This window comes from Leopardus geoffroyi, chromosome B1, assembly GCF_018350155.1.
Source record: "Leopardus geoffroyi isolate Oge1 chromosome B1, O.geoffroyi_Oge1_pat1.0, whole genome shotgun sequence".
NCBI classification, from domain to species: Eukaryota; Metazoa; Chordata; class Mammalia; order Carnivora; family Felidae; genus Leopardus; species Leopardus geoffroyi.
Genome location: NC_059327.1, coordinates 177388713 through 177460801, shown reverse-complemented (window position 1 = coordinate 177460801; position 72089 = coordinate 177388713). Strand labels below are relative to the sequence as shown.

At 35.2% G+C, this 72089-nt stretch overlaps 1 pseudogene; it reads left to right on the top strand.

The window, feature by feature from the left end:
- The first annotated feature begins 38316 nt into the window (after nt 1-38316).
- Nucleotides 38317-38491, top strand: LOC123583557 (annotated as a pseudogene).
- The last annotated feature ends 33598 nt before the right edge of the window (nt 38492-72089 follow it).

Genomic DNA, 72089 nt, shown 5'->3' with positions numbered 1-72089 from the left:
ATCTGATGTGGACTTAGCATTCAAATCCTTACAAGGTCATTGTTGTTAGGGAATAAGATAAAACTGAACCAATGTGAACAGTTTTGTTTTTTTTTTTTTTTCTGTAGAATCAGTGATGTATTTTCCTTAATCTGTTCATCACCTCTCTTCCAAAATTGTACATGACAAAGGTTGGTATCATCTGTTGTGCTGGTCAGAGAGAAAGTGTGCAGCTCTCACTGGTAGAAAACCTAAGTCTGTCCCTACTGGTGCCCCCAGCCACTATCGCCTGAGCTACCCAGTCATAATTATGCTTCTGTGAACTAGCAGGTGTTTTCAGCTTCTAATTCCTAACTAGATCTAAATTCACTTCAACAATTCCACTACCAAATGTGCTAATTTAATGTCATCCTCTGTCATAAAGGCATCCAAGACATTCCTTTGTTAACTGTATGATCGGTGAATAAATTTTTAAAATATATTTTGCCAATATCTAACTTAAAGGCATAGTCAATATAATTCGCCCAAAAAATCCTATACTGTGAAATTATTCTTCTTTCCTATTCTTTAAGACCTCAACAAGTTTGATGAGCCAGTATTTATGGAACACCTAATTTTACCCCGACTTGGCTGATCACAGGAACTCAGGTCATTCTGGTGAAGACAGGAAAGTGAAACAAAGTTTAAAATGAAAGCTGATAGATCATAATAAAAGTATAAAAAAGTGTAGAAAAATGTTGACTCTACACAGGAATGGGTCAAAACAGGGACAAAGAGGTTTTCAAAATATGATAATACTTTAGCACAGTGTTGAAGGATAATTCTTATTTTTAGGGGGAAGGGTGGAGGCAGGGGGAGCCAGGATTTTCCACTGAGGTGAATATTCCAGGCTCAAAGAGACAGAAATAGTTGTTAGATCATAGATGGATAGATAGCATAGATGGATAGATAGCTGGATGTTGTTAGATCATAGAGGGACAGAGAAGCAAAGAGATTAAACTAGAGAGGCGAGCTGGGGCAAGAACATGGACATATTGAAGAATTTGAGATTTTTATTTTGGAAAAACAATAATGTTTTTATTTTGGAAAACAATATTTTTTTCATCAATAGAGAACATGAGAAAAGGTCATTCCAAGGGTCATGAGGAATTACCTGGAACCAGTACAACACAGGAAACGGTGCAAGCATCAACTGCAGGTACAAGAACAGAAGTCACATTAGCATTTACTCTTTGCTCTCAGGAATTAACCCTGGGCCATCAGATTTTTCCATTTTATTTGTTTTGTCTGTGTTTTGTTTGTTTTTGAAAGAAAAAAACACACTGTAACAGCAGAGCCATTCCCAGAGTACCTGAATGATAGCACTCACTTTACAGATTCTCAGTATGTGAGTATGCCACGTCAATGATGCATGGCAAGAAATTTTCTTAATAACACCTTCCATGTATGGAGTACTAGGCAGCAGCTAGAACCTCCTGCAAGTGCTTTTATTATGTCAGTGAATTTGAAAAGATATGATATGAATTCTGAAAAAAGAGATATGAATTCTGAAAAAATATGAGAAGGCAGATATTATGATTATCTATGCTTTACAGATGAGGAAACTGAAGCCTAAAAGTAAGGATTAAATAACTTGTTCACATTCACAAACTAGTAAGTACATAAATGTGTCAGGATTTAATAGGTCGGCTTTTAACCACTATACACGCTACTTTCCAAATATTCTATTCCACGTATAGACTTGGTTAAAATCACAGAAACTGGTTCCTTTCAAACTGTGAGGCAGGGACATTCTTTTCCACCTTTGCAAAAACAACTTGTTCACTTTTCATGGCTCAAATCAAGAGCCATCTCTGCTAGGAAGTTTCTTTGACACTGCGTTCTAGAAATCGCAATTAATGTCTACTTTATTTCTAGATCACAGTGCTTTTCTTTATTTAGTTATGTTTATTTGCTTTGTTGTTCATTGCATGATGATGTTACTTATTTATTAAATAACCGTTTTCAGCCACTTTTATACATGTGTTACTATGGTAGGTTCTAGCATTTGTGGAAGAACTACAATTAGCACTAAATGGGATGTTGGTCTTTTTTTCCCATGAAAATGTGAGTCCCATATTTTACTTTATAATCCTTTAAGTAAGAGAAAATTTTGCATGGTAATAAATGTGTATATAACAAATTTTATTGAATAAATAAGTCATTAAAATATCTTACCCAATGACCTGGTGAAGGAGGATAACCTTAAGATGGCCTTAGATAGACTTGTAATAGGGTGGTGTTGCATCCCCCTCCCAGACTTTTATAGGAGAAACACAGAGAATTGTAACTACTTGGTTATGTCAACATTCTTATAAAACAGTAATTTGTTTCTAAATTCAATTCTTATTTTATCGATAATATGTACAGGCCTTCCGTCTGTACATATTTCTTCAGTTCCCTTTCATGTGATGGTGAATAATGAGTTACTATCTTGTATCAAAACCATGTCCAACAGAAATTTTTTTTTTAATTTTTTTTTCAACGTTTATTTATTTTTGGGACAGAGAGAGACAGAGCATGAACGGGGGAGGGGCAGAGAGAGAGGGAGACACAGAATCGGAAACAGGCTCCAGGCTCTGAGCCATCAGCCCAGAGCCCGACGCGGGGCTCGAACTCATGGACCGAGAGATCATGACCTGGCTGAAGTCGGACGCTTAACCGACTGCGCCACCCAGGTGCCCCCCAACAGAAATTTTAAAGCAGGGTCAGGCGTATATGCTCTACAGTTTTCAACCATTGCATCATACTGCTATGAGACTATTTAAATTGCTGGAATTTAATATAAAATTTTAGTAGGTCTTGTTTCCTCAAGAAAGCTTGAAGAATATAGAGAAACAACACACATAGGGTTTGTCTTATTTCTAGTTCCCCACAGGGAAAGTTACCTGGTTAATTTTTCTAATGTGTAAAATCACCACGTTAACTCTACTTGTATGTTGACTCTCAAAGACTAATAGCTTGGAATAATAATCAGATGAGGAGAGTAATTTATTTGACCTAACAATTTTCAATAGTTGGTGAATCAGTCTTGCGAACATGGTGGGGTGAGAAGAAAGAGGTGAACAACTTTATGCTAGTGAAAAGTTTGTCACAGCTGCATTAAAGATTAGGACTATTAATAAAAGAAGTATAAAAACGCCAAGCAGTTTGAAGTCCCAGCTGTTACAAATACCAAATACCCGTGATCTATCCACTGCATGCGATTCATCACATTCTTCTAGTTAAAGACTAGTGGGTCATAAAGATGCCAACTTTCTCTTTCTACTAGGTGTGCTAGGTAAAACAAGAATAGCATCTGGACTTTTATGGTGAAATCAATCTGAAGGAAACAAGGAGGAAAGGAAGTTTGATGCATTGGGATAAAGGATCATAGTCAATGGCTTCATCACAAACAAAAGGAAAAAAATATAAGTACACTAAGGTGCTCATGACTATTATTTATTCATCATGAATTTTAAGCAACTGCAATATTATCAAATACTCTGATAAGTCTTGTGATATATAATAAAATAAGACATGGTCATGAAATAATGGAGTGCTTTTATCAGAAGAGAGGTAATATTAATGACTGGGAGTCAGAGCTGAAAGGAATAAATTTTAATCTTCCATTAAATTTTTAAGTCACAATATGTGAGACTTAGATGAGTAGTTACTTGTATATCTTTCAGGAAATATTCCTTGTGTGTTATTCATCCACTTGTTATGCATTTTAAGCATCTTTAATATTACTGAAAAATACTGTGATGGGTTTTGTTGATATATAAATTGTAAAAGTTTGAAGGAAGTAGTGAATTATTTACACTGGAAGAGATGTAAAAAATTCAAGAAGTAGGGCATTTCAGCTCAGCCTTGAAAGATGAGCCTTGAAAGTTCAAGCCGTGTTCAGTGTGATGGAATCAGAGGCTATATGAATGAAAGTAGCTGTAGATGATATTGGAAAAGAAATCTGGGCCCAAATCATGGAAGGCTTTGTATGACATGGAAATAATTTTGAACTTAATTCTGTAGATAAAAGTAAGCCTAATAAGATTTTCTTGAAATCAATGTAATATTTATTATGTACTTTCTGTGGATCAAGGCAGATAAGATTAACAAATAAATATAAGGACAGATACCATTGCAAATTATAATAGCCTCAGGAAATTGGTTGTGGTACTATGGGATGCTGTCCTAAATTTCTGTACAAATATGGCAGGCAAGTCTTTCATAGACCTGAATACAACCAAACAAAATACCATGACCTGTTACAGTGGTTGGAAAGCTTTTACATATAAGGGGTCAGTTAGTGTGTATTTTAAGCTTTGAGAACCACAAGTCCTCTTAGTTACTACTCTTGTTATTATAGTGCAAAACAACTGTAGTCAATATGTAAATGAACAGGTGTGGTTTGTGTCAATAAGATTTATTAACAAAACAATCAAAAGGTCTTATTTGTCCTGTAGGTCATAATCTTCTGATACATGATTTAGTCCAACGAGATAATCCTCTGGAATTTTCTTCACCAGATGCTACACAAAGGCCAACACAGTGTCCATATATTTCAGGAAATCCCCAAGATCACTCTCACTTCTGAAACTACTGCAAGTTTGGGGGTTCCGAAGACCACCCTCTGGTTCAAAAGCTCACTGATAGGATAAACAGAACTCACCAGAAGCTATTCTACTCACATTTACATTTTTTTTACAGCAAAATGATGTAGACTTATATCAACTAATAAAAGAGGCAGAGTCCAGAAAAGTCCCAAGTATAAAACTTCCTGTTATTCCCAGTAGAATCATAGAGAGCACCAACTCTTCCCAGACCTGATGTTTGATAATATGCATAGGGTATCCCCAATACTTTTAGTAAAGCTCATCTGAATCTTAATACCCAGAGTTTTTACTGGGGATAAGTAAGTTAACATAGACATGATTGACTAGTCATATAGCTGATTTTCGTTTCCAGGACTTCCAGAGGTTGAGCTAATACTATAGTCCTCAAATAAATCACATTGCTGACATAAATTAGCTGCCCATGAGCGAAGTCCCCTAAGTAAATAAAGATACTTTTTATCAGGTAGGATGTTTCAGGAGTTTAGAGATCACTTTCCAGGAGTTGAGAGAATAGGACAGACTTCTCCTTGGACAAGGTTATTTCTTTACTATGCATTACCTTTATTAGCTTCCTAGGGTTACCATAGCAAAGTGGTACCATAAATTGGGTGGCTTAGAGCAACAGAAGTTTATTTTTATACAGTTCTGGAGGCCAGTTCTGGAGTCTGAGGTCATGATGTTGGCAGGGCCATTCTCCCTCTGAAGATACTATGGGAGGACTGGTTACATGTCTCTTTCCTAGATTCTAGCAGCCTCAAGCACCCTCTGGTTTGTAGATGGCTGTGTTCCCCCAGGGTCTCCTCATTTCATTTTCCCTATGTTCGTGTGGCTGTGTCCAAATTTGCCCTGTATAAGAACACCAGGTATGTTGGGCTAAGGCCCACCCTGATGACTTCATTTTATCTTGGTAGGCTCTATAAAGACCTTATTTTCAAATAAAATTATGCATGGAGGTATTGGGTATAGGGATATCAACATATCTTTTTGAGGGAACACAATTCAACCCACAACAACCTCATAGGTTTGTTGTCAGGATTACATGAATTAGTACACATAGAATGCAGAGCAGAATACCTGGCAAATAGAAAGTAATTTATAATTGAAATCTTAATATTATAACAAATCCAAGAGTACTTAAGGCCTCATATGCTGGTTTGTCAGAGAACTGAGCAGAACACAGATGAGGATAATAGTCTTTGGTATTGGTGTACCTAGCCACTGAGCAGAAAGTCATGATTGATGAAGTAAATTATAAGTGCTTTAATCTTTGAACATAGTATAAGTGCCCTGGAAATCTGTGGATAGTAATAAGGACAAGGACAGTATATCACAGATGGCAGTGACTTAAAAAAAAAAAAAGCCAGGGTGTTTTTACTGGGCTCTTACTTATTCAGTTCTATGAATATCTATCCCATTTTGTTGCAATGCTATATTGTTTGTTTACCCAGGATAAACTGCATCTTCATAAGCATCAGGAACCAGGTCTATCTGAGCAAGTGAGGTACCCCCAGTGCCTGGCACATGGTTGTCACTCAATCTTCTTTTGAGTGACTGTTTGAATAAATGATAGTCACCAAGCCAGGGATATGACAGACAACAAAAACGTTAAAAGGTAGTAAATGCTGTAGAAAAAAGTGTTAAACTGTATAAAGTCAAACAGGCTTTAGTAACACACGGAGATAGGCAGATCTTTTGTAGAAAATGTCAGAAAATTGTGAGACATATAAAGAAAAATAATTTTGTCTGTCAACGAGGTCAAGTTTCAAAATGTTCATGGATGTTGAAATTTAAAAGAGAAAACTTAAAGAATTTTCTCATATGTATGCAACTAGTTGTAGTTCCTAGGATTCTCTGCTTAATTTCAGACAAAAAAAATATAAATGAGAAAAATGCATGCCCAAATAATTTATTTTTGTTTTGCTGTATCTACCTCCTATTTAATCTTGACCATATGCTTTGTTTACATGGATCATAGTCATCATTTTGACTGAGTAGCTTGGAGCAAGCTTTTCCCACTAACAATTGTCTTTCAGCCTATAATTTTAAATCAAGATCACTAAAACAAGTTATTCAATATTTATTAAGTGTTGATTATTTGCAAACCAATATACTAAGCTATTTGTGAAATAATCAGAGGGAAAAATAACTAATCCTCCACTTAAAGAAATTTAAATACAGTTATAAATATAAAATATACCCAAAACAATTTGGCCTGTGTTAATCTAGACAGAATGAACTAGAAAGCAATCATATACTTCGAATGTGTTCCAATGTGCCTGAAGACCTTCCTCTACCATCACGAATGACACAAGGCAAACTTTCAAAACCTAAGTTTGAGAGCCTACAAGCCCTGGCATCTCTGTCTCAGTCTGTGATTACCCACTGGATATTTGAAAAATGAAAAAAATGGTTCTATAGAAAAAAAGCAATATGCAAATGATAAAGTCAGATGAGGAGGGTTTCAGGAAGAGAACAACACAAGAACGAGTTTTGCAGGCTGTAAAGGGACACGCAATTTTTGGTGCAGGTAATTCATTGATATTCAGCCTTATTTTCTTACCTAAAAATAGAGGAGTCTGATTACATACTGTCCCAAGCAAGTCTTCAAAGTCAAACTGGGGTGTATATATCCCCGTGAATACTTAGAGTCTCTCTAGGAGATACACAAGCATATATAATTTTGAGGAAATCGTTTTCAGATACCAACTTCCTACCTCAAAAAACCTGGGGTCTCTTGGCTCTCTTTTCCAATATTTCTTTTTACAATCGCCCGTCTGCTCTCATTTCACAACACTAAGGCAAATTTTCCATATTGAATCCCATTACAGAGCCATCCTAGAGATGGAAAAACCTTGAAGAATGAAGAAGAAAAAGCACAATTTGAGAGTGTCTTGCATATGATTGAAGGTCTAGGAAGAGCAAACAAGACATATAGCAGGGGTCAGTGCCTTATTTCACCCCAAAAATTATCTCAGCAAATTTCCCCATCAAACCTCTGTAATATTCTATTATAAAAATTCATTCAGAAGATGTGAGATGGTTGTCATGGGAGCATGCATTAATAGATTCCTTAGAAATAAAAAAAAATCAAGTCAGACTTTTTTTTTTTTCCTGATATGGCTGATTGACCTTAAGAATTGATTTTTCTAATGAGGTTAGAGTGGTCACTGTTTATAAAAAGAATTAGTGAACTTGTAGTCCTGAGATGTGATAAAAGTATATTTAAAACACATAAAAATGTACATTATGATTTTTGCAAATATCTAAATTTATGATAAAAATTTAGTTCCCACTTAAAATGTGCTATGATTGTATATTTTCCCAGAGTTATTTCAAGAGGTCCAAACAAACGCAAAAAATGTTTGAGAACCACAACATCCCGCTTCTTCTCATAGTAATGAAACTGCTATTGTGTTAAGCAGAGAAGGAATGGATACAAACATACTATAACATCTTTTACATTGAAAAAAGGGGACAGACATGCGGCAAACATTTGAACCCTAAGCCTGTTTTGTCTCTCTCAAGGCATGTGATCTTTTTCAAGTTTCGGAACCACAGTGAAATATATTCATTTCCTAGGTATCTTTATGTTTTATATATTCTATGTTTTTGCCTAACCAAAAGATTAAAACTAGCTTTTGAGGTGAGCATCCCCAGCAAACACAGGCAGACAGCTGTTGTACATTGACAGTGTTCACTCATTGATGTGGGCTTAGAATAACAGTGATTATATAAAATTTATTTTTGAAAGATCTTGAACTCTGCCATGCAGGCTGTGTTAATAATAAAGCTGTAGCTACGGAGGCAAACTCATCTAACTTATATGAGAGCCTTAATGTAAACAGCATACCAAGAGAGATGCACAGACATGCAAATATTTGCAGGAGAATTTATTACATTCTCTATGGGAAAACAGATTAAAGTAGAGGAAAATGTACCTAAGCCTTTCAACAGTGAAAAATATTAACTAAAAAACAAAGCTGTCAAAAACCATATTCCCAAGAACTTGGGGGATGATTTCAGGTTCCCAAAGCTGCAAAGTGAATCAAATAAATTTCATTTTGTTATTTAGGTGCTGAGAATGAAGTCCTTCTAGAAGAGCAGGAATTATTTCCTTCCCTTCGTAAATGTTACCTTCGTTTATATTTATTTGAAGCAGCTGTTGGGAAACAATGAAATTTGGAGCCTAGTTGAAGATAATAGATGTTATTAACCACAAATTTATTTGCATATACTAGCTAACAGACCCACAAGGGAAATTAGTGAACTAGAAAAGCTTGAACAAAAGAGTGTGTGTAGACATTGGGCTTTGAGATAGTTCATTTCTAGGTATGATACTTAGCTTTGTCATTATTAACTTTCTTGCTAATATAATGATCCAATTTAATTTTGAACTGTCAAGTTAGATGGATAATTGAACTGAGCTGGTTACTCCTCTCATTTCTCTGGAAGACAGTCTTCTGCTTGTGGTGATGAATTCAGCTATGTTTTGTTTTTTTTTTTTTTTTTTAATTCACGTTTTCATGTAACATTCAACTCTCAAACATGTCCGTACTGCTTTGATCATTCCAAGACAATAGACAATATTTCAATGCCTAAGTAAAACAGATTTAATTGCTAAACAAGATTTCAAGGAACTGAACTTCATTTTAATCACAAACAAGCTGCAAGGCAATTTTCAATTACAGCAAGCTTTTTATTTTTCTCCAGCTGTGTGTCCCTGCTGATTCCTGAAATTACATGTAAGTTGTCCCAGATTTTGAAGTGGTCTACCTACTGAGGTTTTTCTTTTGTCAGTTGATGAAGTATCTGTGATTAGAACCTAAATAAATTGGCATTTATAAGATGCATTACTCCACCCTGTATATTTCAGGACATGATGATTGAGCTTGAAGAAGGTCTAAGATATCCCCTAGTGACAACAGTGTTCTTAATTAGGCTTCTGGTGTTGCCAGTACTCACCTCTTCCGCGGGAACATCAAAAGATAATGTGGGAACTAAGCCCTAGAAAAAGTAATCTGTTGGGTATTAAACAATCAGGTCAATAATGCATTGTATTTTCAAAGTTCTACAAAGTTCCAGTTTTTAAGGAAGTTTGCCATGTGAGGCCCAGTTTGTATCACATAATAATAGTCTTACTATAAAGACTGAGGATAGAGGCGGTGGAGACAGATGCCTTAACTTTGGAGGGTTCAAAGAAAATCTGGCTCTAAAGAGAAATCAAAAATAGTCCCCTTTAAAGATACAAGGGGGTAATGCTAATGGAACACAGGAAAGAAAATTAAAAAAAAAAAGTTTTATTTCAATTTGCAGGACTGATTTATTTTTCTTACTAACCTAATCCATATTTTTCTGTGGTTTCTTTTTGTTACTTTATTTATTCACTAATTATTCATTAAATACATAATTGGCAACTCTTGTAAGAAAATATCTTCTTACTTTTGGTAAGTACTGATACACAAAAGCATACTTATGGAGATCTAAAGGGATCTCTATAGAAGGGGGAAGATCAAGAATTCCTAAACAAGGCAGAACATACCAAAGATTTCAAATGGAAACAGGAAAATGTTATTAGATCACTCTGAGTTAAATTTCTATATTTATAAACATATATTGGGTGGGGGAACGGCTTATCCTAGGAATGAGGGAATAGCAAAGGCATGAAAGAAAAAGAAAACAGGACCTGGGTTCCAGGATTATAAGCAATAACTTTTGAATTCATTTTAGAATGAGGAGGATAGTTTGATGTACAGTTGTGAAAGACTTTTTTTTTTCCTTAGCAATGAAAGCCACTGGAAAGGCTTAGCGAGAGCACTGCACTAACAACAACAACAACAGTTTGAGAAAATTACTGTGGATACAGTATGTGCATCTATTATAGGAGCTAGAAAATGGGAGAAAGGAAGTCACCTGAGGGAACTTTTGCTAACATTCAGAGTAAAATTTCAAAGTGTATATTTATGGGGCACCTAGGTGGCTCCATCAGTTAAACGTCAGACTTCGGCCCAGGTCAGACTTCGGCTCAAGTCATGAATGATCTCCCAGCTTGTGAGTTCCAGGGCCCCATGTGGTGCTCTGTGCTGACAGCTCGGAGCCTGGAATCTGTTTCGGGTTCTGTGTCTCCCTCTCTCTCTTCCCCTCCCCCACTCACACTCTGTCTCTGCCTCTCTTTCGAAACTAAACATAAAACTTTAAAAATAAATAAATAAATAAATAAATATTTATTTTTGAGAGGAGGTGGGGAGGGGCAGAGAGAGAGAGGGAGAAAGAGGATCCAAAGCAGGCTTTGCACTGAGAGCAGAGAGCCCCATGCAGAGCTTGAACTCACTAGCCATGAGATTGCGACCTGAGCGAAAGTCAAATGCGTAACCAACCGAGCCACCGAGGCACCCCAGATTCAGAGTAATTTAATGGCTGAGGTGGGCATTGACTTTAAGACTCACTGGCTGCTGTAACGTCTGTGCGTCGTGAGGATAAAGGTTGCAAATTGGAAAGTGTGTAAAGAAAAAATGAACTGGAAAGATATGTTGACAGGTTGGAAAACAAGGCAAATTAAATGAAATTAAATATTAAATTAGATATGGCATTGGCTAAAATTTAAAACTGCAAAAGCCTTAATTATTTTGTTTGAAATAAACTGTTTTGACTGAAGGTTATGAATTTGATGATTAACAAAAATATACAAAAATACATATAACATCTGTGATCTTTCATATGTCATGAATTTGGAGATGCAACAACCAGTAACGATTTTTCCAAAAACTTCACTTTCTATGTCAAGTTTCCCTACTTATTTACACACCATCACCATCACCGCCAAAAACAACTTAAGAGCTACCTGTATCAGAACACTAATAGCAAGATTATTTGAAGATTTACCTGTTCTAAAGAAGATTTCTTAACACTGAAGCCAGCTCAACTAACTTTGCAGAAATGCTTCACATGACTGTGAATTTTAATTTTAGCCAATTCCCTGGTCTTCAAAATGACCCTGCATCATGTTGCACGATTGCTGTTTAGTTTAACTTCATTCTAATTTCCAGTTGACTCTAAATCTTTTTCCTTTTAAATCAAGAATTAGTGACATATGATGTCATATCTCACTATTTATTGAATGTATGTTGCCGAATCATTTCTAACTTCATTTGATAATCTCACTGGGTGGTCAAATTATATAAGAAATTACACTTTTAAAAATGAATAAATGGATGGAATATATACTTATATATATGATAAATGAATATATTTATATTGTATAAATATATGTATTTATATAAATTCCATGTATTCATATATATATGTATATATATATATGGATTTAAGCATACAACTATATTACAAATATGTGTGAGTATGTTTGCACTTAAAATCAATATAGGATGGCATAGTAAAGAGTGCCTTAAGAAACTAAAAAACTGGGGCGCCTGGGTGGCGCAGTCGGTTAAGCGTCCGACTTCAGCCAGGTCACGATCTCGCGGTCCGGGAGTTCGAGCCCCGCGTCGGGCTCTGGGCTGATGGCTCAGAGCCTGGAGCCTGTTTCCGATTCTGTGTCTCCCTCTCTCTCTGCCCCTCCCCCATTCATGCTCTGTCTCTCTCTGTCCCAAAAATAAAAATAAACGTTGAAAGAAAAAAAAAAAAAAAGAAACTAAAAAACAAAATCACTCATCACTTAGCATACATTTGAATGTTTCAGCTTAATAGAACATCTAGACAAAGCACCTTTTTTCCATATAACCCTAATTTCTCACTGTCTCCCTAGATCTTTTCAAGTAATCTCAGTTACTATGAATTAATTCAGCTCACAGGCAACTTTAAGCTGCATGTAAAACCTAATAATTAATAAATTGTGATTTGTAAAATAGTGCTCATGGATATTTTATTTTAAAAAAACATTGCCCTTTGACATTACTTCATGATTTTCATTTCTTTATTTTATGCTAAATATCACTAAGTGTTTAATATATATTCCACTTCACTCAGATAGAAATAATGTAAAACTTTAATAGAATAAATGTATTTTAACTAAAGTGCAGGGATTTTTGTTCAAGATGTTTTCTTCTCTCATTAATTTCTGCTCTCTCTGAACCTATCAATTAGGTATCTTACATTTGTGTAATATATATATATATAGAACAGTTAAACTTTGTGTGTCTATGGTAGACATGAAATTAACCTCACAAGAAATAGCTTTGCCTTGAAATGAATATCAATATACTTTATTTTACAAGATCATATTTCACTGATGGATTTATTATGTTAGTGAATATTTGAGCAGCTAATTGTAGTTATAAGTAGTTATAAGTTCCAGTACTTTTAGTAGTAAAAAAACTCTCCTATTAGAGGCAGGGTGAATAATGAATCACCTAACTTGTGAATTAACTTCCACTAAATCATAGTGCTTTGTACTCAGTAAATAGTAGGTTTCAGGTATTTTATTATTCCTATCAGAAAAGTAAAAGGTAAAAAAAGAGAAAACAACTATGATGTCATAATGAAGATATCATTATCATGGGTTCTATGTTTTCAACAGGCAAATATAAAGAAATAATGTTAATGTTTTGAATGGAGGTTTGCTATGTCAGTCAATTTTCAGGGTTGTATGAAAGAAAAGTTAACCCTGATTAGCTTAAGAAGAGAATGAACTTGTTGGAAAGACAAGAGCAAGTTTGAAGATTCACAAACTTCAAAAGTAGTCAAGAGCTAAGGGAAAGTGGCCTGCAACTAAAAAAAAAAAAAAAAAAAAAAAAAAAAAAAAAGAGGTCAACTCAAAGTTACTGTTAGGCCCCTGCCTACAGCGCAGATATTAATTATTCTCCACTTTATTCCAAACACAATCTTTCTACAAGGGCCATGCAATTTTTCTGTCCTTCCTGAGTATTTGAATCACTGCCTCTAGATTCATAATACCTTACAGGAACATCTTATTGGTCACTCCTAGAACATATCCCTGTGACCAGGCTAACCAGGGAAAGGAAATATTTACTATCTTCCTTTTGAGAAATGCGGTCCAGAAGAACACCATATCTGAAAAGTTATACCTACGTAGCATACAAGGATGTTATATAATGGGACACTGATGAGTATGAAGAAGATGAACATAATTAAGAAAACAGGAAAGACTTACCACTTCAGCTCTTAACCAGAGTGTTATTAAAAGGGTATGAAAAGACTTCTGGTTTCAGCTCCAAGGTGTGAAATGTGTAGTAGTCATCAGTCCCATCTTTACGATAAGTGCTGAACAAAGTCAAAATCGATGACCTTCTCTAAGCCATCAGAGAAAAAGTCACAGGGCAAAATGCCACCCTGAAATCTGTAGAGAGATGTGAATCCAGAGAGTCACAGATGAGATCTGCTTACCAGAAGAAGCCTCTAGCGCCATAAATTGGTATGGACAATTAAATGGCAATCTGGATGAATTGCTGGAGGCAGAATGTGGACCAACAGAAGACTGGGAAACTTCTGGAGCTCAAGTTTCAGAGGACCTCCCACACTTCTGCAGGTTTTACATCCAGAAACCTCACCAAGTCCTAAGAGTGAGGAGCCAAGAAAGATCAAGTCTTGGGATCACAGGGGAAAGGTAGAGTAATAGCTGTCAAGTAAATTCAGAACATTTTTCATAACAAAGGCCCACTCTCATGCCTGGGCGGCTCAGTCGGTTGAGTGTCCGATTTCGGCACAGGTCCGATCTCACATTTCATGAGTTCCAGCCCTGCCTCAGGCTCTGTGCTGACAGCTTGGAACCTGAAGCCTGCTTTGGATTCTGCCCCTCCCCCGCTTGCGCTCTGTCTCTCTCTTTCAAAAGAGAATAAACATTAAACAACAACAACAACAAAGACCCACTCTCCAGAGAAATGTTACTGGAGCTTATCCCACCTGAGGGAAAGCCGTTTTTCATACTCTAGCCCTAACTAGTTTTTCTACCTCATCTAAGCAGATGAGGGGGAGAAAGGAGGTTAAAATACCATTGTGCAGTTCGCATCTCAGGGACCCAGACTCACTAACTAAAATATGTACTCACATTTAATGGCAAGATTAGAGAAAGTTTCAATTTCTTCAAACTTTAACAATGAAACAACAGGGCTCTGCTGGTACAATAGCAGGAAATACAACAGAAATAGCAGCAAGGTGCAAAAATCTCTCAGTGGAGTAGTGCATAGAGAAGCACAAAGTCAACATAAACAAGGACACTAGAGGAAATTGAAACTTCTGTCACCTATAGCTACAGCAAACAGTAAACACAGTGGAAATCTTCTTCATATCAATATAAAACCTCACAGTAAATGCCTATTTACCTCTAGTGATATTGCAACTTATAAGAAATATATATATATATATATATATACACACACACACACACACACACACACACACACACACTACACATTTGGTCATTGCCTTCATTTCTGACACAGAGCTCCTAAAACACTTGGAGTTTCCCAAGTAATAAAAACAATGACAGATCTTGTTTTCTTTACACACACACACACACACACACACACACACACACATACACACATACGCACACACGGTCATCAAATAGCTCCAGAAGAAAGCCCCTCAGAATGGGGGCTGATTCCTCCAGGATTCAATCAAGTTCACCCTGTAACCTCAGTGGAGGGGAGAACGGTTAGAGGTTGAATCAATCACCAATCACCAATGAATTAATCAAGCATGCTTAGCAATGGAGCCTCCTTAAAACTCCAAAGGAAAGCTTCAGAGAGCTTCTGGGTTGATGAACATGTGGAAATGAGGAGAGGGTGGCATGCCAGAAAAGGATATGGCTTCTCACCCCATAACTTGCCCTATGTATCTCTTCATATGGCTCATCTTTTGAATCCTCTAAAATCTTTTGTAATACACCAAGGATCCAGTAAGTAATAAGTAAATTGTTTTCCGGAGTTCTAGCCACTGTACAAATTAATCAAGTCCAAGGAGAGGGTTGTGGGAAATTCTGGTCAGTCTGAAGCATAGATTACCGTCTGCATCCTGTATTTGTGATTGGCTTCTGCAGTGTGGGGTTGGGAACAGGGAGTGCTGTGGGACTGACGCTATTCCAGATAGTGTCATAATTAAGTTAAATTGGAGGACATCCCTGTGATGTTGCAGAACTGTTTGGTATTTAGAAAACTTGCACATCTGGTGTCAGAAGTGTGGTACAATAGTATCAAAAGTAGGCAAGACACAGAGGAGCACAGTTTGCCTTTAGTTCTCCATTCCCATCGTCCAATACATCATGGGTGATTTTCAACAAAAAATTGTAAGTAATGCTAAAAAGCAAGGAAGAAAAACAGAGTTTGAAGAAGCAAAGTAAGTATCAGAAATAGATTAACATATGATAGATTGTGGGATTATCAGATAGGATTTTAAAACAACTATGATCTATGCTAACAGGATCTAAAGGAAAAAAAAGGCAATGTGCAAGAACAAACTGGCGACGTAAGCAAAGAGCTAGAGATTCTGAGTGAAAATTCAAAAGAAAATGAGATAACTAAAAAAAAAATATCTCAACAGAAATGAAGAATGCTTTTGATATGTATATCAGTCGACTGGACATAGAGAAGGAAAGAATCAAGGAGCCTAAAGATAAATCAATAGAAACTCCCCCAAACTAAAATGCCAAGAGAGAAAAATAAAAATAATACTAAAAAGAATATCCAGGAACTATGGAACAATTTTAAAAAGGGTTACAAACATGTAAGAGAGGCTAGCTTTCTTTTCAACACTGCATCCTTATTGCTTTAGTGAACAGAATACCCACTGCATCATCCCATCAGAAAGAGTAGTTGGATGGGTTTTGTTAGTATATTTATTCTAATAACCCTACTTATCTGATTCTTATGATTCTTTCTTCTACCATCTGCTATGCATTTCTGGCTTATCAATTTTACTGTGGAAATTTGTTTCTCCACGATTTCAAAAGTCCTCCTAGCAGGATGTTAGTATCGCTCCCCAAATCCTTGTTGGGGTGTTAAATCCTGTGTGATAAGAGAGTGCTGCCATATAAAGAATTTGTCCAATTTTATACTATTTCCCAGCATCCTCAAGATCCAATCTGATTTGTGGCCCCCTTGCTTTTGCCAGAACATTTTGGCTAGGTCGTGCTGCTTCTTCAGTGTAGAGCCTCTTTCTTCTTTCATCAGCCTGAACACTTTCTCAGCCAGATTCGATAGTGTCTTGATCCCAGTTCCTTCTTCGGTGGCCAGGAGGGCAGGTGGGACTGAAGTAGTGCAGTTTTGTTTTAAAATAGAGATTTTGTATTGTCTTTAAATTTGGGGCGGGGGTGGTGCACTAATAATAGAGGACTTGGCCACTTTGGTAGACCCAAAGGATTTCCAAAGAATCAAAGGATTCATGATTTTTCACTGCATCTATCTGCATGCCCCGATTGCAACTTGGACAGTTTCCACTTTTTCTTATAAAACCTTAATCTTGGCATTAACATTTTGCTGGATTTGAGAATTTAAACTGCTTTGACACTTGCTACCCTTTTAACCAAATCCTAGGACTGCTTCTTATTTTTGTTCTGCCCTCTTGCAGAAGGAGAGGATTATCTCTTTATATGCTACCAGTTACTCCCTCTGTTTTTCACATTTTGCCACGAACTGGTGATTACTTACCTTCCATCTTTCATTTTCTTGAATGAGTCCATCAACAGGCATATAATTGCATAGTCTATACAATCACTAGTTCTCTTGGACCTTTCAGTGTCCTGAGATACTACACCTGACAATTCATACACTTACACTGGTGTCTCACCCTATTTTGTCCCCAGTTGCAACTTTAACCTCTGGACCATGACAACATACCTGGAGCTATCCGTATTCGACGTGCCATCAAAGACCGTGTCCTCATTGTCAACCTGCTGCAAAATCCCATATTATTACTTGCTTCCTCAAATCACTCCGGATACCAACTCTCTTGGTGTGAGTTTCTCAGGAAACAGATGCTCAGGGGTTTGTATACAGTAAACTAACTTGGAAATACTCTTGGGAACAACATCCCTAAAAGAATGAGAGAAGCAGATATTGACAGGACAAGTAGAATTGTGATGCTTTTGCAACAGAAACTTTAGCCAATGTCATAAGTAGCCGTGGAACAAGGATGGCCTTTCAGAGTTAGATGCAAATAAAGCCTTGAAGGCCAAGTTTTATTGGATTCTGCATTGACCAGTTATTGTGGGGGGAACGTATTCATAATGTTAATGGTCAAAGATACAGTACTCGTTTACTCTCCATTATTAACACTCACCACTTTTTTAAGTCTACACAATTAAAAACAATTACACGTCCTGATTTGTAATGTTTGCAGATTTCCTTGGTGCATATATTTCTATTATTGCCAATTTTAAGCTTCCAGTGAGATGTGGGTGACCTAACACAGGGCTGGAAAGAGTTGGGCAGCAACATACCATTACGGACACACAAGAGGTATAAAGACAAGAGCACAAGTAAGGGAAAAAAATGTAAAATAAATGGGGCGTCACGAGTTTCAAGTATCTAAAACACTTAAAAATCTAATTTACAGAGCTCTGATACATACTTCAATTTTTAAACATAACTATGTCTAAAAACTTGTTTACACATTTTCTGAATATTTACAAATCGGCTCTTGCAAGCTGCTTACTACAAGCTGGCTTGAGCAAACGCCTGCATCCCATCACTGCATTCATATTAAAATTAAAGGCAGCATATTAATTTGCACTTTCCTCGATTGACCACTCATGTTGGAAAATATTAACAAGCCGTAAAGCCGTGCTATGGGGACTTTTGAACGCCTCTATGTAACTGAGTGCTTAAGTTTTTTCCTGTAGAATAAAAGTGGCCTGAGAGTCTGCTCTGAACACTAAAACTTCTGTTTAATAATAATATGTTTTATTGCCTCCTCTCCCTATTTAAAGGTGACACTTGTATGATTACCCTACTTTTTTAGCTTTGGACTCTCTCTGCTTACATCTTAGCAGTGGAGGAAGACACTTGCAGTGGGTCAGGGAAAAAGGCCACCACGGTTGAAGCCTGGGAAATGGGCATGAAAAATAAGCGTCATTCCTCTCGTCTGATCTCTTCGATGCTGTAAGAGCTTACAGTAATTAAAGAACTACCAAGAATTGCACAACGCATGTTGCAAACATTATCACAATGAATGTTATTATTATCCAAATTCACTCATGAGGATGTGGAAGCACCCAAAACGTTAAGCAAATTGTCCAAACACACATAGTTTTTTGTTGAGTAGGTGAAACCAAGATGAAACCCAAATTTTATGAATTCAGAAGTTTACCAGTTTCATCTATTAATCACCTCAACTAAATATATCTTTTATTTAGGGCTCAATCATGGAAATGAGTATGTTTGTAAAACTTTATTTCACATAATTAAAAACAACACTGAGTTAAGTGGTGATGCTTTACATAGAAGCCATTCTTAGTGTATTATAGCTGTCTTAACATTTGGTTGATAGAAATAACAGAAAAGACAGTGATCTTTTGGGCTTCTAAGTATTTACAAATAAAGCAAACAGAACAAGTAGCATTTCTACAGATACTATCATGGGAATCAGAGAGGAGACACCAAAGTTAGAACTGGTAAGCTGTTTACTAACCAATGGCTGGGACATTTTAAATAGGTAGCTTAAATACATTTTGGTTGATTCAGTAGTTTAGGCAATATTCTTGAAAGGTTGGATTAATATCATTGCTGATTTGTTCAATTGCATAAATGGTGTTGATTAATCTTGTTAAAAAAAAAAAAACTTGTTATGAGGCCGGTAGAAAGAAGGGGCATATTTTTTATGAAGATGAGTAAGACAGACAACTCTTACTTAATAAGCAATTGCTAAGAATTTATTTTGCCCTTGATAGTGTATTTGTGGGCGTATTTTTAGGTACTTGTAGAAATGTATGCTTTAATTTAAAAAGTGATATATTACCCTTTGGCACATAAAGCACTACAACATTTCACCATAGTGACTGATCAACGTGGTGATGACTTTTGAAACCAGTTAGTGAATAAATGAAATTAAAGTCACACCCTAAGGAAAAGAAAAAAAAAACACCTCAAGTTTAGCTTTCCAAGAATTATCTGTTGAACATAATGAGATGTATGTGAGTATAGAAAACTAAGTAACATTGGAGATTTTTAAGAACACTGCTATTTTATTTTATTCCTTATTCATTCTATCTGTCCAACTATCTGTTTATTGATAAAATACACAGTGTTATCAATGGATCAAGTGCAAATAGATGTCATCAACAATTGTCATCATCTTAAATATATAAATAAATGTTCATAGTATATATGTTTGTATGTATGTTGTATGCACGTTCACATAGATATTTTAAAAGTAATCATTAGTACTTTTCTTATTAAAAAAGAGATTCTGCGTTAGTAGTGTATGATGAATGGTCTTGTACATTCTTGTTGCACCTGTGGCTCCCTTTTGGGTCAAGGGCTCAGATGCAGTTCCTTAAATATGGGTTTCCATGCCTTGGATTTGATTTCCAGAAGGATTTCCTCAGACTTGATTGTACTATAGATTGTTGCCTGACCAAAAGTCACGTTAAATAAAAGGAAGGCCAGTGGCTTTATGAGAAAGACCGATTTGGAAATTCTGTTAATCTATCCAATCAAATCTCTCGTCTGGGGTTTGATTAACATAAGACATACAAGGAATTTTTTCAGGAAGTTGAGTAGAGCAAAATCCAAGCGTTACATAGAAAAAGTATTCAGAGCAAATCATTTCACAGTAGAAACAAAAAATAAAAAGAAGTGTGAGAGGAAAGGAGATAAGGTAAAAACAAAACAAAACAAAACCAACATAAGAACATGAGAAACATGCAGTAGATACCATAGCAGCCATATTGCATGAATTGAGTCTTTAGATATTTTGGTGCTGTTAGACCTGACATAGTATCATAAATGTCTTTGCATTTCATCTTAAGGCTTTTATTTTATTTGTGGAAGATTTTTCCTGCATTTTTTTTTCTTTCCTGCATAGTTTTAAAATAAAAAGCTCAGACCAGTAGAGGTAAGCTTAACATACTCCTGTTGCTCAATATCTGGGTCAAACTAACATAATATGGATAGACATACTTAAAAAAAAAACTTTAAAATGTATACATGTACATAAGAATTTATTAAGCAGTTTACATCCCCTTTTTTCATCTTAAAATGATTATAGAGCACCTATCTTATGTTACTCATTCTTTTTGTTTCTGGAAACGGCTTTAAGGTTCTTTTGAGAAGTTACAAAGACCACAGTTTTAAAATTTTTTTTTTTTACACAGTAAAGGGCAAATAATTATGTTTCTCTCCCCCAGATATTTATATTTACAGAAACAATTTTCCACAACCTGCTATTCTTGCTGAAATTCCAGGGCTTTTTCTGTTGGAGAAAGGAAAGCCATTATAAAGGAATATTATTGAACCTCATCTCTTCTCCATGGCAAGGAAGAATGGTTCTTTTGATGAGAGAATTAAAAAGCAATGTGAAAGCAAAGAGCAGAATGAACCTTACCAATGTTAACTGGCCCAGGGAATTCAGATTTATGAATACTCTGAGGAGTTTGCAGGAGATTTAGCATTCTGCTTGTGTTCTAACCTACTCACAAGCTTACAGATTATGTACACTCCTCTTGGATTTGTGGGACCAGCACAATCCTGTGATTGTATCAAGTGACATCATGGGAAAATGATCCAAGAATGATGTTTATAAAGCCTAGCATTTGGAAAGTGTTTATGTCCTCAGAAACCATCTAGGCCAATCTTCTCATTTTTAAGTTGGGAAACATGAGGCCCAGAAACATTCAGTAGCTTAGCTCAAGGTCACAAAGTTAGCGATCTGATTATAATCAGATCTAGGACCACAACATGATTTTTTGATTCCCGTTTCAGTTTTTATGTCACTTCCCATATTTTTCCCACCATAGCATAGATTCAATCATGTCTGCCTGATGATTGAAATCTTCAAACGATATTCTCAAGGTTTGTGTTTGTACTTGATTTAAAATTCAGGCTACTGAGACTTCATAATTCTAATGATTTTATTTCATAAACACTATTTTGGTAATGAGTACTATGTTATAATGCATTACTTCATGCAATTCTATAAAGACAAACAAGAACTCTAAGAAGCAACTATTACCACTTATCCCATTCTACAGAAGAAATTGAGTTTTAAGGAATTTAAATAAATTACCCTTAGTAACAGGCTTAACAAGCTGGAAAATTGAAGGCGTCTATCGATCTGCTTCATGAGAACTATCTCAGTTGATATGCAGTTGCTACTTGGTTACATTTCTTCACATAATCCACTTTCACTGGCTTAGACTTAAAATATTGCCTTTTTAGTGGATTGACCATCATTCCTTATTCTGAATGTTTCTGTCCTTTGTACTTTTCTACTGCTTGCATTTGAGGGTGGTTTAGAACAAGAGAACAATAAAAAGTCTCTGCTAAAACTAATCCTTATTAGCACGAAGCTTTAGTATCTCCCAGTGTGGTCTTTCCTCTTTTGTGAACGATCTGGTACCTCAAAGTGTTGGGGAGGGTTATAGAATCTTTTATGTAATTAATAGTATGCCTTGTGAGGAATAAATATAGAGTTTGGAATATAAATTCACACAATATGCTGGAGAAGTGATAACTTGATGTGTTCCAATGCATAAATTCTCCAAAAGGACTGAAAGATAAAATTTATGACAAGAAGGAGAAAGAGTTTCTTTTCAGAGTTTATAGTATTGCTTCTCCTTCTCTGCAAATACAATTACATGAATAAATAAATAAAAACAAAAACTCAGTGAAAATATGGCACATTATTTTATTTTGTCAATCATGTATTCAATATTTTCTGAGCTCCAATGTATGAGGAACCTTAGGCTGAATGCTGTAGGATATCCGAGGCAGTGGCGTTCTGTGCAATGAACTTAAGAGATTATAAATGGGAATTGTAGCACAGACAGTGGTGATATGTGTAACAAGAGGGATGTAATATTTACTGCTCCCCACTAGAGAAGCATTACTGTAGATAGAGCAGATAGTTGACCATTACAATCAACCACAATTTGAAGCATCCTTCCGTTGTACATGTAGCCACTTAAAGTCCGAAGGTAAAGATAATAAAACAAGTAAAACAGAATGAAATTACATATAATCATGATTTGTATAGGTATTTGGAATGATTTTTTTTCTCCATCCGTCTTCTTCTATTCTACTTTCTAAAATGATGCATTTCTCTTCTAAGTGATGTTAAAATGAATAACACCTAATAATAACTTAAGAAGAGTTGGAATACCTTATTAATAATGTAGCTAAACATGCTGGATTTACTAGTTTATTCATGTAACTGATTTGTGTGGCCTGTAACTTTGAGGTGATTCACACAATAACAATCAAAATAAAATAATTGTCCTCATAAATACTTAAAATGATGCAAGTATTTTGGTAAAAAAATTAGATGACTATGCACTGATAATACAATTCTTACTTACCATCCTATAGTATTTTGGATATTCTTGAAATACAGGAAAAAATGTGATTTCTAGAAATGGAAGGAAAAACGTCGCCTGTATTTTTTTAGAATTATTAAAAATTATCATGATTAGTGTAAATTAGTTGGCTGTGTCTACACAGAATACCTACTGCTTCACATATTTTGTTCCAAATATTGTTTGCAGTGATAAACATATTTAAACAAAATTTATCTGGGTGAGCTTTTCTAAATTCAAAAAATCTAATTTTGTATTAATATTATAAAGCATCTCTCCATTGATACTTTTGTATTTTATCTCTCAATTCACATCAACAGGTTATCAAGTAGGATACTCTAAAGCAAAGAGAAAGGGTAGTTTATCAATGTGAGCACATTAACACTTCAAATGTGTTCTACATGTTCTATCAACCATTATTCTTTCAATTATTTTTTCCCATTTAGAAATACATGCCAGTTGTCATTTTGTCTCAGATAAAATCTCTTCTTTCAAACAGTGTTCTGTTGTTTGTCATAATTACCCTTAGGGGTTCTAATCAAAGGGGGACATCATGAGAAATAAAGCATGCATTAGAACCACACATGTTATTCAGTGTTCAGACTCCTGAATAAGGAACACCAAGCAGATATATAATTAAGCACAGTGACAGCTGTGTTCATGACATAGGAAGAAAGATGAAAAAATAATCCTCATTATTCATTTAACTTTCTTTTTCTTAGACCAAATATAAATGTAATTACAATTCTGTAATGTATCTTAATTTTAGAAATACCTTGAAATTTGATGTCAGCATAGCACCTAAAAAGATAGAGTTATAGAAATCAGGGGCACCCTGGTGGCTCTGTGGGTCAGTTATGCGTCCATCTTTGACTCAAGTTGTGATCTTATGGTTTGGGGGTTCAAGCCTCGCATCTGGCTCTCTGCGGTCAGTGCAGATCCTGCTTAAGATCCTCTGTCTCTGTCTGTCTCTCTGCCCCTCCCGCCCTCTCTTTCTCAAAAATAAATAAACATTAAAAAAATTTTTAAGAGTCATACAAATCAATTACACACCTGAATATATGATATACTATATAGTTTTGAACATCCACCCATTCATTTATTCATTCATTTTTTCATTTCCTCAATTTTTCAATATTTCCCTGATCTTTTATTGAACAAAAATATACTAGGTATTGTGCTAAATAGGTACAAAAGAGGAACAAGACATGGCCTCTGAAATTAAATAAACCCATTATGGCCAAAAATGTTACAGAGAGAGGCTACAAAAATGGACATGACTTTCAATATTTGTTTTGTTAATTAATGTTTTATAGTTTGGCCCTGAATTAATTAAATACTTGTATGTTGTTAACATCTAGATTTACTATCTTGTAACATCTTGTATTTGGGGTGCCAGATGAAAATGTATATTTTAGTATTGGCAATAAATATTTTAGTAGAAAATCTGCTTTTGGCCAGCACTACATGAGTAAGTAAGATAATTTCTTTGACTTTCAGTTTACTCTTCTATAAAAAAAAAAAAAAAAAGTAAAGGCGAGAAAAGTCAACCATGTAGTTTTAAATAATACTCTCACTTTCCCTGAAATAAAACATACAGAAACTTTCCAACTTCTTTTTCCAGAGTATGAAAACAATAGAGAAAGTTGCAGGTGTAAATATTCTCAAATTTACCATGAATGATTTGATGTGTAGTTTTTTGTACCCCTCGAACAATGGAAGAAACCTGACTGGTGTGCTTTAAAGAATTATGGTTTTATATGGATTGGAGGCAGGGTGGGTAAAGAAACTAGAGGGGTTGATCAGCTTTGATAAGGGGTTCATATGAAAGAGTAGGAGATGATTAATTAAAGTGGACGTGAGGCTTGGAAATGAATGTGATTAGCTTTTAGAACACAGCTGAAGAATTTTAGAAGAGGTCTAGAAGAACGATAAGAACGTTAGTGAAGTCAGTGGGAGAGACCAAGAGATGGCAATGGTTTAATTAATAAAACAAATTCAGATACATTATTCAGTTCAAATTCAATAACTTTTACAAAATACACAAGTCATACTTACTCATCTAAGAAAACTCTGAAATAAAAATCATGAAAACAAGAATTAAAGAAACAGTTGTAATCCTATCCCTGAAATATAACCTCCATTATTATTCTCATATTTCCTTTTCCATAGATATTTCTATTCAGTAGAAACACATGAGCATTTCCCCCCTATGTTTTATAAAAAAAAAATGGCACCAGTCTTTAGCTACAGTTTGAATTCAGATTGTTTCACTTATTTTTCACCAACCATTGTGTGTGTGTGTGTGTGTGTGTGTGTGCGCGTGTGTATGTGTGCGTGTGTGGCTTAACTTTGCTGTAAGTGTCCCTTAAATTCTTTATTGGAAGACAGCAATACATAGCTTTGTGATTTCTGTCAGTGTGTATAATGGAAGTTCTGATATCAATTCTTCCGTAAAAAAAAAAAAAAAACAACTCTACATTTTAGTATTCAAATATTAACTCAGTCTGTTAACAATCTGATTTGTTTGTTAGTTTGCACTCCAAACTGACCTAAACTAATTTGATTTTCGGATTTATGAGACTATTTGAATAACCTTTGGTAGCTTCCCATGAGTTGGAGCTGAATGTTTTCTCTTCAAAAAATCTTGCTACCACAAGGTATGTTATAATAAAAAGTCTCAAATCAAATTTTGTCAGATTTTTAAGCAAGCATGTGTGCATACATGAAGACCTAGACATATCCATACAACCTTTACTGCAAACCTGGTGAAACCTCTATTCTCTGCCTTTTAGACAACCAGCTAAGTGCTTTGCCTAGAAGGTCTCTTTTCAGCATTTAGTTATCTTTTGGAGAGTATCAGAGGACAGAATTATCTATTATTTGAACAAAGGAGGGGTGGGGTCATAAGCCTTGGACTCCATTCTGAAGTCGACTGTTAGGTATACTAGATTCTTTTCACTTTTCTTATCAGAATGGAAATTTCTACTAGTATTTCTCTATTATCTGAATAATATTACTACTGCTTATTTTGCAAATGAAAAATCATTTCTAATTATCATTGTGTTAATTTACAAGCTCTTTAATGTTGACTGTTTATAAAGGGAGTTCCAGTATTTATACCTTGAGTAGAATTTGTAACTAGGTCCTTTAAAATATCAGATCAGACCAGTATGGCAATGATTTGTATCTGTATCCATTTATCATTATTTATGTCTTTATATCTATATGAATACTGGGCATATACATATGTCCTTTATATTGAAATATTTCACATGGAGTTATAGATAAGTTAAGACTTATGGTTTATTTTTGGTCCTTTAGGACCTTCACTTAAAAAAGTCATTGTTGTCATTCACGTAGTCATACTCTTCCTATGATTTCCTAAGAAGATTTTAATTTGTACTATGGGAAATTCCACTCCATATGATTTTCATAAAGAATTAGCATCTTGGGGCACCTAGGTGGCTTATTTGTTTAAGCATCCGATTTCAGTTCAGGTAAAGATCTCACCATTCGTGAGCCCAAGCCCCACATTGAGCTCTGTGCTAACAGCTCAGATCCTGGAGCCTGTTTCAGATTCTGTGTGTGTCTCTCTGCCCCTCACCCGCTTGCTCTCTCTCTCTCTCTCTTTCAAAACTAAATAAGCATTGAAAAAAAAGAATTAACATCTTATAGCCAACCTGTCATGAACATTGTACAGCAAACCAAGATTCTTATTTAGAAGAACTCTTCTCTAGCTTCTGGACCTGCTCTTGGTGAACACCCCTCAGCTGTTAGCTATTTCAAGAATTGGCTCAGTGAGGAGAGCCACCTTAGTCAAAGGCACACGGCCTTCCTGGAGGTATCCACAACTAATAAACATTAAAAGTTAAAGTCTGTCCCTCTTGCTTCTACTCAGGATAACTCTGAAGATCCATTCTAACCATAGAGCTCCTAGGGGTTGGCTGACTGTCATTGGACCTCATTGTTCAGTTTCTCCACCTGAAAAAATTCTGCCTCTTCTCTTTCCTACAGGTGTTGATCCCATGGGCAATTCATACCTTATCTTTTCTTTTCTTTTCTTTTCTTTTCTTTTCTTTTCTTTTCTTTCTTTCTTTCTTTCTTTCTTCTTTTTTCTAAATTTCTTTTACTGTTTACTTACTTGTGTGTGTGTGTGTGAGAGAGAGAGAGAGAAAGAGAGAGAGAGTATGAGTGGGGGAGGGGTAGACACACACACACACAGAATCCAAAGCAGGCTCCAGGCTCTGAGCTGTCAGTACAGAGCCTGACATGGGGCTCGAACTCACAAACTGTGAGATCATGACTTGAGCCCAAGTCAGAGCTCAACTGACCAAGCCACTCAGGCGCCCCCTACTTAATCTTTTCAAGTAACCCAACATGTGATCTACTCCTTTGCCATCATTACATGTTCATAAACCAATGCATGAGGTTAAAACACTCACATCACTTACAGTATATTGGTATCTGGCTTCTCTGTAGTGCTCTATATCCTTCTCCTGTACGTTACATATTTTTTCCTGAGATCAACACAGAACTTTTAGATGCTTATTTATTTATTTTGATGGGGTGGGAGGTACAGAGAAAGAATCCCAATAGGCTCCACACTGCCAGCACAGAGCCCAATGTGGGACTTAAACTCACCAACTGCAAGATCACGACCTGAGCCTAAAAAAAGAGTCAGATGCTTAACCGACTGAACCACCCAGGTACCCTAACACAGAGTTTTTTTTTTTAAAGGTTTATTTTTTTTATTTTTTTAATGTTTTTCATTTATTTTTGAGACACAGAGAGGCAGAGCATGAGCAGGGGAGCGGCAGAGAGAGAGGGAGACACAGAATCTGAAGCAGGCTCCAAGCTCCGAGCTCCGAGCTGTCAGCACAGAGCCCAACGTGGGGCTTGAACTCATGGAGTGTGACCTGAGCTGAAGTCCGACGTTTAACCGACTGAGCCACCCAGGCTCCCCCTAACACAGAGTTTTTTAAAAGCTGGGGTAAAATGATTTTTACAGTCCCTGGTGGCTTAATATAAGCTTATTTATTGCTTATACCCAGACATGAATTTTTAATTGCATGCTAATATTATTATTATTATTTCTATTTTGGACATATGCAGAAAGGTTAAAAATTTCTTACAGGTCATCCAGTAAGTTAATATCCGGGCTGGAATAAACAGTATGAAATGCTGTGGAATCAAGGTGGAATTGGAGTAAACTTAGGAATTTTTTTTCAAACTAGCAATATCACATAAATGCCCAATTTTTTGTTAAATTATTACAAATTAAATACAAATTCCCCAAATGTTTAAAACACACCTTTCTTGGAGATATCACATAAACCTACAGATCTTGAAGGGTATAAAATTTTCCACTTAAACATTTAAATATCATCTGTGTTATCATTCTCTTTGCATTTGCCATCCTTAACGAGATTATTAATTTTATTTCATTTTACTTTATTTTTTAAGGACTTTGATATTTTAACTAAACAAGCAGAAAGTCCTTTTAGCTGAGGATACAACTTTATGTTACTTAGTTAGACAGTGTTATCTGCACAAATACTACTTTTGTTCAGTTTTTTGCTCTTGCAACAAACCTATTTTGCTAGATTTTATGTCTGTCTGGAAGAGAATCTTAGTTGGTATGTCTAATCTACTGTACAGAACAATGAATTTTTATAATGCAATATTAATATTAATAATGTATCAAAAACAAGAGATGTACCGGGAAAGAATAAGTAAAGCAGAATCTGCTCAAGCAGCATAGACCATAGAAGAAATTGAAAGTTCATCTGGGGTCAGTCAAGGAGAATAGCACCAGTCCGGGAGCATGTTCAGGAAGAAAAACCAAAATGGGTACCCTGCCAGAGCAACCACCAATGTGCCACTAGGACCCCAGGTTTTGCTTTCTTTTCTCCTGTTTTAAAAAATTAAGGTATACGATATTTCTGAAAAACTTTGAAGTAAAACAACTTAATTGAAATCATAGTAGAATTCAGCATAAAATACTGCAGAATATAAAATACACACACACACACACACACGTGCGCGCACACATGCATACACACACCACAGGACTGCAAGCTTTGAAGCTTTGAGTACACAGTATAAATTATAAAACCAAAGGGGCGCCTGGGTGGCTCAGTCGGTTGGGCGACCGACTTCGGCTCAGGTCATGATCTCATGGTCTGTGAGTTCGAGCCCCGCATCGGGCTCTGTGCTGACAGCTCAGAGCCAGGAGCCTGTATCAGATTCTGTGTCTCCCTCTCTCTCTGACCCTCCCCCGTTCATGCTCTGTCCCTCTCTGTCTCAAAAATAAATAAATGTAAAAAAAAATTAAAATAAAATAAAATTATAAAACCAAAGAAAAACATTTTAGTTTGGTGTAGAATACCTTAATAATTAAGAAATAATAAAATCAATTCAATAGAAGTATTTGTGTGCATAGGCACACACACACATACACCACACAACCACAATATACAACATATAATATACATGAATATATGTATGTGTATGTGTGTGTGTGCATTTGTATGTGTTTAAGATACTAAAAGTTTCCAAAAAGCATGAATCTTTTCACATAGTTTTGGAATTAACTAATAGATACAAAGCATGAGGAGAGATTATTATCTTTATTAGTGATACATATTAGTTTGAAATATATGGCTCAACGGACACTAAATAAATTTTCTAACCCATTAAAAAACTGGTGGACAGCAGACCAGGGCATCTATTGCATACAGGTTGATTTTCTTAAAGAAAATGAGAACGGAGCTGATTGATCTGAGCATGCTTACTCTCACAGAGTTTGAGTCTAAGGAAGTTTCTTTAAATGGAACATAAGGAGTCAAGTAGATTTGTTTGTGTTTGTGTGTATGAATCTGCACCTATTTTTATAGACCTAAAACTCCTCCTAATGTTTGCAGCATTCTCCTTTCTGTTTCAAAATTTCTTATTAATGTGGTTTGGTATAGCCTAATTTGAAGGCTTTGTCAGAAAGCATATGCTTGTATACATATTATTTTATGAACCATCTAATATCTTGTGGTCTCTTTTTAGTGTTAATGATGTGAATTCACAGTATTCTTAAATGATGTTACAAACCACTCTTCTCACTTATAAGCAGATTAAAAGTTAAAAGAATTTCAGTGAGCCACATAACGGTCTTTGTTCATTACCACAGATTTTAAAATGCAAAATAATTTTTGAACAAAAGAAATTGAAAAGATAAAACCTGATTAATTTACACAGCAGGTTCCAGCAAACTGTGACTATTTTAACATCAATATATTTATTTATTCCTCAACAATTATTGATTCTCTGCTATAGGCCAGATACTTTAGTAATTACTAAGACATAAGAATAAAGTATATAGTGAGATATGTTATAGAAATAAAGGATTATAATATAACCTGGTAAATATTGAGAAGAATGCTTATTTTCCTCCTATGTTATAAAAGAAGCCACCTGGGTGGCTCAGTCAGTTGACCATTCGACTCTTGATTTCAAGTCAGGTCATGATCCCAAGGTCATGGGATTGAGCCCTGGGTCAGGCTCCATGCTGAGTGTGAAACCTCCTTAAGCTTCTCTCTCTTCCTTTGCCCCTATCTCCCACTTTCACTTTGTCTCTCTCTAAAAATAAAAATAAATAAGAAATAAAAATAAAAGGAATGTAATCTACTTCATTCTGAACAGGGAGAGTTTTGAAAAGAACATAATCATAGTCTTCTCACCCCTCACTCTTCCACAAAGTAGGAGCAATGTAATCTGAATGGTTAGAATCTAGGGTATTAACTGGGACGCGTGTTTATCAGCAGATAGGATCACTGACTTGTAAGGTCATGGGTTCTATTACATTAACTCTCCTGCCAGAAACTGGATGCTAATCAAATGTTCAATACTCCAAGGCACTGAATAGTGGCTAACTGGATTGAATCTACCATGCAGATCAACTTTGCCCCACTTCTCATGGTCTACTTTTTATGCGTAGAGAAAGAGGCTTTAACACTCTGTGGTCTTTGACCTATTTTATTAAGAAGCACTGTAGGTTAGGGGATATTGGAAATTTGCCTGTGCAATAACAGAGCCAGTAGTTTGGATTATTGGATTTCATCTTTTTTTTCCTCTTTATATTTTATTACTGAGAAGAAAGCATGATTCACAAGGAAAAAAAATGTGTGGTAAAAGATGCTAACTAGACTTATTGTGATGATCTTTTTGTGATATGTAAAAATGTTGAATTATGTTGTACATCTGAAACTAATAAAACTAATAAGATGTTATAGGTCAGTTATATCTCAAAAGAAAAAGAAAGGAGCAGGAGTGATTTGGATCTCAGATTATAATATACTATGAGACAAACTTGAGAGGGTAAGGGTAATATTTCAATGTGTGTGTCTGTTACTTTAGCCAGAGGTATCTGGAAATGGTTGCAGACCTTGAATGGTAGGCAAAGTATTTTTAATTTTAATAATAGGAATTAATATTCATAAAGGACTTATAATGGGCCAGTTTTTATGCTAAATGTTTTACATGGAATATCTCATTTACTCCTCACAGCACCTGAATAAGGATAGTAATATTAGCAGTGACATTTTAGTGAATGTCTCAAATGTCTTGACTATTCCAAGTGATATACATAAACTATCACATTTATTTCCCAGAAGAACCCTGTGAAGTATGCACATACTATTATTATCTCCATCTAACATATGAGTCACTGGAGGCATAAGATATTAAATAAATTGCCAAACATCACGCATATATTACTTCTAATATGTTCTGGTACTGAAGGTTCTATTGTAGAATACGATTATTTACAACCTCTCATGAACAGAAAATTGTAGCACGATAGATACTTAGCTTTAGAAATGTCAGTGAGAAAACCAGAAAGTATCAGCAAATGAAGAAAAGCAGGAAACTACTTGGAGAACTTGAAGGCCAAACTAGTCTTATGTGAAAGGAAACAGAAATGGAACCAGAATAATATATCTGGAACTAACAGCTTTCAAATGTGGAACAAGGAAAGAGGAAGATATTTTATTCATGACAAAATCAGTGAGGATTTCTTGGGCTAAAAGAAATCTAACAGAGGGAAAAAGGAAGATCTCAGAGGGTAAACAAAAATGTTTCCCTAGAGGGAAATTCTCTCCAAAAATTTACTGAGAGACTATTTCTTAAAGTTAAGATAGGAAGTCAATAGCAGAGAAGCAACTAAAGAAATTCTCTGACATGACTGGGATAGTTACATTTGGTATTTATATCAGATCTGAATGGATCTGTGTAGAGAAGACTGGGAATTTCGGTTAGCATCTCTAAGACAACAATCAGTAAATACAGAAGTTGTTGACAAAACTCAGATTTAAAGAGCACAGGGTGAACCAGCAACTATATAACAAGTTCCAAAACTAAGTTAAAATTTGGATTGACTGAAGTGTTCCCACTGTAGACATATACTGCAAAGTCAGTTTATAGCAATAAGATTTGTTCGACTAACAGACATTTTGTGTTGCTTTGATTTCATATTTTACATTACAGAAGAATTTATCAGGCGCTTTTTTACTTCATGTGTTATTGCAGCTTGTGTTTTTCTTCTCCTAAAAAAATAAGAAAGATATTTTCTTCTTTAAGAGTTCTGTATAATGAACAAATGCATAGATTAATGTGGTTCTAAGGGGAAGAGAGGCCAGTACTCAAAGAGGAAAGGTTGGGGGCGCCTGGGTGGCGCAGTCGGTTAAGCGTCCGACTTCAGCCAGGTCACGATCTCACGGTCCGTGAGTTCGAGCCCCGCGTCGGGCTCTGGGCTGATGGCTCAGAGCCTGGAGCCTGTTTCCGATTCTGTGTCTCCCTCTCTCTCTGCCCCTCCCCCGTTCATGCTCTGTCTCTCTCTGTCCCAAAAATAAATAAACGTTGAAAAAAAAAATTAAAAAAAAAAAAGAGGAAAGGTTAAACAAATGAATCTGATAAAATAATATAGATAATAGAGGCCTCAAAACTATCAGATATAACTGTCCTACATCTGTACAGATGTTACCCAGAGAAATAGAATCAGCAGGTATATCAGTAGGTGTATACCTACCTATTTATATATATATAATATAATATATATTATTATAACATTATAATATATATTATATATAATATTATATAATACAATATATAATATATAATGCATGTGTACTTGTATTAAAATATGATAAATATTTTATTTATAATATATTTACATACATATTTATAACAATACATATTAAAGGAGATTTATTACAACAAATTAGCTCATGCAATTATGGAGGCTGAGAAGTCCCACAGCCTGCTGAGCAAGCTAGAGACCCAGGAAAGCTAGTGATATAATTCAGTCCAAGTCCAAAGTCCTGAAGACCAGGAGAGACAATGGTTCAATCTCAGTCTTAGAGCCAAGAAGATGAGATGAAAAGTACAAACTTAAGCAGGAGGGCAGGAAGTTTCCTCTTCTTTTTGTTCTATTGAGACTCTCAAAACAATGGGGGACACCCACCCAATTGGAGAGGGACATCTATTTTACTAAGTCACCAATTCAAATGCTTATATCCAAAAACATCCTCACAAACACACTCAGAAATGTTTGATCAGGAGCACCTCATGTGTAGTCAAGTCGCTACCTAAAATTATCCAGTATTAGTTATTAGTATTAGTGTTATTACTGTTAATTGCTGCTGTAATAATAACAGCAATAATTGACTAACAAGCTATTCCAAATCTCAGTCGTTTTCAATATAATCCTTCATTCTGCTGATGTGGTTCAGTTGACCTAGGACTGGTTTGACTGGGTTATGCTGCTTTGCACTGTAATCCATTGTCTCCCAGTAGGCTGCAACTGGTTTTGCTCTGGGCTCCAGACTGAAGGGGATGTGGCTATCTTGGGCATATGCTTCTCATAGCAGAAAACAAAATCACAAACTTATTCAAGAGCTTTGTTTGGAAAACCTGTATTAACATTGCATTAATCAAAGCAAGTCAAATATTCAAGCCCCAAATCAACAGTACAGGGATGTACTCTGTACTCTGAGTGGGAGACGGAGACAAATGGATTATTTGCTAAGCAACAATCCCAACTGTTTTGGGACAATAATTGTCCTGCTCAGACTAGAGATTAAATTTCAAGGATTCTAAGACCATGACTTATTTATTTATTTATTTATTTATTTATTTATTTATTTTAGATTGAATAAACTTTGTGATTAGAGGAACCCATCTCTCAGAAGACAGTCCATGGAGCTAGAATGAATCACACACTTGAAAAGAGTTGCAGACAGAAGCAATAGAAGACTCACTGATAATATTAACCAATGAATGTGTTCAAGACTAGTTAATTCTTGGATCTCTTAGTTCTAGTAAATCCCAGATCCATGAAGATCATACCGTACTTTGAGTGTGATAATAGGCTAGTTCTGTGGGCTTTAAAATTTCCTCATGTGCTTCAATTAGCTTAACAGAACTTATCCTGCTGACAAAGAGGATATAGCTTGAGTGAAAGAGAGGGAGACACAGGGAGTAATGAGAATATACAATTAAGAGAAAACAGTGTAGATGAGAAATGAGGCATCATTGGGATGGCATGGACTAAGTTTCTGGGAACCTATACTTTTTAAAGATCTGAAGAAACTCAGTACAAACATATATCTACTTAATAGGAACTTATTTATATACTTGCTTATATTAAAAATAACTTTCACTCATTAAATACACATGTGAAGAGTGGAGAGAGAATCCAAAGAGAGGAATAAAATGGTATTTGTAGCATATGTTATCAAAAAAAAAAAAAGAAACAAACAAAAGAAAGAAAGAAAAAAAGAAAGAAAGAAAATAAGCAAGAAAGAAAATAAAGAAAAAGAGAAGGAAAGAAAGAATTAATACCTAGAATATATTGGAATATCACCTTTATGGGAAAAAAAAAAGAAACTAAGCAACCAAAGAGAAAGATAAAAAAAGAAAAAAAAATCCAACCTGTGTTTTATACACACACATGAGTGTGCATACACTTAAGAAAGTAAATAACAATTGAAAACATATCAGTTCATTAGTAATTCTAAAAATGAAAACTAAATCTCAGTGAAATACCATGTTACACTGACCAGATTGAGAAAAATGTAAAAGCCTGACAAAGCCAAATTCTGGCAAAGATGTTAACTAATTGGAAATTTGCTACATTATTGTGAGAATTTTTGCAACCATTTTGGAAAATTATGTGGCATTATCTAGGAAATTTGAAAATGAACATAATACGTAGCCTGGAAATTCCATTCCTAGGTATATGCCATAGAGCTGTACTGTCCCTACAACATCCAGTAGCCACATGTGGTGATTTAAATTTAAATTTAAATAAAATCAAACTAAAAATTCAGTTATATTAACCACATTTCAAGTATTAGATGTTCCTATATGACATATGATGAATGGCTACCATTTTGGATTGCACGGACAAGGACATTTTCATCATTCATATCACTAAGAGACATAAAAATAGCCTTTACAATATTATTTGTGATATCCATAAACTGAAATGTCCAACAATTTTAGAATGGATCAGATAGTTGTGCTATATGCATGCAATTCTATACTGCAAGGAAAATGAAAAATTAGAGCTATTCCCAACAGACTGGTTAAATATTAAATGAATACACTTGATAATGATTCCATTTATGTAAAAGTCAACCAAAACCCAAAACTAAGAACCAAAATTGCATTATATCAATTGCAATGGCACACATAGATAGAAAATCTTAATGAAAATCAAGGAAATCACACACCTACGTATGTGGACACATACACACATATGCATACACAGAGGGTGGGGGGCAGAGAATGAATGAATATGAGAAGGGTCCATATTATCATAAATTTTCCAGACTCAGAACTATTAGACAACCATCTGGGATAAGGATGGAGGGAAAAATGAGAAGTTTTCATCAGATGTATAATATTTAAGGAAAGAAAAGGATATTCAAATAAAAACATCCATCAGGAAGTTTTGAAATCACAAAGACTAGTCTGGGCTGAAATCATAGATTTAAGAATCAGCCACATAGGGATAACAGTTGAAGCTGAGAGATTAGGTAAAAGTCTTAAGAACCAGGCTACATGGGGAACCAAATGTAAAAGAAGAGAAAAGGAGAAGAAAAGAAGGAAAGATAAATCTTCTTTAATGGACTTGTAGCAGTTTGCCCAAAGCAATTTACCCTGTGTGTATTCTGTGCACAAATGCTGTAGATTTCCCATATTGCAGCAGAATAAATTCATCTGAATTTCCCCTGATTCTTAAAAGAAATCCTGGCATTAAACCTCTGCATGTTCAACTTTTACCTATTTTAGAGACAAGAAAACAAAACAAAATAAAACCTCTTTGTTTCTGAAATGTCAGCTAAAACTTCATTTCTTGCGGTAAGACTTTGTTGCCTAGGCCCCCCTCACCTAAATCAGGTACATTGATAAACTCACTGTCTACTTTCTCTTTGTACCAATGAGCAAAGACTGAAATCTTAAATCTATAGTTTGCATATGGCTGCTTTATTATAATTACCTTCTCCATTAAATTCGACCAAAGTGAGAAACATGTCATTTTAATTCACCATTTTATTTCTAGTTCATATGCATAAGAGTTGAGAACATGTATTTATGGAACAGCTGACTGAATAAATGAATGAATGAATGAATGAATGAATCAATCAATTAGAACCTTGTTCATTTGCACTAGGCTTGCATCTCTGTGCATCATGTGTATAAGTTAAGGGCAGGGATGGGATGAAGTAGACATTTCCTTTATTCTGAGGTCTTTTAGACATTTTCCATAATCATATACATGAAACGTAAAACTCCCCCTTTTACAGGACAGATCACAGGATCGTAAATAAACAAATATCAAAAAGAAGAAAACTAAGTTTAGCTGAACTTGTAAGCTATCAACAAATTGAAGTCAACAACCCTGTCTCTTGTTTCTTTGCCCCCTTCTCCACATTTCAAGGGTGAAATATTCAGTCTCCAGGTTTCTTGAATACTTTTCCACCCATTGGTTTTCGTAAAATATTGCATAGTGCTTTCAAGTAAATTTATTTCAAAGTGCTATCAGTCCTAAAGACATTTTATCTTGTATCTTTAATTGTGTAATGGATATGCTAAAACTATCAAGCATCCAAGATAAGCAGGCTTTAAGTTCACACAAAGGATTCTTTCTCTACAAAGTGGGAAAGGTGATATAGATACATTTGAATTCATTCATTATTTTGTCTAAATGGATTCCGGAAAGAATAGACACTGGTCTTAGAATTTTGGAAATGTTCTTCATTTTTTTTCTTCCCTTTGTATTTTCAGGGTAACTGTTGTTAAATGGTTTGCTAAGCCCTAATCATTAAAGACTTTACACAGTTAAATTTGAGGATTAGGTATTTACCAGTTCCCAGATTTAGATATTAATCCAGGAGGTACATGAATTGAAATTGGCATATACGTGCTTTCAACTCTACCAGATGTTCTGAGAAATCTTTGGAAACTTAGGGATTACTACCAGCATATTGATTTGGTGGAACTCATTTGGCTAGATCTTTCAGAATGAATGGATTTACTCAGCAATACTTGACACAAAGAAATATAGAAACATTCATATAGATGTACCCTGCCTGTCTTTTAAGGCATTTTGACTTCACTTCTTCTAAGATGAGATGATTTTGAGTAGGACATTTCTGACTTTAATTTTGGGATAAAACAGTGTTCAGAATAAGCTTTTTTCTTTGAGATTATGTAAATTCAACTTTAAAAGTTTCATAACTCTATCACCAATTTGATGGAAAAACATTTAAACTTTTGTAAAAGTGTGAGTAAGATTACATCTGGATGGGTAGGCTTTTTTTTTTTTTTTTTTTTTTTTTTTTGCAGGAACATTCCAGGTTTCTACAAATTCTAATAAACCTTGAACTGTCAAATAAAGTTGACTAATAAAAGAGTCAATTAGGTTATGGAAATAAAAATATCATTTAAGACAGAATAATCAGTTGTTGTATTTGTCTGTTGTGAGGATTCAGAAAGATTTGTGGACGTTTTCTTAGATACTGGCTAAGACAATGAAGCTAAATAAGACATTGCAATTTTACATCCTCAAGAGGAATCATATCACTCAATGACGTTTTCCTAGTTGTTGGCCGACTAGATGGGGCGTCCTGAGCCAGGACACTAGATGGGGCGTCCTGTGCTGAGATGCTTCAAAGCTTTGTTAAAAATGTTTGGGTCTTCATGAAGTCCTATTATACCCAAATTTACCAGGAGATTTGGATAGGAATGGGGTTGATGGGCTTCATCATTTATAAAATCAGGAGTGATGATAAAAGAAGTAAAAACTTCGAGTCCTGCACCTGTTCATGGTCATCATTAGCCAGTTTTACTTTGGAGTACACATCGGCTGGAACATCAGTCTGGCTGTAAACCTCAGCAAGCTCTGTTAGATAGGAACATGGAGCATCGCTGTGCCCTTGTAGATGTATTGCTTTCATTTTGGCATGTATAAACGTACCCAGGAAGTGAAAAGAAGAAAGAAAGAAAGAAAGAAAGAAAGAAAGAAAGAAAGAAAGAAAGAAAGAAAGAAAGAAAAAAAGAAAGAGAGAGAGAGAGAGAGAGAGGGAGGGAGGAAGGAAGGAAGGAAGGAAGGAAGGAAGGAAGGAAGGATGGAAGGAAGGAAGGAAGGATGGAAGGAAGGAAGAAAAGGAATCATATCAAAATTGTGGGCAATAGCCTGGGCAGTTTGCTTCTAGAAGTCCTATTTAAACTATTGGATCCAGTTTTAGGTCATTTTAATACTGAAATCTCTCATTGCATGGTTTCCAGTGGCAACAGGAAATTTCAAGAGAACAGGGGACCTGTTTCTGTACTTATTTGGACATTTTCCTAAGCGCAGATAACTTTGTCCGACCTGAAGTGTTATGCCAGAACCAGAAGTGAGTGTAATACAGGGTTTATCTAGTAATCCTGCTGTTTGATAATTCTTTATGCATTTTGCTTGTATATTTATTTCTAACTTATCTATTTCTAAAAATTACTTGAGCCAAGATAAACTTAAAAAACAACTTTATAAAAAAGAAGCCTGGAGGACAGCATAAGAAACTGAGGTAAAAGGTTTATTCTGAGCTTGCTGGTATAAAAGTTAAGATGAAAAAAATATATACATATACAGGTTTATATAACAAAAGGAAGTCTATTAGCTACTCAGATGAGATCATTATTTTCCAGAGATGTCAAGGAAAAAGTCTCAAATAAATGTTTACATACAAATTTTATTAGTGTGTTTAATAATGTTGTTATGTAAGTTCATCAATATGTTAGGTTCAATGAAACTGATTTGCAATTTATTGTGGAGGTTTCTATGCTTTTTCATTATAAAGTTCATTGGATGAAAGGAAAACAGGCATTATACTCCTTTATTCTGTCTCCAGACCACAAAATACGTTGGGGAATATTAAGTACATACCTAGAGCCTAAAATTATAGAGTGAAAGAGATGATTAAAGGCCATAAGTGTTCATTTCCTTGTTATACCAGGTGTCGAAAACACTTCACATAATACTTGGGATTTTTCCTTATGGATATGTTAAATTATTGGCTATGTAGGAAATTTCCATTGGGTCTACTAGGAGATACCTATTAACAGAAAGTAAATCATGGTTGCAGTAATAGTAAGTTTTCTAAATTTTACTTATAAGAAGTAATAAAAAAAAAAAAAGAAAAGAAAGATCAGTTTGGAATTGTTAACAGAAAACCCCATAGTAGCCTTTTGAAAATTTCAAGGAATTTTCCTTTTAATGTTAGTAACTGAACTGGAACACTCATCAGTTTAGTTTCTTTAGGTACTTGTAATATACTCTTTAGTACTATAGGATTTCAGTGATACAGTTGTTTTTTTTTTTTTTTTTTATGAATAAAGTTTATTTTTTAGATAGGTTTTAGATTTACAGAAAAAAAACGAGCAGATAGTAAAGGCTGTCCATAAACTTCCCCACCTCCCCGAGTATAATTTCTACTATCATTCACATATTAGTGTGGCATATTTATGACAATTAATGAACTAATGTTGATATATTATTAACAAAAATAGGGGCGCCTGGGTGGCGCAGTCGGTTAAGCGCCCGACTTCAGCCAGGTCACGATCTCGCGGTCCGTGAGTTCGAGCCCCGCGTCGGGCTCTGGGCTGATGGCTCAGAGCCTGGAGCCTGTTTCCGATTCTGTGTCTCCCTCTCTCTCTGCCCCTCCCCCGTTCATGCTCTGTCTCTCTCTGTCCCAAAAATAAATAAACGTTGAAAAAAAATTAAAAAAAAAAAACAAAAATACATAATCTGTTCAGAATCCCTTAGGTTTTATCTAATGTCCTTTTTGCTCCAGGAACCCATCCATGCTACCATATTTTGATTCATAAACTGGTGCTCTTTGGGGAAAATAAACTGTTGCTCTTTCATTAGCTTTTCATTTAAGGGATTATCTGATATATTTATTCATTTTTGTATTACTCATTACTCTTCATTTCTGTTTGGGAAAAAAATATGTAATTCTTATTCAATTTACATGACTTTGTGGGAATGCCCTAAGTATGTTTCACTTACATACCTGTTATTTTTTCCTATCTTGTATCATTTTATTAAGTACCATTAATTGTGGTGAAATGGTAGGTAATGGTTTTAATATGTTACGTGCATTTGTCTTTCTGATGTGCTTTCATTTTCTGTTGGGAAGCTCTTCTGTTCCTTACTCTCTTTCTGCAGTATTTTTATGTTATCTGACATCATATATATATATATATATATATATATATATACACACACACACATACATATATACATATATATGTATATATACATGTATACATATATACATATATATACATATACATATATACGTATATATACGTATATATGTATACATATATACATATATATATACATATATACATATATACATATACATATATATACATATATATATATGTGTGTGTGTGTGTGTGTGTGTGTATTTATTTATTTATTTATTTATTATGTGAAAATAGTTTTCCCAAACTTATCAAGGTTGCACAAATTCAGAATAGCTACCTCCTTCCTCCTTCATTTCCTCCTCCGGCTTCTGTTCCTCCTCATTTGTCTTTTCAAAGCTTCCTCTTTTGTGGTTTTCATATATATGGCAATTTTCTTTTCTTTCTAAGGTTTCTTGGTTATGTATCCTTCTCCTACTTTTCTTCCTTCCTTTTTTCCTCTTTTATTTGGACCTTAAAATTTCTCCATTCCTATCATCTTTATCCTGATTAGTATTTATTCCTTTACCAGAAATTTCTCTTCAGTGCAAGGCCTTGTTAGGAAAGAGAATATAGTTGGTTGATTTTAAGGATTCACGGCGGTTAGACTCAACATTTTGGGGAGGTTCTTATGAAGGCAAAATGATAATAATAATAATAATAATAATAATAATATTAATAACAACAATGTATTTCAAGTCTGGAAGTGGATCCTAAATAGAAACTCATTCTTCTGACTCTATGAATTAATAATAAGAGATTTTAGCAAGTTGTGTACTAGATAAGATTAAAAAGTAAGTAAGATTTGGAGCACATGGGTGTCTCAGTGGGTTAAGCATCCTACTTCGGCTCAAGTCATGTTCTCACAGTTTATGAGTTTGAGCTCCCCATCAGGCTCTGTGCTGACAGCTCAGAGCCTGAAGCCTACTTCGGATTCTCTCTCCCTCTCTCTCAAACAGGATAGTTACAGACATTTGTATATGTGATTCAGACGTTTCCAGTGAAACAAAGTCTATCACATAAGAGAGATGCTCTCTCTCTAAAAAATAAATAAACATAAAAAAAAAAACTTAAAAAAAAGAAGTAAGATTTACTTAAAATCCTCTACCCATGAAGATAGGATAAAGAATTCTATTAATAATGTCAACACAGGGGCGCCTGGGTGGCTCAGTCGGTTAAACGTCCGACTTCAGCTCAGGTCACGATCTCGCGGTCCATTTCCAGCCCCGCTTTGGGCTCTGGGCTGATGGCTCAGAGCCTGGAGCCTGATTCCGATTCTGTCTCTCTCTCTCTCTCTCTCTCTGCCCTTCCCCCGTTCATGCTCTGTCTCTCTCTGTCTCAAAATTAAATAAACTTAAAATAAAAAAAGCTGCTGAGGATTCACCTCAGTTTAAAAAAAAATATGTCAACACAATATATTAAATTCGTAGTAACAAATTTAATTTAAGGTCACCACAGCTAAGTGATAAAACATAATCTTACCATAGAATATTAAGTTATCTGAACTAATGGAATGAAGACATTTCTTATTGAATGGATAGGGTATAGCATTTATTTTTTTTAAATGTAAATTTAGTATAACTGCAATCAAATTAAATATACCATAATTAAATAAAATATCCTAATTTTTTCATACAAAAAATAAATCAGAGTTTACAGAATAGCCATTAAAAGTGTTAAAACAAATAGACTAGTCAGAGTATAAGATTTACCACATATTAAAATATAAAGTCATTGAAAAGAAAACAATGCAGTCTTATTATAGAAATGGACAAATATGGGGTGCCTGAGCGGCTCAGTTGGTTAAGCATCTGACTTCAGCTTAGGTCACAATCTTGCAGTCTGTGAGTTTGAGCCCCGTTTCGGGCTCTGTGTTGACAGCTCAAAGCCTGGAGCCTGCTTCTGATACTGTGTCTCCCTCTCTCTCTCTCTGCCCTTCCCTCATTTGCTCACTCTCTCTCTCAAAAAATAAATTTCTCTTAAAAAAGAAATGGACAAATATACTTGCAGAACAGGAAAGACGCACGCACACACACACACACACACACACACACACACATATACACACACGGGGGGGGGAGGGAGAGAGATAATTTATATAAATATATATAAATAGAATTAATTATTTTTTTAAATCATGAAACTGTCACAATCACATTTTAATATGCCACATTTTTTTACAGAATTTCTGCAAAAGGATAAAATATATTAAGTTGTTGTTTTCAGGTATTACCAAAAAAAAATCTCTTTGAAAAGTTTTCATTTTAGATAGAAGGACAATTCAAATTAGAGGGACAATTCTTTTCATTTTTATATTAAATAGTAAGAAAACAAGGAAAAAACTTAGCAAAGTTAAGTTTTAATTCCAACTATCAATCAGCTTAACTGTCAAACTTTTTTTATAGATCCTGGGCTACTAAAACTCTTGCATTTTCTAGATAGATTTCCATAAGTTTCAAAGGAATCTAGGAAAATCAATATTGTTAATTGAATCCAATGTTGCTTCCCAAAATATTATAATACTATTATAAAGATTGGAGGGGATAATGAATATTTCTTTGTCAAAAAACATTGTCTGCCTCCTTATATTATTTTAAGATTACCAACTTTGGCCATATACTTTCCATAAGGAAGTTCTAGTTCTTACATAGTACATTTCAAGCTAGGCAATAACCATTTAACATTCTATGGCAAAATTTCAAACAGGATAGTTACAAACATTTGTATATGTGGTTCAGACATTTCCAGTGAAATGAAGTCTATCACATAATTTAAGGAAGATGGGAGTTCATCCATTGTAATAGTGGGGAGGAAGATGAATTAACATTGTTAGATAATTTATTCAGTGAATGGAAACACTTAAAAATGCAATTTTGGAGAAACAAAGATACATTTTGCTTTTTTTTTTTTTTAGTATAAGTTTAACATGCATAAATATTGCATATTTGGAAAGCAGCAAAATACCATGTTCAGAAAATTGTAAGTCTTTTCTATTATTTTAATCATGGTAGTACTCAATCTGTGTCTGGTCTGAAACAATGCTATCATTCTTAGCAATAATTAGGTAAAGGTTGATCAATTAAATGGACATACATAATACTTTTTGGAGAAAGTAATGTGAAAAACAGGAAGAAAAAGAAATTTCTCTAATTATTTAGCAGAATATAGCTATAGGCTAAACAGTAACTTGTGTTCTATTGGAATGGCTAAAAACAAAGATTCACATATAGAGAAGCTGAAGCTGACTGTGATTCGCCCTGTCTTTTACTCTTCATGTCAAATACTCATTTGCTAGAAGTGCATTTGGTATTGTCGTGCAGAGTCTTGCACCGAATTCTAAAGGAAGCGATCTTGTTCTTGAGACATACCCACTCCATTGTTTCCTCTGTTTTCACTCACAGGCACTATAACAGAAAGTAGAGATAAAAACTGTGTCACACTTATATGGAAATTTATCAGAACCCTTCATTTCCCTACTTTTTTATTACCAAGCCCAGAAGTGAAATCACATTAAATGGCATTAACTCAGGTCAATTCATTAACTTGGGAGGCTTAACAAACAGCAACACGTTCTTAACGTACAGAAAGAGGAATGCCCACTTTAGCCATTCCAGATTATATAGTCTTTACACCCCATAGGTATTAAACGATATATACAAACAACAAGCTAGAACATATTGCAGACGGTGGCTTTCTTCAGAGCACGGAAAAATAACAAAGACCTTTCCTGTTCCCATATTTCCACTTGCAGAATAATAGGTAAGGGAAGCTTTTGTGTAATAATCTATGACTCTGGGATAGCTGGGATTGTATTTACGCTTCTTTCCTCTCTTTACTCTTATTCAAAGGCCAATAGTTAGCAGATTTTATTTGAGCTGTAGGGCCTTAGTAATAAAATGTCTTTGGCTGGTGCCCCTTTTGACATTTATGACATGCCAAATCAAACTAGAGTTTATTAAAGCCTTCATGCTCACTGCTTTTATTTTATTCATTTTCTCCATTTTTATAATTTCAGTATTTACAAAAGGCACTTATTTAGTAGAGTTTCTTGATCCATATCTCAACTGCTCAATTTCGTTTTTAACTTCTGACTTGATGTGTTTTTATGGTGTAGATACAGGTGACACATCACAAGAAGTTTGCCACCCCCACTAGGATTTTCAATTTTATGTGATTTTGATAAACCAGAATTACTTTCTGTTATTCTGAAACTGCCCAGCCATTCAACCTCCCAGGGATTTTGCCAAAGAAAAGAGTCACTCTGCAGCTTTCTGCTCTTGTAACCAGGGAGAGTGATTCTAACACAACAGGAATATATGCTGCTATTGTGCTTTTGACCAAATCAGCCCTCTCTCTCCTCCTTCCCTCCCTCCCTCTTTCACTCTTTCATTCCATGAATTATGGTTTCACATTTCCCATTATATGTTAGAATTTTTTCACAGGTTTTTACAAACCTGACACAATCTTCTCCAAGCAATCTAAATTGAAACTCATTTTGAAACATTTCAGGGTGCCTGGGTGGCTCAGTTGGCTGGGCATCTGACTTTGGCTCAGGTCATGATCTCAGGGTTTGTGAGTTCGAACCCCGTGTGGGCTCTGTGCTGACAGCTCAGAGCCTGGACCCTTTTTGGATTCTGTGTCTCCCTCTCGCTCTGCCCCTCCCCTGCTCTCACTCTGCCTGTCTCTCTCTCTCAAAATAAATAAACATTAAAAAAAAATTCAAAAACATTCCTTAGTCTTTTCCTAATCTTGTGGATTTTTGTTTCTGTTGATAGAAAACATGCCCATAGATCAAAATCTCAATGCTAACCTTGACTCTGTCTATTACACAGACTTTGAAAAATCATCTCTGACCTTATCTTCCAACGTCTCCATCCCAATACCTTCTCACAGCATGAATTTTACCCAATGAAACCTTACTACATATGATATAGTTATATGGGCACAAAGACAAACAGGGAATTTTTAATAAGATAGGAGGCTTGAATACAAATTATGTTTTTTGTTCCCATTGTATTAAGTACATTTACTTTATTTTATGTGGAAGGATTTCCACATTTCTTTTATTTATTCATGTAACAAATAGCTATTTAGTAGATTACTATTTACTAAACTTACGGTTTACTCTGAGACAATCAATGAAGAGCAAATTGGCCAGATTACTGCCTTCATGGATCTTACAGATAATGGGAAGAAAGACATTAAATAATATTACAAAATTACAAAAGAATAGTAATCGCTGGAAAGTTACAGTATAGGATGTAGCACATGTGACATTAACATTGGTTCTCATTTTGGAAGAAATGGCTAAATTAAGGCCTGTGTGATTACACTGTAGTGTTAACCAGGCAAAATCATTTATATGAAGGCCTCAAGGCAAGAAAATTCTTGGTATCAATCGTCACTGATCACTGATGGCTGCAAATGGAATGAGGGTTGGAAGTTTTGTTTCGGTTTCACTTTGTTTCCTTGGAGTTTTGAACATTCTTGTGAGTACAGATCCTCTTAGATGATCTTATCCGAAAAAAGAAACTGTAGTCCATCACAAAAAAAGCAAAACAACAACAACAACAACAACAACAACAAAACAAACAGCCCCCCCCCAAACAATTCATTAATCTAAGAAAAAAATCTTACTTAAAAATACAGTGGTAATGGTACTTTAAAATTTTAAATCCTACTGAATAATTCAATGTAAATTTACAAAGGTTTTGCTAAATATATACCTATCTGAATCCTGACACTATTGCAGAGAATCTTTTGGAGTACCTAAACGTATGTACGATGAGACTAGTTTGCAGCACCTGAAGACACTTTACAAACATAAATTTGGAAAAGAGACTTCATGGAACTGTGCTTTCAAAATAACTAGTTTTATGTGTCTACCTCCATAAAACAACTGATGGTTCAGTGCTAAATATAAATCTCAGGTTCCTTGAATTTCTTTTGTCAGAATAGCTAGCGTAAATGACCCACTAAATACAACCCCTGGAAAAAAAATTATAGATTGCGTACTCACACTGGTAAGCACAGTGTTTGTTTAGTAATGGAGCCATGTTGATTATTATGACTAATATTTTTGGGAATCAAATTGTTTAAGTGGATCATTGGGTTCTCTGCAATGTGAAATTCTAACCGAGACATGAAATGCCTACTCTGCCCTTAGGTTTTGTTATTGCCTTAAAAATGATTGTTGTGATAGATGATGACTCTCAAACTTCTGTAAATTTGATGTGATTTTATGTATTGATGATTCCTTTTGACATCCCTAATTCTGCTGAGTCTCAGGATCGTTTATATCTGTTTTCCAAAAATCCGTAAACTATTTTTAGTTACATATATTTCATCCACAATTCCATACTTTTTAATATACCTTTTTATGCATATCAAAAATTTCAGATTTCTGTCTCTACTTATAAATATTTTTAACTCCTTAAATGTGAGTGCATTATACAAACACTGTATGTATAAAAATAAACAGATATGGCATTTATCAACACTTTATTTCCAAACACTATGCTTAGTATACTTTAGGGGCATGTACATTCCCATTAGATGTCAGAAGCAATTGAATCCAAATCACAATAAAAATACATAGAATAAGTTCCAGATCTTGTGTGTGTGTAGTTGGATGTTTTTATTGGAGCTGAATATTTAAGGACTTAAATGGAATCAGTTTGCAATTTTTTAAATGCAATAATTTAATAATGCGTTTGTCTTAATGTGTAATTCCAGTTATAAGATTAATGTATAAAAATAAACTTGATAAATTCTGGCCTTTAGTTCTAGCTTCAGTTTTATTTATCAAAAGATTGGAATGCTTTTGTGCTTTTTTTTTTTTTTTTTTTTGATGTTTAAGGAGAGACTGAGGAGGAAGCTATGTCTTAGCTATGTCCTTTTTTTCTTTGCTCATGCAATTATCCAGAAGGATACAATGCCCACAGATCTGTGGAGTGCTGAACCATCAGTATTTTTGTCTTTTATGCATGATCAATTACATAAGCTAGCATAACATAAGCTCCCACAGAATTAGCAGGTTCTGCGAAAGTGCATGATTCACTATACAGAGTAGTGTATTAAGTTTGAAGCCGCTCTGCCCTTCATCCTGGATTTGTCCTTCTGGTTCTTTGTATAATCTAGGACAGCTCGTAACATGCATTTGCTGGAACATTCACAGTTATGGGAAGGAACAGCTCTTGTGGATGCTTTATATACTATATGAACGTTTTATAGCATAAATCTTCTAGATTTGCAAGATTAAACTAACTCATCATTAAATAATTATGTGTATTTTCACTGTTGCTATTAATTTCATTTTTATGATCATGAATATGCATTTAAATAGCATAGCCTAAATTCTCAGAATTTCTTCTAATATAGTGCCTATGGATTCTCATCCTTATCACAAGGCCTATGGGTTACCAAAACTACCTTTCAGTATCAAATTAAAGCTGTACACCGCTATCACATTTGTTAATATAAAGTGTAAACAAGACCATAGTTAAGGAAGATTGTTACTACTCCCCCCCCCACCCACCGCATTCGCCTTTTATGTGCTTCCCAAGATTCCCATTGATTGCAGCATAGAAATCTCACCTCCTCATGTGACAATGCCGTTCATTATCTGGTCTTTATCTTCCTATCTTATCTTTGGCACCTTCTGCCTTATATTAGAATCTAAATAGGCCTAAACTACATATGTTTTCCCAAAGATTCCATCATATTTCCTGTTTGCTGATGCATTTTTATCTCACTGGAATGTCTTTTGCTTCTGCTTTATTTTCTGCCTCAATTGTCAGATGTCATCTCCAAGATTTCTACTTGACCACTTTGCCTGAGTCAAATGTCCTTTCTCTATTCTCTTTTATAGGAACTTTTGCCACAGTATGTTAAATTCATCTTCTTAAGTGAAAATCCAGAGATAACATTATTATTCCATTTACCAAAATCAATTTTGAAGCAAATATTCCCTACAGGGATCTACTATATAGACTTCGTGTAGATGGGGATGATTCTTTATTTATTCTGGTATAATCCTACATTGAGTAGCTACCTAATAAATGACTCTGAATTGAAATGAATTGACTGATTGTGAGACATTAGTCAACTAATGCCTTTGAGCATGTGGAAGAAATAAATATACTGTTACAAACCCATAATTAATTAAAATGTTCTACTAATTGAATTGTCTGGTAAACTGAGGTTAACTAAACAACTCATTGCTTTGGTCTTCCTAATGAAATTTTTCTAAAATATACACAATTCATTTGGATGCTTTAGTGTATTTGTATTATGGACCTAATAATACCTTTCTGATGACTTATTGTTGATGTTCTGTCATTCATGTCTACACAACTTTGATTACATGCTGACCTGAGTTGTTTGTTTTGTTCTTAATTTTATTGGTCCAACAGATTGTAAGATATTGAAGGGAATGAAAATTGTCCTATATTAATCCTTCATTTAGTCAGCAGTCTTAGTCAAGAATGGCTCACTACAATGTCCATATTTTAAAGAAGAGAAGTAAGAGAGTAAAAAGAGGGCATGTCCTGTGAGCAAATGATTAGGGACAAAATCAGAAGAGTCATATTTTATCATAATTACTGCTCTGCCCATATTTAACAGGAAGGGATTATACAGGATGCATTCGCCAGGAGGGTGGGAATCGTGGCAACCATGTAGAATACCGCCTACCTCACTTTTCATAAAGCTTTACCATAATTATAGACTATAAAGGAGATTAAACTAAGTGTTTATTCCACTTAGGGCAAAAAAATTAGCAATTCATTTTAATATATGCCTACCCAACTACATTTTTGTGATGGTCATTTTTCTCTTAAATTTTATATCTCACACGTAAATTCAAGTATTTATTTATTTATTTTTAAAGTTTACAGAGTTTTTGCAATTCCAGTTACTTCGGTTTTCTGAAAAGAAACTAAAGGTACTAGTGACTTTGGTGACATTTAATTTAATATTGAAAGGGAGGTAGATTTTCTTCAACTCACTATTTCTTTCAAAAGGGCAAAATCACCTGAGAAATATCTAATTTTCAATTTAAAATATCATTCTTACCAAACAGCTCTGAGCTTTCAGTGGATAGGATGTTTTATAAATCACTGGAGTCATTAAAAAAATTTCACCAAGTCCTGACAGTCCTTTTTTATGTCCTATTCTCAAATAATGCAATTCTTTTCACGTACTTTAAATGGCTCTGAAGCTAATAATGCCCTCCTTTTTTTTAAACATAAAGAATTATTTTAAAAGGAATAACACAGGTCAGTTGTATTTAAATATTTTGCCGTGTATATATGTTTTCTAACTCTAAAGCAAATGGTACCATTTTATTTATTTTGTTGTATCAACTGAGTATTTGTAGAGTACCAATGTCTGATTTCAAAGTCAAATGGAAACTTAGTGAACATTTCAGATTAGAACCTCTATATTTGTTAATTCTATAGGTAGTTTTATTTTTATCTCCTTTCCCCAGAAATCTTCAAAAGATATGGGAATGATAACATATAAAATATAAGCCATTACTCAAGTGTTCACCTAAGCAGAAAAGAATACTTTTGAAATTTGAATTACAATAATTTTAGCTCAAATACTGCAAAGAGTATATACACAAACACTACCATTCAGAAAGAGCAGTCAGTGATGTCTGCATGGGATGAGGAACACTATATTTTACTGGATAATGCCTTCTAAAAAAAATTAAAAAAAAAAGAGGAAGCTGGATGGTCATAAGGGCATTTTCTAAGACAACACATATAGCTGGCCTGCATCCTACGGATTTTTAATGCAAGCATCAGTCATTTTAGATCTACCTGGAATTTGATGGTGCTACATGTATTAAATTTAGCCCATTAACTATGACTTATGGACTAAATAGTCTGAGCACATGGACTAGGTATTCTTAACATTAACTTAATGCTAAATTATGTCTGTTTAGCCAAACTTTGTGGGGAAGATTTAGATTGTCTAAGCACGTGACTAGGAAAATTGAGTAAGCCCACAATTATTGACACCTATAAGCCAGCACTGTATTAATGCCTTCCATGCGTTGTCTCATTAATGCACAAAACTCCATGAGGGAAATAGTGTTATTATTCTCATTTTGTAGATAAGGACTATACTAACAAAAAATCATTTAGCTACTGTTATAGGTGGAATTTGAACTCTGAACCATCTGCTTTTTAAGAATGTTCCTGGATCTACTACAATTAGCACATTTGTGAGAAGCAACAAATAAGTGAAAATCCAGAGACAACATTATTATTCCATTTACTAAAATCAGTTTTGAAACTAATATTCCCTACAGGGGTGAATTTTCCTTCAGGATACAGAGGAAGCATCAGGCATCATGGGGACCATATAACTTTTCCCAATTAATACATAGAATGAAGATTACACCAGATTTTCCTTCAGCTGGATCAGAATGGATCTTTGAATCTTGCAAGACCTATACCTTCAGAGAAGAATAGAGCCATATGTTTGGTTTGTTCTGAATTACCTATCCAATATAGGGTCTTACTTTTTGGAGTTTCATTCAACCAAGTTAAAGTTGCTTACCAACTTTTTCACACCTTCAATCCATAGTAGGGTTGCCCAAAATAATATTCCAATATTTGGAGTAGTCAAGTGTGGTGCTGTATTGTACTCCCCTCTTTGGATATTTAAAAACCTAGCAGACCCCATAGAGTATATTTATGTGTAGATTTCATTTCAATGTAAAACATACATAACACCAGTAGAAGTAGAATTCAGGTAATCATCAGAGGTCTCAGAGACAGTCTTTGTGCATTTGAATTTAAGAGTCTCTGGCTAAACTGCCAAGTTTGTATGAGGAGTCGTAGCTTCCAGGGAGCACCCTGGAAAAAAACTTTAGGTAGTTCCTCACATGGTCAAGCCAGGCAGGTCAAACTGTTTGAACCAGTTGAGCTCTCAATAAAGAAGCTAATCTTGTGTAGGACAAGATCACTAGGAAAATTTTGGGCTTTACACAGCACATCATAAAACCTATTCCCTTTATCTTAGACAAGAGTCAAAAAGCCAGGCATCTCCAGATATAAAGATAGACCTTTGCCTTTCCAGCTATAAATCAGCTCTCCTTACGTGCCCAGTCCCGTATTCTGAAAGCATTTGCTAAATCTCATTAGTTAAGTTTGGGATATTTCTGAGGTTGTGTACATTTAATAATGTCTACATTTAAGACCCTTTAGAACCAGCCTGAATTTGAAAAGCCTAGGGTCGCACAGTTAACAGAGGTGCATAGACATGAGAACGGTTATTGTCTACCTGATGGGCCTAATTGATATTTGCTCATCGTATTTCAAACATGAATCACACACATGTGCTCTATGGTGATTCTAAGATGTAATATGTAAAAAAAAAAATGCAATATGTAGACTCTAGGTCTAATAAACCTACTAGATATTTATCTGATCCTAATTAAGCATGAGGATTAAGCATAATGTCTTTAAAGACATATTGGGAAAAAAAAAACATTTGAATCCCTAAATTGTATATCTGAAACTAATATTGCAGTGTTTGTTAACTAACAGGAATTTAAATAAAACAAACAAAAAAAGTGGAAAATACATTTGACTGAAATGCTGAATCTCTTCTTCCACTCCCCAAGAAAAATTCCAGACTAAGCTCAAATATTTAACATGCACTCGTTTCTTGCTTTGTGTATATTATTCTTGCATTTTCAACTTGAATTTAAATCTAATAAGAATGAAATTGTCATGTGGCCATGCTGACCAAAACCTAGCACCAATCTAAAATTCAGCAGTAAATATTCAAAAGGAGTCTAAATGAGTACCTTTCCCCAAATGTGATGCTAATCATACCAGGTCAAAACAGATAGTAATCTCATTGCTATTTAAATGAAATTTAATTAGACATCAGTCTTCACAAACTAATAATAGGCTGACACTGCATTAGGCTGTTTAGGTTAAGATCCCCAAATCCTGAGGTGCCTGGGTGGCTCAGTTGGTTAAGCATCCCACTTCGGTTCAGGTCTTGATCTTGCAGTCTGTGAGTTCAGCCCCGTGTCATGCTCTGCACAGACCACTCAGAGCCTGGAACTTGCTTCAGATTCCGTGACTCCCTCTCTCTCTGTCCCTCAAGCACTCATGCCCTGTCTCTCTCTCTCTCTCTCTCTCAAAATCAATAAACATTAAAAAAAATTAAAAAAAAAAAAGATCCCAACATCCTTCACTTACCAGATTTGTGACCTTGGGCAAGTCTGTCAACCACTAGGCCTTAATTTCTTTGGAAGTAAATCTGTATAATAATAGTAATAAGGACTTCCTGAAAGGGTTGTTGTGAGGAACTAAATGAGATAATGTACAAAACCCTCTCTATACTGTAATTACTATTGGTGTTTACTTTCTGTTGCTATCAATTTTTTATCGCGATGACTATTATAGGCAACCATGTCTATCTGCCTTCACAGTATATGTACTTTTGGAAGAAAGACATAGAACTAAAGCAAGTATGTTACTGATGATGAAAACTATGTCAGAAAATGGGTTTTAAAACTTCATGGTGTATTTGTGAGTCAGTGAAGAAAGTGGTCTAAAGAGTACAGAATGTAGAAGATCGGGGAAGAGTGGGAAGCATGGTTTCACAGAGATGTCAGGACCACATTCTACTGCTCTGTGATATTGAAATGCATATGACCTTTTTTTTCATTATTTTTTGAGTATAATAGATGCACAGTGTTACATTAGTTTCAGGCATACAACATAGTGATCGCGTAAGACTTTTCTTTGATAGAACATTTTTTTGGAAATTTGGCTTTGCCTCAGTGTGCAGTTTGTTTTGGTGTAGGAGAGAAAAAGGAATTGTCTTTATGCTGTACACGAATAAAGGATAGTCACTGAATAGTTAATATGCCTAAATTGCATTGGGAAGAAAATAACATCATAAATTGAAAATAATTGGAGATGAATTCAAATATGAACTAGGAACATGTCATAATTATGGAATATATAAATTTAATTGATTCTAACTTAATATAGTAATGTAATAAATGATTTCACAAAGATACTCTGTAGGGAATGATTTTAATTGATATGTATCTAATTCGTAATTATTAAAAATCCATAGTTTCATATAAATAATATAAATAATTGATGTGCTAAAACTATTATGTTTCTCCTACTAGGTATGTTTGTTTCCTTTGGAATCTCCATCCTGTTAATTTACTCAGCTATTTCTTTTGGTGGCAATGCAAGGATCAGTCCACAAAGACAAGCCAAGTGATCAAAAATTGATGTAATTATTTTTAAAAAAGTAGAAATGACAACACAATATTCATTTGTATTCTGTATTTCATCATTTTCCCTCTTCATTTTCTGCTGGCACAATGCAAAATCCAAAAATATTAGGACAGGGGAAAAAGAGGAAGTAAAGGTTAGAAATAATGAGCAAAATGGACAATCACTCCTAGATAATTGACAGTGAACTCCGTATCTCTGAAAGTAAGGGGCAACATCATTATCCCTATATTCCTGCAAAAACATGTGTGGGTCACTAAGCAGTATTGCTACCCTTACTTATTAAAGCATAAACCACTGGTATCTAGAAGAGCATAGCTAACTTTGGGGGTTTAATGAAGGTTTAAATGGGAATGAAACTTGACAAACCTTGCATGCGAAACTTCACTTGACCCAGAAACACTGTTCATTTTGCAAAGTCGACGAAAGGTAAAAGGAAAGGAAAGAATGCATTACTATCCATGAACTGGTCCATTAGTTTTCTTTTTTGCAATTCATGTTATTGTATTTCAGCCTTCTTTTTACGGTAGATGTAATGTCGAAGACATTACTGATTAAAAGTTACTGTAGTAGTCCGATCCCCGAAAAAGATCACTGTAAAGTTAGGGGAAAAACCCTAAAAGGATGAGAGATAGCTGTTCTAATACAAACAGAGCGTACTTCAAAAACATTATTTTTTCTGTCACAAACAAACACTGATTGACTAATATGGTTATTACTAAGTATGACTATGGTTCCTTAATGTTGAGTCATCTGTCATCTATAACGCTTCTGTGCCCTCCTCTCCTATTTTCACTCTGGTTTAGTCCTCAGAAAATGAGGTGAACCAAATTCCACAGTTCCAACTATAACCATGAATGCTATGTGAAAAGTAACATATCTTCCAGAATTTTTCACTCGCCTTTACAATGACACATACAAATAAGAACTTTAATCACCATTGATATTTTCACCTGTGAGGTGCATCTGTGTAAACTTCCAGCGAAGGAGACATAATTTATATAAAACACTAAGCCATTTCAGGTGGTCTTCTTCCTATTTTTTTCTCATGTGTAATAAGAAACTTTCAAAAATCACCTTCACTGTGAAGATATTTTGCAAGAAGGTCATTAGAGATACGAAGGGGAATTTGCCTCAATCTGTGTTGAGCTACTGAGCCAAACAATAGAAATAATTTTGAAGTAGTGTTGAAAAATTCAATCTAGGAAATTTTGGTAATTTTGGCAGAAAAGTGAGACAAATTTCTACATGTAAAGTGGAAATGAATATTTTGCTAGTTATCTAAAATCTTTTCCTGAGATCCAACTGTTTGTGGAAGATTCAGTTCAGTCCATAAGCCCCTCTTATCCCACCCTGTCCCATCCTGTCCCATCCTGTCCTGCTTCACTCGTTAAATAAGTAATCCAAATGCTGGGCTAGGCTTGGGAATACCGAAACAATGAATAAAGCCTTCCTTTGGAAGAACCATCTTGTCAAGTCAGCTAATAAAAACAACAATAAAAGCCCCCAACAAAACAGACCATGACAAAAAAGTGGGATGACAGTGATACTCTTGTTAGCTACCTGTGTCGTGGGAACATGGGGGGTGAGTGTGTGGTTCTCAGGTGCCATAGAAAACTTTGATAGGGAAGGGGGAACCCGAAGCCTGATGGGTAAGCAGATATCAAAAAAGAGACAAAAGGAAAATTGCTAGGCAGAATGGCTTGCATGCCAAAGATCTGTTACATGAGACAGCAGGGTGTGTTAGGAACATTTAAACTTCTTGGCTGCAGGTCGGAGTGTTTTCACATATATTATCTTATGTGGTTTTCAAAATAAACTCACCAGGCAGAAAGGGTGTTCTCCACTTCCCGCATTTCTAATGTCACAAAATAATTCCAGGAGGGATTTGAATGTTATAAAACTCAAAGGCAATGGTGGAGTTTGAATTCATTTTCTTCTATTAGAATAAAACATGCAAAACTTGGTAATAAATACTGAGACATGTAAATAAATAAAAGAGTAATAAAAGCTGACCCATAATGATGATTTTATGCCAGGTGCTGATAAGAGCTTTCTACATGTTATTCAATTCATCTGAACCTCACTACCTATGAAGTACTATAATTATCACCACTTTGTGGATTAGGATACCAAGGCACAGAGAGATGCACTGTCCCTGATTTCTTATGACTGGTAATTGGTGGAGCTAAGGCATGAATCCAAATGGTTTAGACCCAAATCCCACACTCAGCCACTTTTCACTATTTTACTGTTTTATTTCTGTGAGAAGACAATGAATACAAAGCAGTGTAAAATAATCACAATAAAGGGGGGACAATTTTTGTACAGATGTGATCTATAAGATTTAGAGAGGAGAGGCTGCTAATTTTGGGCTGAAATATCTGGTTTAGAAAGAGAGAATTAACAAAATAATTGACAATCCTGAGGCTGTGGTGGTTTGCTTAGATCCTTCTTCAGAACAGAGGTACTCACTCTACCTTCCACACTGAGTGCAGCCTGCTACAGACTGGGGGTCACCTCCTTCCTCAGAAATTGCTCAGATCTGGCGGCGCCTGGGTGGCTCAGTCGGTTAAGCATCTGACTTCGGCTCAGATCATGATCTCGAGGTCTGTGAGTTCAAGCCCCGCATTGGGCTCTGTGCTGACAGCTCGGAGTCTGGAGCCTGTTTCGGATTCTGTGTCTCCCTCTCTCTCTGACCCTCCCCCGTTCATGCTCTGTCTCTCTCTGTCTCAAAGATAAATAAACGTTTGAAAGAAAATTAAAAAAAAAAAATTGCTTGTATCTGAAGGGAACTGCTTCACCTGAATGTATAGCTTTGGAACCCAAAAACAATGACTGATTGATGAGGCATACAGACAAGTTAAGTAACTTACCTAAGGTCGCAAGGATCCAAGTGGAGATTGTGATCCACACTTGTTTGATTCAATGTCTAAGACATTCTCTTTTCACAACATTTCCTCCTATATCTATACTTTACAGAGCAAAGTAGGTATTTTATAGGGACTGAAAAATTTATTCGTGTCTACTTCAAACAATCTTTAGAGCCCTGCCATTTCAATGTGCCCTCATAAATAAGTTTGCTTTAATATTTTTAACATAGACCAAAATATAAAAGAAACTAGGAGCAATATAAAAAGAGCAAACTATTTGACATTGAAACATGGGATTATAAATGGTATCCTGTATTGTATATTTAATATATGTACATAAAAGCTAAATATATATTGTAGCCTAAGAATATGTGTTTCCTACTATGGAATATAAAATACAGTAAATCTGTGTGTCCTAGAGATGAGACACATCATTTTTGTTGATTCTAAACATCTAAGCTGCACTTTGTAAATAGTAGGACTCAGTGGCACTCCAATCTAGGTTTTTATGTGTCATTGCATCTTTTACGGTTGCTGAAAGAGCTGGGATGTCTGTTATCTGAAAGACTGTGTGTAACAGAAAGTATATCGGTTGCATTTCAACTGACTGTAATAGAAACTCTTTAGAATATTTCTAGGTCTTTACACTTAAGGTTTTTTTTCCAGAATTTTACCCATAGTGGATTCAAGACATTTCCATGTTATATTCAACAACTAGTTAGGCTCAATACGGTAATAGAGCAATTGAAACCCCATGTGGTGTGTTTCTTGCTGACAGTATGAATTCTGGCTTGAGGGCATGTGTCTCTTAAGCCACATGTTCTGATCAAAGTGGTATTCACTGCAGTCATGATGGGAATCCCTGTTTATAGAATTGCTGCCCTGTGCAATATTTGCCTAGGTCAAAGATGATTAAAAGAGCTAATGTCAATGAAGGTTACCTTTCAAGGCCCACTGAAATAGAACTGTGCACGTGGTAGTGCATTGCCCCTCCGTCAAGGGCACTGAAGCACTGGGCTAAAAATCTATAGCTAGATGTATAAGTCGTAAAATAGCCAATCTCCCTGATTCAAGTTTGGCTTCTAAGGACCATCTTTATCAGCCAAGTAGTACAGTGAACACAACTTGTACAATACTCATTAACTGCCCCCCCGATATCAGTCAATTTTGGAAACTTAATTGGCAAGTCACATATTTATCTGACATATTTGTTATATTAAAAAGTGAATAAATAACAACCCCCAAAATTCTTATACTTTTAAAAATATTGTCTAGTAGTAAAAATTATGTTTGCAATCATGTCATATTTAGCTATATAACCTAAGAAAAAATTGCATGTATCATGGTCCTTGGAATAAAATTATGTTGTTGAAAGTTTTATTCTTCTTATTTGTAGAGATGATAAAACATATGCCTGCAGTCTTTTAGACTTTTAGACAAAAAATTTGGTGTTTTAGACAAAACTTATATAAAGAATTATTCTTGCTTTAATACTGAGTTTTATTCTTGTGACTGCATATCCTTAGAGCAAATACCACCATGACATAATTATATCAGTTAGAGTTTCCTTATCAACAATAGTGTAGCTGTTAATATCAATCAACCAATATATATGCAATTTGCACTGACCTTCGTTAGATTGTTATTAGTGCATATGTTGGAAATAAGCATCATTAAGTTATAAGCACACATAAAATATACAATATATTCTATATCTTTGTTATAGTGACACAAGACTCTTAGTAATGCAATGCATTGTGTGACTATTTATCTAAAAAGTAATAGTAGTTAGCATTCTTTGAAATGTTTACAATATGGCAGGCCCTGATATTTTATACAAATTAACTTTATTTATCTTCAACATCCATAAGGTGAATACTATCATTTCCTACTTTGTAGCCAAGATGACTGAGACTTAATTTCTTTGCCCCCTGAAGATTAAGTGAAAGCTAATAAGTGATGGAGAAAGGGTTAGAAGGTGACATTGTCCCACAATTCTAGACCAGAATCTAGACCCTGTATTACAGTCCTTTGTTGATCCTCAATCTTGGAAGCAGGGGACTCGCTGAAGTTTTGGTGCTATCTCTAATAGATCCTGCTATAGCTACCTTGGCTAGTCAGTTAGCTTATTGGGTCTAGATTTATTTTATTTTATTTTATTTTATTTTATTTTATTTTATTTTGTTTTATTTTATTTTATTTTATTATTTTATTTGTTTGGTTTTTTTGGTCTAGATTTAAATAGATGTCAAGTAAAGGGATTAAATTGGATACTTTACCATGTTTCTTTCTCTTACAAGATTTTAGAATTTAGAACATAAATCTAATTATGTAATAATCTATGCCAATGGCTAAAAATGCCAACAAAATCTCTATACATTCTAGACATTCATGTAGCCATACCTATCCAATATCGATATAGCCAATATATATGAAGAGCATTAACTATGAGTTATCACTTGCCAGAAGTTGTTAAAATTAATAAGATAAAGATAGAATGAAGAAGTGTGGAGCGGGGATGAGGGCTGTAATTTTAAATAGTGTAGTTAGAGAAGGCTGAACTGTGAAAGTGCTATTTGAGGACAAACCTGAAGGAAAAGGAAGGAAGCAAGACATGGAAAATATCTATAATGAAGTATGTTAGTGGAGGGGAGAAGAACTCAAATGGCCCAGGGCAGGGGTATGTGTAGCTACAATGGAAGGAATGAGCATAGCAAAAGTTGGATTTAGGGAATTCACTGGGGACCAGATTGGATAAAGCTTTATAAAGGAATAAGATTGAAGCCATTGGTTCTGAGATGCTTAGCAGAAGAATAGAATCTCCTGACTTCAGTTTTGAAATTACCACTCCGAGTGTTTTGTCAAGAATCGATGAAGACTTTCTGGAGGCAGGACAACCATACATCAAACATAGCAATATCCTGAGAGTTTTTAATGGTCAAACACTGGCCTAGACTATCAGAAATAAACCCTTGGCTTGTATAAGAATATGGATTGTTGAGACATCACAGACAAATGCATCGCCTTCACTGTAATAAATATGATTTGTGTAAAGTATGCAATATCAATGTGTAGATATCACATTCCTTTATATTTTGACACATTGCTTGCAGAATCCTTAAGATACTGTATATTTTCAAATGTCTATTTAGAAAAAAAAATCAATGGCTATTATAGCTTTCTTAAAGTATAAAACACAAAATGTTTGATTTCACTATAAGAGAGGACACTTCAATTCGTACTCCTATAAAAATGCCTTGGACTAATCAGAGCAGAGGGGAATTCCAACAGTAGATGGGCCATTTCAAAAACAATGTTGAAGGTAGATTAATTGAAAAAGGGAGGCAGCAGTGATTAGTGCTGATCGTGTATAATAAATTAAGTCATTTTTATTCATGAAAGAAATCTAAATAGAGAAGAGAGGTAGATGTAACACAGGTCAAAAGTTTAAGGAAGTTTATATACAGGGAGTGAGTATGTAAAGGAAAAAAAAATCGGCTTTGCTTGTGAACGAACTCTGCCTTTAGCCTTGTTAGCTCATGAGCCACCTTTGCTTTCTTTTTGACACCATCATTTAATTGCAACAAATCAAATTTGTCGGATAGCACTGCCTGACAGGAACCATAAGTAACTGCCAGGAGGCCCAGCGGCAGCTGTGGCCTCCCCTATAGCACACAGTTGTGCTGTGTCATTTGAATTTGAGCTTCAGTGCATCTTTAAAACATTTCTTCTACATAACCTGATTAAAGTGGTGTCCTGTCTGTTCACTTGACTGCCAATGCCTAAGAATCCTACTGCTGACACAGTCCACAAATTTTAACTCCTGCGGAAATATTTTCCAGAAAAAAATACTTGGCAAAATAGACGTTTCTCACAGCCTCGTTTTATTAGCCCCCAGTATTTGATCGCCAATATCTAAGCACCTCTGTCGACTCATTTTGGTTCTTATGAAGCTGTTATTCAAGGAAACATTCCGACAATTTCTTTGTCATACCCCTCCTCTGCTCTAATGCATGGCTTGTAATATTTTGATTCACACTCTTTGTATGGTCTTCTGAAGGGTCCTCTAGCAGCCTCATGGACTTCCATTTTATATTCTCAACAAGGCTGTCAACTGCCTTGAGGAAGATTGAAATCTTCACAAAATATTTGGATAGTTGGGTATATACTGGGGAAACTTGGGAAATGCGTTTGTCATATATCATCTACTTTCTCACAGACGGGAACCACAATTGGTATAGATAGCCTCATACATTTAAAATGTTTTACATGGGGAGTTCATGTTTTCTAGGCCATAATATTTCAGTTTCCCTGTTTCTTGTGTTAGTGTTGGTAATTCTCTCTATTACCATTCATTCTGGCAATAACTAGCCCTTAAATTCCTGTGCCTCCCCCTACTATTTTTTTTTGTTGTTGTTGTTTCATTCCAAATTATTCTCCTCTTCAGTATGCTGCACAATTTAACAAGTTTTTTCTTTTAAATTTAAGCTCTCATTCAGATTACTTCCATCACTTCGAATAACACACTAAATTATTTTTTTCCTGACAAATAAAGTGTTCTATTTCTTTGCAAAATAGCACATCATCAAACAGTGAACATGTGTTCTTGGAGGCTAAATACGATTGCTTGGATCATAACGGCTCCTTTTGAGGATTTTCTTTGGTGTATAAAGCTGAAATAATTTTTTAAAGCTGCTTCTCTTTTAAAATCCTTGTTTTTGTATCCAATCTGAAGGTTCAGGCATTAAGTAGGCTTTGTTTTAGAAGAAATATTTCAAAAGCTTTTTGAGGTGAGAAAAACTATTTAGAGAAGTTAAGTGACATGTCTAAATTAAGTGACACATTCAGTAAATATTGAAGGCAACAAAATAGGCAAAACCATCAATACCTGTTTTAACATAATTACTTGTAGATCAACAGAAAAAAAATAGTATTAGCACCTAAGCATAGCCATATTTGGAAAACGATTTGGCAAAGTAGTTGAAAAATAGTCTACTGGATAGGGACAAATAACCTTTCATGTCTGGGTCTTGTAGGAGGAAGATGTATATGAAAATACCCATAGGAGTATCATTCGAAGATAAAATCCTTCTTAAGGACTACTAGAACTTCACTGAAGATAGGCATATGCATTTATTTGAATAAGATAAATAATCATTTCAGCTGCTACAACTAAAAAAAAAAGTGGCAAATGCTTTGCTAAGAATGATGCAGTACAGTTGATTTAACAGTGTCTCAGATCTGGGTAACCAAATTGTTAAATTGGAAAAGATGATGCATTTGAGTTTGATTTGAGAAGTTGCTAACTTGAGTGCGTTCTACCAGTCAAACCATGGTCAATCTACTAACAAAAATCTGTATTTATATTACTCATCGGTAGGTCAGACTCAGCCAAACAACTCACTTTTGCTTTCCAATTAATATTCCCCACTGAGTGGCAGACTTTTCTTAAACACAGAGCAATCATTTACGATCCTGCAAAATAAACAAAGCACAGACAGTAGCAGATACTTGCAGTGAAATAAATGACACAGGATTAGTATCATAAATATAAAAAAACACTTATAATTAATACTAAAAAGTAAAAAAAAACAAAAAAATAATATAAATTCATGGAAGAAGTTTGGGTGGGAAAATAAATAAATAAATAAATAAATACACAAATAAATAAATCAATCTGGATCTGACTACTTTTCAGAGAAATGCAAATTATCCATAAGATTAATTAAAATGGTATCTTAACATTAACCACAAATATTGCAATAATTTAACTTGCAGAAATATTCTAACATAAAGATATAGGAAGCATATTCATAGTGGTGATGGTTAAAATATTTAAAAACTGGGGGGAAAACAATTGTCCTTCAGTAGAGAAATAGACAAGTTTGTAATTTGCTTATAAAATGTAGAATTACATAGCAGTTGAATAAATAAAGTGGAGCTACAGGTCTCAGAATATTTTTAAAAGTTAAATGTTGGAAAAAAAATTTAAGAAGAGTATTATATTGAATGATAATGTTGAAGTGACATATCATTGTAATTTTCATTTGCATATCCTTGGTAATTAATGCTGTTGAGCATCTTTTCATTTACCTGTTGGTCATGTGTATGTCTTCTTTGGAAAAAATATCTATTCAAATATTCTGCCTGTTTTTTAAATCAGATGATGATGATGATAATGATTGCCATTTGTTTCAATTCTTTATATATTTTGGATATTAAACCCATGGGGGAATGTGGATTGCAAACATTTTCTCCCATTCTGTAGGTCACCTCTTCATCCTATTGATTGTTTCTTTTGTTGTGTAGAAGCTTTTAAGCTTGATATAGTTCCAGTTGTTGGTTTTAGTTTTTGCTTTTGATGTTATATCCAAAAAAAATCATCGCCAAGACCAATGCCAAGGAGTTTTTCCCCTCTGTTTTCTTCTAGGAGTTTTATAGTTTCAGGTCTTACATTTAAATCTTTAATCCATTTCAAGTTAATTTTGGTGAGTGGTATAAGATAGGGGTCTAATTCTATATTTTTTCATGTGAATATCTACTTTTCCAAAACTGAAAATTATCTTTTTGCCCACTGAGTATTCTTGGCTTCTTGTCAAAATTTGGTTGACTGTATAAACATCAATTTATATCTGGGCGCTCTATTATGTTGGTTGATGTTATTTTTATGCCAGTACCATTTTTTTTAATTATTTTTTTGAGTTTAATTTTTATTTTTGAGAGAGTGACAGAGTGTGAGTGGGGGAGGGGCAGTGACAGAGAAAAAGAGAGAGAGAGAGAGAGAGAGAGAGAGAGAGAGAGAGAGAATCTGAAGCAGGTTCCAGGCTCTAGCTGTCGACAAGAGCCCAATGTGGGGCTTGTACTCACGAAACGTGAGATCATAACCTGAGCTCCTGAGCTGAAGTTGGTAGCTTAATCCCCTGAGCCACCCAGGCACCCCTCTTTTGATTACTATAGCTCTGTACTACCGTTTAAAATCAGGAATGTGATGCCTCTAGCTTTGCTTTTTATTTGTTTACTTCTCAACATTGTTTTGGCTCTTTGGGATCTTTTGTGGCTCCGCATGAATTTTATATATATTTTTTCTATTTGTGTGAAAAATGCCATTGGAATTTTGATGAGAATCACATTGAATCTAGATCGCTTCAGGTATATCTGCTCCTTTCTTATGAATTCTCTGTCTGGATTATTTATCCAGTGTTGAGGGTGGCATATTGAATTTTCCTAGTATTAACTTATTGCTGTCCATTTCTTCCTCAGGTCTATTAATATTTGCATTAAATATTTAGGTGTTCCAATGCTGGGTATGTGTATATTTACAATTGCTATATCCTCTTACTGAATTGATTCCTTTAATACTTTGCAGTGACCTTCTTTGTCTTTTGTAACTGACCTTGACTGAAAGTCTACTTTCCCTGATATAAGCATAGCCGCCCTTCTTGTCTTGTGGGTACCATTTGCCTAGAAAGTCTTTTTGTATCTCCTCATTTTCAACCTATATGTGCCCTGAACATGAAAGTAAATCTCTTGTAGGCTGTCAAAATTGTTAGATATTGGTGTTTTGTTTTGTTTTTAGACATTTAGGGAGTTTGTGTTTTTTGATTGAAAAATTTAGTTCATTTTGATTTAAAATCATTATTGATAGGTAATAAGGATATACTAGTATGATTTCATTAATTGTTTTCTTTAAAAGTTCCTGAATTCTTTTCTTCCTCTCTTATTGTCTTCCTTTGTTTGTGGTTTTCCTCCCTCGCCCTCAATGGTATTCTTCGATTCCTTTCTATTTATCTTTTAGGTAACTACTATCTGTTTTCCTTTGCTGTTATCATGAAGCTTACATAAAACTGAAGGTAGTCTATTTTAAGCTCATAACAATTGAACTTCAATTGCAAACAAAAACTCCAAACTGTTAGCTCTCCTCCTCCCACATTTAATGCCATGATGTTACACTGTATCTTTTTATATTGTACCATATTATTGTATTTATATTATACAGTGTATTTATATTGTATATATTCTATTGTATGTATATTGTATATTTATATTGTATTATATTATATATTATACATTCATTAAAAATTATGGAAGTATAGTCACTTTAAATATTGTTTTTCAACTTTTATAACTAGATGTAAAAGTAATTTATACAGCATTTTGCAGTCTTAGGATAATCTGAATTTGTATATTTCTTTTTTTAAAGTACTTCTTTAACTGCAGTTAGTTAACATACAGTGTAATATTACTTTCCAGTATAGAGTTTAGTGATTCATCATTTACATACAATACCCAGAGCTCATCACAAGTGCCCTCCAAATACCCATCAGGTATTTATCCATGTCCTCATTCACCAGGCCTCCAATACCCTCATCTTGCTCTCCATTGTGGAGTCTGTTTCCTCATTTACCTCTATTGCCCCCCACGTTCAACTGTTTTACTTCTTTTTTTCTTAACATTTATTCATTTTTGAGAGACAGAGAGAGAGAGAGAGACAGAGCGCAAGTAGAGGTGGGGCAGAGAGAGAGGGAGACACAGAATCCGAGGCAGGTTCCAGGCTCTGAGCTGCCAGCACAAAGTCCAATACAGGGCTCAAACCCACAAACTGTGAGATCATGACCTGAGCTGAAGTAGGACGCTTAACCGACTGAGGCACCTGGGCACCCCTCATCTGTTTTATTTCTTAAATTACACGTATAAGTGAAATAATATGATATTTGTCTTTCTCTGACTTATTTCACTTAGCATAAAACTCTCTAGCTCCATCCATGTTGTTTCAAATGGCAAGATTTCATTCTTTTTTATGGCTGAATAATATGCCATTGCATTTATATACACACACACACAGACACACACAGACACACACACACACACACACACACACACACAACTACCACCACCACCACCTCTTTATTCATTCATCAGTCCATGGACATTAGGCTCTTTACATAACTTGGCTATTGTTTATAATCCTGGTGTAAATGTTGGGGTGCAGGTATCCCTTCAAACCAGTGTTCTTGTGTCCTTTGGGCACATACTTAGTAGCACAATTGCTGGATCTTAGGGCAGTTCTATTTTTAACTTCTTTGGAAACTCCATACTGTTTTCCAGAGTGGCTGCACCAGTTTACATTCCCATCAACAGTGTAAAAGGGTTTCTCTTTCTCCACATTCTCACCAACACCTATTGTTTCCTGTGTTATTAATTTTAGCCATTTTGACTTGTGTGAGGTGATATCTCATTGTAGTTTTGATTTCTATTTCCCTGATGATGAGTGATATTAAGTATCTTTTCTTGTGTCTGTTGGCCATCCAGATGTCTTCTGTGGAGAAATGTGTATTCATGTCTTCTGCCTATGATAATTTTTTATTTGGATTATTTGTTATTTGGGTATTGAGTTGTATCAGTTCTTTAAATATTTTGTATATTAAACCTTATTGGATATGTCATTGGCAAATATCTTTTCTCATTTAGTAGGTTGCCTTCTAGTTTTGTTGATTGTTTCCTTCTGGTGCAGAAACTTTTTTTTTGCATCTAATCCCAAGAGTTTATTTTTGCTTTTGTTTCCCTGACCTCAGGAGGCATATTTAGTAAGAAGTTGCTACAGCCTATGTGAAAGAGGTTACTGCCTGTGTTCTCCTGTAGGATTTTGAAGGTTTCCTGTTTCAGAGGCTTAGGTCTTTCATCCATTTTGAATTTGTCTGTGTGTGTGTATGGTGTAAGCAAATGATTCAGTTTCATTCTTCTGCATGTTGCTGTCCAGTTTTCCCAACACCATTTATTGATGAGATTTTTTTCCATTGGATATTCTTTCCTGCTTTGTCAAAGATTAGTTAACCATGTAGTGTGGGTTCTTTTCTGGGTTTTCTATTACGTTCCATTGATCTATGAGTCTGGTTTTGTGTCAGTACCACACTTTCTTGATTACCTGATTTTTATATAACTTGAACTCTGGAATTGTTATGCCTCTAGCTTTGCTTTTCTTTTTCAAGTTTACATAGGCTGTCTGGGATCTTTTATGGTTGCATACAAATTTTAGGGTTGTTTGTTCTAGCTTTGTGAAAAATGCAGCTGTTATTTTGATAGGAATTACATTAAAAGTGTAGATTGCTATGGGTAGTATAGACATTTTAACAATATTTGTTCTTCCAATCCATGAGCATGGAACACTTTCCATTTCTTTGTGTCATCTTTAATTTCTTCCATTAGTGTTTTATAGTTTTCAGAGTCAGGTCTTTCACCTCTTTGGTTAAGTTTTTTTGTAGGTATCTTATGGTTTTGGTGCAATTGTAAATGGGATTGATTCTTTGAATTCTCTTTCTGTTGCTTCATATTGATGTATAGAAATGCCACTGATTTCTGTACATGGATTTGCATCTTGCAACATTACTGAATTTGTGTATCAGTTCTAGCAATTTTTTTTTTTTTTGTGGAAGCTTCTGGGTTTTCTTTTTTCTTTCAATATAATTTATTGTCAAGTTAGCTAACATACAGTGTATGCATTGTGCTCTTGGCTCAGGAGTAGATTCCCGTGATTCATCACTTATATACAACACCCAGTGCTCATCCCAACTAGTGCTCTCCTCAATGCCCATCACCCATTTTCCCCTCTATCCCTCCATCAACCCTCAGTCTGTTTTCTGTATTTAAGAGTTTATTATGGTTTGCCTCTCTCTCTGTCTGTAACTATTTTCCCCTTCCCTTCCTCTATGATCTTCTGTTAAGAGTCTAAAATTCCACATATGAGTGAAATCATGTGATATCAGTCTTTCTCTGACTGACTTTTTTCATTTAGCATAATACCCTCCAGTTCCATCCACATTGCTACAAATGGTAAGATTTCGTTATTTTTCATTGCTGAGTATTCCTTTTTATATATATATATATATATATATATATATATATATACACACACATATATACATACCACAGATTCTTTATCTATTCATCAGTTGATGGACATTCGTGCTCTTTCCATAATTTGGCTATTGTTGAGAGTGCTACTATAAACATTGGGGTACATGTGCCCCTATGAATCAGCACTCCTGTATCTTTTGGGATAAATTCCTAGTACTGCTATTGCTCAGTCATAGGGTAATTCCTTTTTTTTTTTTAATTTTTTTGAGGAACCTCCACACTGTTTCCCAGAGTAGCTGCTCCAGTTTGCATTCCCACCAATAGTGCAAGAGGGTTCCCCTTTCTCCACATCCTTGCCAACATCTACTGTTTCCTGCGTTGTTAATTTTAGCAACTCTGACTGGTGAATTTTCTATATAGAATATGATTTTGTCTGCAAAAATGAAGTTTAATTTCTTCCTTGCTGATTTGGAAGTCTTTTATATCTTTTGGTTTTCTGATTGCTGAGGCTAGGACTTCTGGTACTTTGGTAAACAACTGTAGTGGAAGTGGACATCCTTGTCTCGTTCCTGACATAAAGGAAAGCTCTCAGTTTTCCCCAATGATAATGATATGAGCAGTGGGGTTTTCATATATGGCTTTCATTATGTTGAGGTATGTTACTCTTATCCCTACTTTGTTGAGGGTTTTTATCAAGATTGTCTGACATATTGGCATATAATTTTTCATAATATTATCTTATAACTGTTTGTATTTCTGTTGTGTTGGTTGTTGTTTTCCCTCTCTCATATGTGATTTTTATCTATTTAGGTCTTTTTTATTTTTGTTAAATTTGGCCAAAGGGTTGTCAATTTTATTACTTTTTTTTTGTTTTTTCATGAAAATGTTTTTAATATTTATTTTTGAGAGAGAGAGACAGAATGTGAGCAAGAGAGGGGCAGAGAGAGGGAGTCAAAGCAGGCTCCAGGCTCTGAGCTATCAGCACAGAGCCCAATGTGGGGCTTGAACCCATGAACTGTGAGATTGTGACCTGAGCTGAAGTCAGACACTTGACCAACTAAGTCGCCCAGGTGCTCCTATTAATTTTTTTCAAAGAACCAGCTCTTGGTTTCACTGAACTGTTCTTCTACACTGGGGTTTTTAGGGGTTGTTTTGTTTGGTTTTGTTTGGTTGGTTGGTTTTGTTTTGTTTTTTTTTTTTTTTGTTTTGTTTTTTTGTTTTCTTTGGATTCTGTATAATTTATTTCTGCTCTAATCTTTATTATTTCCCTTCTTTGGCTGGCTTTAGCCTTTGTTTGTTGTTCTTTGTCTAGCTGCTTTAGGTGTAAGATTAGGTTATTTATTTATTAGGTGTAAGATTAGGCTATTTGCTTTTTAAGGTCGGGCTGATTTGCTATATACTTCCCTTTATGACTCCTTTTCCTGCATCCCAAATGTTTTTGACCATTGTGTGTTCATTTTCATTTGTTTCCATGCATATTTTTAAATTCCTCCTTTAATTTCTTTATTGGCGCATTCATTCTTTAGTAACATATTGTTTAATCTCCATGTATTCGTGGTCTTTCCAAATTTTTTCTTGTGCTTGACTTCAAGTTCCATAGCAGTGTGGTCAGAAAATATGCAGGGTATGGCCTCAATCTATTTGTGCTTCTTGAGGACGGATTTGTAACCTGCTTTGTGACCCATTCTGGAGAATACCCCACATGCACTTGAAAAGAATGTGTATTCTGCTGCTTTTGGATGAAATGTTCTGAATATATCTGTTAAGTCCATCTGGTCCAATGTGTCATTCAAAGCCACTGTTTCCTTGTTGATTCTCTCCTTAGATGATCTGTCCATTGTTGTAAGTGGGGTGTTAAAGTCCCCAGCTATTATTGTAATGTTATCACTGAGTTCTTTTATGTTTGTGATTAATTGTTTTATATATTCGGGTGTTTCAAATTGGGGACATACCTATTTACAGTTGTTAGATCTTCTTATAAGATAGACCCTTTTATTATGATATAGTGTCCTTCATCTCCTGTTACAGTCTTTGGTCTAAAATCTAGTTTTCCTGATAAAAGTATTGCTATTGCAGCTTTCTTTTGACCTCCATTTGCATGATAGATGTTTCTCCATCCCCTCATTTTCAATCCACAGCTGTTTTCAGGTATTATTTCCTCAAATAAACCTCTGTCCCCTTTTCTCTCTCTCCTTCTTCTGGGACTCTTATGATATTAATATCATTACATTTGATGGAGTCACTGAGTTACCTAAGTCTACTTTCGTGATCCATAATTCTTCTTTCTCTTTTGTTCAGCTTCATCATTTTCCATAATTCTATCTTGTTTATCACTTATTTGTTCCTCTGGTTCTTTCGTCCTTGTGGTCATTGTAATCAGTCAGGTTTGAATCTTAGTTGTTGTATGTTTCATTTCTCACTGATTTTTTTTTAACTCTTTTATCTCTTCAGTAAGGGTCTCTCTGATGTCTTTCATGCTTTCTCAACTCAATGAGTATCCTTAAATTCTCTATCAGGTGACGGAGAATATTTGTTTCAATTAGATACCTATCTAGGACTTTTTATTGTTCTTTCTTTTGGGATGAATTCCTCCTTTCTGCCATTTTGTTTAAGTCTCTATTTTATTCTCTGTATTAGAAAAGCCTGTTATTTCTCTGATCCTGAGAAATATGCTGTTGTGTTTGTTGCTCTGTCCCTCAGGTCAGTCATCTGCAGAGGTTCTTCTTGCCTGCAGTGGGCAGTGCCAGCCAAAACTTGTGACTTTTAAAACTCCAAACTTTAGGGACCTGGTATGGTGGGGACCTGTTCTGGTCTTCTGGTGGAGGTTCTCTCTGCACTAGAACAGATGCAGGTTTGATGGGAAGGACAGTTGTGCCAGAGCTCATGGGTGTGGGATTTGGAGCAAGTAGGCTAAACAGCCAATGTCTGGGTTAGCCACCCTCAGCAGGTGCCTCTGTGCCTATGCAGAGGGGTGGGGAAGGGAAATGCCCACTGGCTCTTGTGTCCCTGAAGAGGCATATCTTAAAACACCACCTCTCACAGATGTGCTCCAAGAAGAGGGAACAGTTTCTCCCTGCAAACCTTAGGTGATCTCAGATCATGCCATCTGCCCCAGGATGGCTTGCTTGCTTTCTCTCTAGGAGTAGAAGAACAATGACCTCAGGCCTCTATTTCAGCCATGCCTGCTGACCTCTAAAACTCTAGTCTTTGAACCCTGCTGGTTGCAAAAACTCGTGAAAATCAGCCCCTCTCATTTTCCCAGCCAGTGACTTTGGGAAAAAGTTCTCCTTGTTGGTATCCCTCTAAGCTCTACTTTCTTTTGCTTTGCTCTGTAGCCAGAGGTGCCTACCTTCTGTAGCACCCATGATCTGTGACCTGTTTCTCCCCCAAATCACATCTCCATACTTCCTACCATCTTTGATGTGGCCTCTTCTCTCCTTCTAATTGTGCAGTTTGTTCTGTCAATCCTCAGGTCAATTTCTTGGGTATTCAGAATGATTTGATAGTTAGCTAGCTGGCTTCACAGGATGAGGAAAACCTAAGGTCCTCTGGCTATGCTGCCATCTTAGCTCCCTTCATGGTATATTTCTCTTCACCAGTAGGTTTTACACTTATACATTCATGTTATTACTTGACATCCTTTCATGTCAACTTGAACAATTTCCTTTAGCATTTCTTGTAAGGCAAGTCTAATGGTTATGAACCCCCTTGTTTCCATCATAATCTGGGGATTAAGTTTGCGTGATTTCCTTATTATTATTGTAGAATTCAGCTCCCCAGTGTCCGTAGGCCTCCTTCCCACCACAGGCTGGGTGGGAGCTGGGAGATCAGCTATTAGCCCCCAACTAGAAGGCAATGCTGAGAGGATCCAGGCCCACATCTATGCAAAACAAGTAAACAAATTGCAGAGGGGATGAAGAGATTATTTTAAATTTGTTAAGGTATGTTTTGTGGCTCAGATGGGGTCTATCTTAGGGAAGGTTCCATGTGAGTGTGAGAAGTTCATGTCATCTGTTTTTTGGATGGAGTATTTTGTAAAATACATTAGACTTGATTTTCTTTTTGATTGTAAGAGCTTAGATGTTGTCATTCTTGTCATTGCAACAAGTGAAAAGATGAACACGCTAAAAATCAACAACTCTTAGTACATACATCAAAGAATTGAGTACCCAAGACAAATTGCTGCCTT